The sequence below is a fragment of the Carex rostrata genome, chromosome 32 (genome assembly GCF_964058835.1).
Source record: "Carex rostrata chromosome 32, lpCarRost1.2, whole genome shotgun sequence".
NCBI lineage: Eukaryota > Viridiplantae > Streptophyta > Magnoliopsida > Poales > Cyperaceae > Carex > Carex rostrata.
Genome location: NC_135949.1, coordinates 169,027 through 229,974, shown reverse-complemented (window position 1 = coordinate 229,974; position 60,948 = coordinate 169,027). Strand labels below are relative to the sequence as shown.

The following is a 60,948-nucleotide window of genomic DNA, read 5'->3' as shown; positions in this document are numbered from 1 at the left end:
GTTAGGAGAGATTCACGGTAGCTTACTCGGTTCCAACTTTGATTTCTCGCAACAATCGGGGCTTGAGCGGGAAAGGAAGCTCTCACGCTCGTTTTCTTCTCTCTTGGGCGAAAATCACATAAAAATGGGGAAAGTGGGCTGTGGGGAGAGAGAGAAGGTTCGATTTGAGTTTTAGGGTTAAAAATACCCTGAGTGCGGACGCACTCAATTCAGTGTGGGTCGGCCACCCGCACTCAGCACTTGGAACATTTTTCAGCATTTGAAAACACACAGAAATATACACGAGTGCGGACGCACTCATTTTCAGTGCGGGTCGATCACCCGCACTCAATACTTGGCATAATTTCGGCAGCTTGAAAACACAGAAAAGAATACTCCAGTGCGGACGCACTCAGTACTTAGTCAAATTTTCATGAAAACGGCACTGAACAAGGGAAATGTCTGAGCGTAATGCGAACACACTAAATTTCAGTGCGGGTCGGTTACCCGCACTCAGTACTTAGACGGATTTTGGAAAGAAATTCAATCAACACAGAAGAATACTCCAGTGCGGACGCACTCAAATCCAGTGCGGACGCACTGAGAAGAAATTCAGAAAACAACTAAGGAAAACAGAATCCAGTGCGGGTCAGTCACCTGCACTCACCACCAGTGCGGACGCACTGGACTTATAAAGGTTCAGAAATTCGAAATTCCGACGCGGTTTCGATTCATACTTAATTTACTTATTTAGGGGAACCTTAATTAAGGTTTAAACTTCCATTTTGTTAGCACGATTTTCGATTCTTGCATTTAAATCATAAAAAAATTAATTTTAAAAGTTTCGTAACGTAACAAATGCTCTTTAATTTGAACGACTCTGATAGACCAACGGACGACATATCCTACGTGCACTTTTATCAACTGACAAAACTAAAGTTTATGACTCACACTTACATGCATAAACATGAAACATAAACTCTTGTTTTGTAATTTCACGAAGATGTACGGGAATATATCATCTATTGGTCAATCAGAACCATTGGATTTAAAAAATATTGCATTTATTTTCTTGTACCAAAAGTTGATGAAATTTTATTTTCATTTACCTATCAATCAAGAGGATGAAATATTGAAACATCGAAGCGCTATAAACACTTCACGTTGGATTGAAGCTTAGACATGATCGAACTTCAGAAATTTTATTTTGGTTATGTTTAATATTTTCCCTTGATCATTTAAAAATAACTTTGGAATTATTTCATTGAAAATCGACCGTCGATTGCTCGTGTGAAAATGAACAGTCCACAAATATTTACACATATTGAAAGAGCAAATAATAATTAAATTCTATAAAATCAACAATTATAAGTATGATTTATCCATGAAAGCTATAAAAAGTTTGAAAATATTTTATTTTTATTTTTTCCATATTATCTGTTGTACAAATTAGATTTACATATGTACAAATTCAACATAAATAAGCTAATATTGAATGTCCAAACTAATTTGTCAAAAATTTCCCTTAATTCCATAAACTTTTGCAAAAAATCTCTTAAATAAAATTCAATCTATATAATATAATTCTATATATAAATTATTTTGCAAACTTTTTTATTTTTCTTCCTTGCAAAATTTTTAACCCTTTGCCAAATAAATCATCAACGGTTTTAAAAAAAAGAAGTCAGTGTTGATCTTCAACACAGACTAACCGTGAGTGATTTTTTTTTTTTTTTTTGTATTTATGCTGCTGAAATTTTCGTTCCCAGATTTATATCTTTCAATTTTCAATTTCAGCCGTAAAGAACTTCATTTTCCCTTCTAAATTTCATTTCCCTCTTCTCTACGATAAACCCTCTCCGTCTCTCTCACCTAGAAAAACACCGCTATCGCTAGATCTCTCTTCTAGGTTCGATTTCTCCATCTCCTCACCTAGGAAATCCTTAGCCACATCTACCTTCTCTCGCCGAGCCCAGCCTACCCCTTTCTCTCTATAGCTCTTCTTTCTCTCCGTTAATTTTTTTTTTTTTTTTTTGGGTCCGATTCCACTTCCTCCTCCCTTCTCCGCTGCCTTCCCTCTCTTTGGCCAGAGATGACGATAGGGGAACCAACACTGATCAATTTTAGGTCCGATTCCACTTCCTCCTCCCTTTCTTTTTGCTGTACTTCTCGGCTTCAATTTTTGAGCTAGGGTTTTGACGGGAAGGTTCAGAAGCTTGAAATTATTCACGGCCGGCCTTGGTTCTGCACCGCCGCCTTGCTGTCTCTCAACCCGCTCAGCCGGATTCAGGGTACTCTCTCTCTGTCCTTTGCCGCCTCAGCCTTGGTACCGGCCCCTTCTTGCCCCTCTTTGCGATTTGCTCCTCTCTTGGGTAATTAAAAAGCACTCACTTTTATTGTTGCTTGTTGTCGATTTTATTTAGTACTGTGATGTCTCGCGCGGGTTGTTGATTTTCCCTGCTGGAGTTGTAGAATTGTGGAAGTAATGATTGTAATTATGGTTCATGAGAAATACTTCATCGAGTTGTGCAAAGACTAGATAACATAGTTATGCCTCAGTGAATGTTGTACCTGTTTGTGAGATGAGTTTGAAATCCTAGTCAAGTCAACGGCCAATAATTTATATGTTAATAGCTTCTCAATACTTGAGATGACTGTGAAATGAATTTTATTGATTTGTTCTGATCAATTACACGAGGATTAGATGGGTGTTTATAACAGTCATATGGCTACAAATGGATGCTGCTGTTTAATTCGTTGTTACTGTTACTTCGCTAAAATTGGGATCATATGGTTTTTGCAATATTGAAATTCTGTTTTATGGTGCTAGCTTAATTTTGTTGCATATAGTGCCTTATTTTTTAAACTAGGCTTTCTATATATGTTCATTTCTATTCTGTTTGTAATTTTTATTTTTGTTGCTTTTCAAGTCATCAGTATTTCTTTTGTAAAATAGGGAATGATGGCAGGGAGATGGGTACACTTCTTGTATAGGTAATAGGTGCATCTCTTTTTTCTCAAAAAATTATTTTTATAGAGGCAAGTAGTACAGACTGGTATAATACCAGCATACCCAAATGCCAGTGAGTGATTTGAAATTTTCTCTGTATTTAGATTTCTCTTCTACATTAGTGTATATTGTTCTTATGAAGATTTATACAATTTATCTCATGACCTTTACAGTGCTTGTTCCTTTCATTTTGCTGAAATACACAACTGAAGGGTATTTTTGATATTTTTGGTCTTTTAACCTGCCTGTCTTGTGATTTTTGCACAGGACAGCCCATATGTCCAAATTTCTTGTTCTTTATACCAAAATTCTCAGGAGGATGGAACTATACCCTTGATTTATTTCATGTTTTTCTGTATTTTTTAGCCATGGTTTCTAATAACTTTTATAAGAGGAGAGTTTCAGCCCAGTACCAGTTTTTATTTGCTGATGACCTTTTTTGTAAAATTTGTACAGGGCAGACTACAATTCTGATTTGGGTGTTCTCGGTACCAAAAGTTTCAGGAAATCACAATCTATATCCTCGAAAAGTTTCAAGAAATTAGAAGACCTAAATCTATTTTTAATTTGTAATTTTATAAATGGCATATTCTGGGACAGCAAGGTTATTTACCAGTATATTTTACCTTTTAGAGTTAGAACTTTGAAATGTTTTAATAAATTTCAGAAAAATTCAAATGACATGAGGTTTGTTCCTAAATATCCATTATAATGTCTAGTTTTTGTTTGTAAAAGGAATTGGTTTTTTTTTGGGTCTTGTTGTGTTTTTAGGCCTGATTTGCAGACAGTACCAGCAGCACAGTGTTTGGACTTCCTTTGACTTGATTTTCAAGACGACCCCGTTACATGGATGGGCCAAACGAAGCATCTCTGCTAAAAGAGATTCATCGAAGTGAACCAGAAAAGGTTATAAGGATTTAACATATGCTATTAGTATATACTCTATACTCTATACCATTAGTTACACTGTAGTACCATTAGTCTATACTCTATATCAATAATAGCCCTGTAGTAGACCTGTTGAGAGATATAATTTGTAAGGGTAAATATGTAACTTCTGAATTGTGTGAGCATATTTCTGAATTCTGTAATGGGATACAACAATGAAAAGATGCTTCAATTTTTTGTAGAAAATATATTGGTTAAGGATGGAATAGTTAAAATTGCGGATTTGGGGCTAGCAAGGGAACGTTACTCGGAGCCTCCTTATACTGAATATGTCTCTACGAGATAGTAAGTTCATTATTTTTGTTCACTAAATGCTTTAAAGTTTGACCCTTGAAATTCTACTGGTACCTCAAAAACCCCAAATGACCTTCTGTGACAGATCAGCCAGTGCAGGCTGATCAGAAGTCCAAACCAAAAATCCACATGAACAGTCAGATAGAGAACTCAAAAACACACTTTAGACCCAAATTTTGCATTCATAGTATTTTTCTATGATTTACTAGCTATTTTTAAAGTTTGCTTTCTGAATCTCCAAAAAAATGCTGTTCTCTGCATCTTTTACCAATCTGCCCCTGCATTCAAGCATCTGTTAAAAATAGTTAGGAAATTACTAAAATCCTGAAACTTGGCAAGCGTGTAGCTTAGACTTTCCTTTACATTTCTATAAAAAGAACAAAAAATTTGGCTTTGTAGATTGTCCAGAATGAATTTTTAAAGATTGGCTGACAGCAGCTAAACTCAGATCTGGGTTGGTTTTCTTTCCATTGATCTATCTCGATCTTCTTTTCCTACTTTAGATCTAAACTCAGATCTGGGTTGGTTTTCTTTCCATTGCTCTATCTCGATCTTCTTTTCCTACTTTAGATCTGTTTCTTTTCAATTGCTAAAACAACATTGCTTATGTTCTTAATTTTGCTTAATGGGTGAGCTTGCATTAATTTGAGAATAATTTGCAGAGTTTGCATGGAGTGAATACACTTCTACGGTATATTGTCATACTACCCTCTTGTCATACACTTTATCATTGTGATATTAAATTTAATGGCACAAATTCTAATTTACACTAATTGCTATCCCTAGGTTGTACTAGGTGAAGTGGCAATGTGAGGTTGATTACGTTGAATAGGTCTCGTCAATTGAATGTCATCTCTTCCCGGGTGGTACTATCCTTTATATTAGTTATAGGTTGCAAGAAAGAGAAGCATTTTTTATTTAAGTCAAGTAAATAGATTTTTGATGACAATTAACTTGGATAATTTGGTGTCTTTTGTGTGTTTTTTTGGATAATTTTTAATGGCAATTAACTTGTTTGGTGTCTTTTGTTTGTGATTGTAGCATATTAATTTTTTAATGTCAATAAATGTTGAATGGTAATATATGGCTAGTAAAAATATGGAGGCTAGCCCAGAATCAAACAGAACCATGCAAACACTGATTGTTTTTAAAAACAGTTAGTGTTGGTGCTCAACGCCGACTGTTTTGAAAAACCAGTCAGTGTTGAACACCAACATTGACGCTTTAAAAACAGTTAGTGTTGAGCACCAACACTGACTATTTTTAAAAATCGTCAGTATTGAGAATCTACACTGACTGGTTTTTACCTGTCAGTAAAATGTAACTTTCACTGGCGTTGACTTTACTGACGCTGCTATAACAATCAGTGTAAGGGTATTTTAACAGTCAGTGAAGGGGTTTTTTGTACTAGTGATTACATCCATAATTATTGCGTGTAACATACCAATTTTCGAATAGGTTCAAGTTTATTTAATATGAAGGAATTATTATACTTTTGTCATACATATTAAGAATATTAAGTATTTGGTAAAATAATATGAAATATCATCTAATGTACTAGTATACTTTTATATTTTAAAAATTAGGATTTAATAGATTTGCATATTGTAACATTATAAATTATTAAACATAAAATCATGTAGACACATAGTATTAATTCTAAAAGTTTTGATGGCCAAGCCCAAAAGTATATAAATATTTCTCTTGCTATGTCCGCATAAAATTCCACTAGGCTGAAATGTCATCTTCCCTTATTAATATATTCATGTTGTAAAATATATATATAATATTCTATTCCTAAGTTTTATGAGTTATGACCAATCCATTATTTCATTTCCTTAGAAGAATGATATAATAAAGGAGTATAAAAATATAATCACTTGGGGAATGTAAAATTCCACTACCTTATTCGGTGCATATACAAATATTCCAATAAGGTGCTTCAATTGATATTTCTTGGAGAGTCCGACCATTCCTTTTAATTCAAATAACAAGAGATCTAGACAGAAAAAAGGAGAAATTGAGAGAGTAAATTGGAAAAGAAGAGAGGAGATAGAAGAGGAAAGAGAGATGGTAATTGCTCGTTGATTGATTGTTCTTATACCTGACCCGATTAACTTTCTCCGATGGTCAAGCAATTATGAAGAAATGAAGGAGATGAAGATTTTCGCAGCACATGTCGTTCACTCGAGGTTGATCGACTCTCTTCCTCTCGTAACAAATTGGAGCAATTTTCGGTATTTAATTAACAATCTCCCTTGCACATTCTTTTTTTTCTTGTGGTGCATATGAGTTGCATGCAAGAGCTAAGACTTTTCTTCGTTTTGTTTTCTGATTTCAGTTATAACGGACCACAAGTATCGAATAGAAATTATTGTACTGGTTCGTTCATGCACTATGTCAATAAATTATAGTTTGACCCTCTTTTGTCATCCATATTAGTTATATAATTGTATTCACTATTTTATGGTTTAAGCCATGTTCTGAACCCTCTTTGTACCTCTTGTGCTCTAGTACCGATTGGTTGTGTTGCCTTTTAGAGTATAGTAATCCAATAGCAATATAATAACAAGGACCCATTTTTTAAGAATTTTGTAAGTTTCACTAGTACAAAAAACCCCTTCACCGACTATTTTAAGCAAAGCATCAGTGTTGCTCACACTACACTGACCATTTTATTAAATAACAGTCAGCGTTGTTATTCAACACTGACGCTTTATAAACAGTCAGTGTTGGTTATCAACAGTGACTGTTTTTCAAGAAAGAGTCAGTGTTGAATACCAACACTGACTGTTTTTCAAGCGTCAGTGTTGATTACCAACTCTGACGCTTTAAAAACAGTCAGTGTTGGTCCTCAACACTGACTCTTTTGCAAAACAGTCAGTGTTGAGTACCAACACTGACTCTTTTGAAAAAGAGTCAGTGTTGTGAACCAACACTGACTCTTTATAAAGCGTCAGTGTTGTGAACCAACACTGACTCTTTATAAAGCATCAGTGTAGAGTAGCCATACTGACTCTTTTGGAAAAGAGTCAGTGTTGGTACTCAATACTGACTGTTTTCCAAAAGAGTCAGTGTTGAGGACCAATACTGACTCTTTATAAAGCGTCAGTGTTGAGTAACAATACTGACTCTTTAAAAACAGTCAGTGTTGCTACTCAACACTGACTGTTTTTTTTTTTTTTCAAATATCATAATTAAAAATATATTATTTTGTTTTGAACATTTCATTGAACACATGTAATACATGAATTTATTTAATAATATCAAGTTAAAACTTAAAATCTTTCAAGTTTTTACAAATACGAATTTAATAATCACAAGATAATACAAGAAGACGGAGAATCCTAAAGAAAATCATGAGTTAATTATATGAAATGTGATTTCAATCGGGTTTTTGCTTTTATTGACAAATTTGATAAGTGAATCCAATTAAGTAATTCGTGGATATTTTACAATACAATTAAGTCTTCCAAAATTTATAATATATTTTTAAACTTTGATTAGTTGTTAAGAAAGTATGTACATAAATAAATAATATGATAATATAGTTTATGTTGAAGAACATAAAAATAAAAATATGTTAATTAGAAACTTAGAATTTTGTAAATTTAAAAATAAATTGTTAAATAATTTTGACACATAAAATTATATAGCATTACATGCATGTTGCATATATGAATTTTGCATAAAACAGAGAGCATGCTAAAAGAATTACCATTCAAATTGGATTCACCCCAAATGTCGTTTGTGGGTCGATTGGAACCGTTTAAATTACTAGTACAATTGTTTAATTGTTTAATTCTTTAATTGGTTAAATTGTTTAAATTGATTAAGTAGTATGATCTTTCGTATAACATACTAAAAGAATTATATAATGGGACAACGTGATTTGTTGCACGATATTTTGATAATTTGAGTGCAGCGAAGATCGCTCTTGGTGTTGTTTGCATATTGGATGATTTTTGATAGCCGATTATATTTGGCGCCAACTGAATAATTGTGGAGGGAGTAGTCAAAATTTGGAGGGAATCTAATAAATTCACACATAGATATGATATTTGGAATAAACTCATCAAAAATTTAGAGGGATGTTTGCAAGTTATGATATATTTACGAATCATGATATTTTTAAAAATAAAATATAATTTTTCTATTGAAATTATATTCAAAAATTATTTTATATTTCAGAATGAACAAAATTCTAATCCGATAAGATATATAAAAAAATCTCAAAAACTAAAAATTGGTTTTTTTTTCTTTATATAGAATTAATTTAGACATTCAAAATTAATTTATTTAAATTTAATTGTATCTAAGAAAATTATATGTTAATGTATAATAAATATTTTCTACTCTTTTTACATCTTATATGTCAAATAATACTTATAAATGTCAATTTTATATAATTTTATCATTATTTGTCTCTTGAAATTGAGTCAATAATTTCATACCATTCATTTTTACGTAATCAATTAACGGTCGATTTGCAATGAAATGAAATTTTATTTTCATTTATCTATCAATCAAGAGGATGAAATATTGAAACATCGAAGCACTATAAACACTTCACGTTGGATTGAAGCTTAGACATGATCAAACTTCGGAAATTTTATTTTGGTTATGTTTAATATTTTTTATCTCATAAACTTTTGCAAAAAATATATCTCTTAAATAAAATTCAATCTATATATTATAATTCTATATATACAAATTATTTTGTAATCTTTTTTATTTCTCTTCCTTGCAAATTTTTTAACTTTCTGCCAAAAAAAATCACCGACGGTTTTTAAAAAAACAGTCAGTGTTGAACACCAACACTGACTGTTTTTTGAAAAACCGTCAGTGTTAATAATCAATACTGACTGTTTTTCGGAAAACAGTCAGTGTTGGAGTTCAAACACTGACTGTTTTTTGGAAAAACCGTCGGTGATTTTTTTTGGCAGATGCCGCTGAAATTTTCGTTCCCGGTTATATGTTTCGATTTTAGCCGCGAAAAACTTCATTTCCCTATTCTCTGCGAGAAACCCTCTCCGTCTCTCTCACCTAGAAAAACACCGCTACCGCTAGATCTGTCTTCTAGGTTCGATTTCTCCGTCCTTAGCCGCATCTACCTTCTCTCGCCGAGCCCAGCCTACCCCTTTCTCTCTATCGCTCTTCTTTCTCTCCGTCAGTCCGCCCCGATTCTTCTGCGACTCCCTGACCCCTACCACTCTCCGCCACTGTGTCTTTCCGGCCTCCGCTACTCCGCACTGACCGTCGACCGCGCCTCCGCCGGCTGCCGATCACCGTCCTTGCGGCTCTCCAGTCTCCACAACTCCGCCCTGTCGTTCTTCTCCACTGTTAGGTTAGTTTTCTATTTTGTTAATTGATTTGTTAGGAATGGGTAGTTTTAAAGCTTGTTAATGGTAATTATGGATTTATTATTATTGAGGTAAATACATTACGTTGCCTGCAAATGAGCAAAGATAGACAAAAATTCCAGTATAATATTTGTTTCTAAAAGTTTTTGGGTTCTTTTTTTTGCTGTTGTAAGTGTGAATCCTTAACTAGGGTTTGATAGAATTATCATCTGAAAAAATTAGGCCAGTAAACTATAATTGTGCAAATTACTTGAATTAAGTTTCTCTAACTGACCCTCCGACATGCACTGGAGCTGTAATTTATCTCAAATTAAGTATCCATGTACCTTCAAATCTCAATTGAGGTAGAATGAGTGGAAGGCAGTACAGATGGCAAATATTTTATAGGATGGATAAGAGGAAAAGGTGTATTTCTCTAACACTCTTTAGTTTTCTTGATTATCTTTGATTATGTACTGAAGGGAGAAAGACGAAGACACAATCGATAAATTAAAATCTGCAAACTGATAGTAAGACAAGTGGGTTCGTTTCTTGATTCAGACTACAAAGGTACTATGCTAACACGGTTTCATTATAACGGGCCTAGATATGCTAAGTGTAGATTAATTATTAGTCTTATGTAGGTGGATTATATAGTACCAGTAATTATTCATATGTATTACCAGTAATTGGGTGAATATTGATGCTAAGGTATACAGGTGTGAAACAGGATGCTAAGTGTACATGAAATTTCTTCCAAAAACTACATCCCATTTTCTCTTTTCTTTGATTAATTATTAGTCTTATTATATACGTGGATTAAGAATGCACGACAAAAGACAGAACTATTTATCTTCAGCAATCATATTATGTGATATTCATATGAGGGGTAATATAGCCATCCAGGTGCAATCGATGGTGATGTCGAAAAAGACTACTGGTCTGAAGGTAATTACTAAGGCAGTTATTGATGTTCTTGATTGCTCCAATTTTTATTTATTGTTCTTGATTGCTCTATTTTATTAAGAGGAATAATGTATTAAATTCTAAGTGGTCTTGCTTACATTCTAAGTGGTTCTTGATGTTTCACCGTTAGTATGGTACTGACCAGTATATACCAGTAACAGCCCTGTAGTAGACCTGTTGAGAGATATAATTTGTAAGGGTAAATATGTAACTTCTGAATTGTGTGAGCATATTTCTGAATTCTGTAATGGGATGCAACAATGAAAAGATGCTTCAATTTTTTGTAGAAAATATATTGGTTAAGAATGGAATAGTTAAAATTGCGGATTTGGGGCTAGCAAGGGAACTTTACTCGGAGCCTCCTTATACTGAATATGTCTCTACGAGATGGTAAGTTCATTATTTTTGTTCACTAAATGCTTTAAAGTTTGACCCTTGAAATTCTACTGGTACCTCAAAAACCCCAAATGACCTTCTGTGACAGATCAGCCAGTGCAGGCTGATCAGGAGTCCAAACCAAAAATCCACATGAACAGTCAGATAGAGGACTCAAAAAAACACACTTTAGACCCAAATTTTGCATTCATAGCATTTTTCTATGATTTACTAGCTATTTTTAAAGTTTGCTTTCTGAATCTCCAAAAAAATGCTGTTCTCTGCATCTTTTACCAATCTGCCCCTGCATTCAAGCATCTGTTAAAAATAGTTAGAAAATTACTAAAATCCTGAAACTTGGCAAGCATGTAGTTTAGACTTTCCTTTACATTTCTATAAAAAGAACAAAAAATTTGGCATTGTAGATTGTCCGGAATGAATTTTTAAAGATTGGCTGACAGTGCGCAGCTAAACTCAGATCTGGGTTGGTTTTCTTTCCATTGACCTATCTCGATCTTCTCTTCCTACTTTAGATCTGTTTCTTTTCAATTGATAAAACAACATTGCTTATGTTCTTAATTTTGCTTAATGGGTGAGCTTGCATTAATTTGATAATAATTTGCAGAGTGAGTTTGCATGGAGTGAATACACTTATACGGTATATTGTCATACTACCCTCTTGTCATACACTTTATCATTGTGATATTAAATTTAATGGTACAAAATCTAATTTTCACTAATTGCTATCCATAGGTTGTACTAGGTGAAGTGGCAATGTGAGGTTGATTACGTTGAATAGGCCTTGTCAATTGAATGTCATCTCTTCTCGGGTGGTACTATCCTTTATATTAGTTATAGGTTGCAAGAAAGAGAAGCATTTTTTATTTAAGTCAAGTAAATAGATTTTTGATGGCAATTAACTTGGATAATTTGGTGTCTTTTGTGTGTTTTGTGGATATATGGCATGTAATTTGGATAACATGTAATTTGATAATTTTTAATGGCAATTAACTTGTTTGGTGTCTTTTGTTTGTGATTGTGGCATATTAATTTTTTAATGTCAATAAATGTTGAATGGTAATATATGGCTAGCAAAACAGAATCATGCCAACACAGAAAAACAGTCGGTGTTGGTGCTCAACACTGACTCTTTTTCAAAAGAGTCGGTGTTGGTGTCAACACGGACTCTTTTTCAAAAGAGTCGGTGTTGGTGCTCAACACTGACTCTTTTTCAAAAGAGTCGGTGTTGGTGCTCAACACTGACTCTTTTTCAAAAGAGTCGGTGTTGGTGCTCAACACTGACGCTTTAAAACAGTCAGTGTTGAACCCAACACTGACTGTTTTTAGAGAGTCAGTAAAAGGTAATCTTCACTGGCGCTGGTTTTACTGACGCCGCTATAACAGTCGGTGTAGGGGTATTTTAACAGTCAGTGAAGGGGTTTTTTGTACTAGTGTTTGAGGGCTATAGTTAATTGAACTAATAAATGTCAGCACTAAACTATTGATTCAGTGTCGATAATTTGACATACGCGTGGACCCTTCATAGCTGGATTAAGAAGGATTGTCAAACATGTCCACACCATAGCCAAACGCTGGTTTCGTCATCTCGACAGTGCTAAGGTGCGGGTTTCGAGTTATTCTCAGATTCCTCGAACTAATTTTATTATTGTTGTTTTCTTGTCAATTTCATTGCTTGTTGTTGTGGATTGCTTATTTGCTTGATTATTAATTAGTCGTAATTAAGCTCTTGAATGGTGCTGAAATTTACAAAGTGGTAGCTAAATTATAATTATTATTTGGTTGCATGTTGATTGCTTGATGATTGTGATTTAATTTCGGGATTATTTGGTTAGTATTGTCAATTTGGTTGCTTGATTTGTTACGTATGGTAGTGGTACTTGGATAATGAATAATATTACATGAACCATGAAAGTGTCATAATAAATGGAGATTATAATTAGTGACCCATGCAATATTTGGTCCCTTAATTGTAAACCAAATCGGTGTGTATAGTGACACTTTAGACAAGTATGTGATAATTTGAACATGTATACATAAGCCTCAAGTATGGTATTTGACTATTTCTATATTGATTTAAGAGATTAGAGAATGGCATGATTGAATAATTTGGTTTAATATTATTTGAAATGTGATTTGGTTTGCTTGGTTGCTATTGTTTTGATAATTACTTGTTGATTTCTAATTGTTTGTCTTATTAATTATAGATCTATGTTGAAGTTTTGAATTGTATGATATAAATACATGAAATGTCATAGGAAGCATGATCTTAATTTTATGAAATTGATGCATGACTTGTTATAATAATTCATTTGGTTGAATCATAAGTTTGATTTAAGTGAATAGTAGCATGCATGATATGAACTGTTTACTTATTACAAAAGAAATGTGTTAAAGAACCATATGTCTGAAACCTAACGATCATGTAGGCGCCCTATTCGGGGTAAGCGTGTAATTTCTGTTATGTAGGCGCTGAACTTGTAGCGCATAACAGAAATTGCATAGGCGCCATATTCGGGGTAAGCGTGTAAATTTTGTTATGTAGATGCTGAACTTGTAGCGCATAACATAAATTGCATAGGCGCCATATTCGTGGTAGCGCATGACTCGGTTATGTAGGCGCTGAACTTGTAGCGCATAACTTTAGTCATGTAGGAGCCCTATTCGGGGTAAGCATGTAATTTCTGTTATGTAGGCGCTGAACTTGTAGCGCATAACATAAATTGCATAGGCGCCATATTCGGGGTAAGCGTGTAATTTTTGTTATGTAGGCGCTGAACTTGTAGCACATAACATAAATTGCATAGGCGCCATATTCGTGGTAGCGCATGACTCAGTTATGTAGGCGCTAAACTTGTAGCGCATAACATAAATTGCATAGGCGCCATATTCGTGGTAGCGCATGACTCGGTTATGTAGGCGCTGAACTTGTAGCGCATAACTTTAGTCATGTAGGCGCCCTATTCGGGGTAAGCGCATAATTTCAGGTTATGGCCATAATAGAAATTGGGTAGGCGCCATATTCGTGGTAGCGCATGATCAGAGTCTTGTATGAACCTTGACGGTCATGTAGGCGCTGAACTTGTAGCACATGACCGGGGTCATGTAGGTGCTGTACTTGTAGCGCATGACCGAGTATTGTTAATACCAAAATGGTTGAACCTCACACCTGAATCTTGACGGTCATGTAGGCGCTGAACTTGTAGCGCATGACCGGGGTCATGTAGGCGCTATACTTGTAGCGCATGACCCAGTATTGTTAATACCAAATTGGTTATCTAATATAGTGATACTTTATTCTATCAGGACTAGTCTTGAACAAAGCATGATTATATAATATGGTTGCACAACTAAATTGGATTGAACTTTTTAAATCTATTGTACATGAGCATGGCATGTCATAATATTTATTTTGCTTGATTGTTATAGTTATTAATTGTTTCTCTAGCTTGCTGATTTCTTTCGCGGTATTTGAGCATTTCATAAAGTGAACTTATATTTTTGTTTCTTGACTGATAATAGTTGGTAAGTTAGATTCTTTGATTCTTATATTATTCTTGTAGTCTATATTGTTTGTGCTCGGTGTTGTTTTAGTTTCAGTTGGTCAGATCTAAGGATAACTCGACTAGAACTGAATACCGCACTGGGAGATTTTCAATCTCTTACCATTCCACTTTGTGGGTTCCAGGTACAAAGCGCGATATTTGGAAACAAGTTGTAGAACTTGAAGATATGCAGGAGTTGCCACAAGTAAATTATTTGTTTCAAATAAATCTGCTATGGTATTTCGTTCGCATTTTTCATACCGTAGTAGGTTTGTTTTCAATTTGTTTATTAAATTTAATTTTATTCATGTAATGTGGCTCTTGTCTATGTCATTGGTAATTATGTATATACTTGATTGTGTATGATAATTGAATCGCCTTGCATTGACAGCGCTATTACAGATATACAATCCAAACGACACTTTTACTAACCCGAATATTCTAAAGTTAGTGCTATTCTCCAACCACTCGGGTTAGCACTATTCTCAATCACTAACCTATAAAACACTATTCTTGCACTATTCCTTACACGATCCAAACTTACCCAATATAAATAAGTTAGAAAAATGAAAAACATAAAAATATGCTACGTAGATCAATTTTGCCATCTAACTCTTGCCCAATTGGATGAATGAATCGGACAGAGAGACAAAATAAAACTTCAGACCATTGTGGGGATAATTTGCTAATAATGTATTTTTGGGCAACAATATCAGATCCTGTAGTCATTCATTAAATATCAAATTTCTAGTAACAAGTTGCAATTAGTTGAGACATGTCATATATCATTGATGCACTAGGCTTATTCTCAGATATACAACCTTATATCATGCTCATTTATACTAGAAATGGAGATTCATTTTAAATTATAAATGGAGATATTTACTAATCAATATCAGACCTAGTTGCACAAGACCTCAATTCTGAAGTCACAAATTTTTATAATCATAACCACATAATACCACGGAGAAGGTAAATCAACAAAGTAAGTTCATCTCAATCTGTTAACTATCTAGGATATATTTTACTGGATATTACGAATCACGCCTCTCAAAGCCTCCAAACCTTCTTGTACAATGATATTCAATATATGAGCGCCACAACGCACATGAAATAATTCACCACCAATAGGAAGTACGCTTTTGGGTTTCATAATGTACAACATCTCTCTAACTAGAGCATCATTGGTGGTAGAGTTATCTAGAACAATGCTAAAGACCTTTTTATCAATATTCCAATCAAGTAGCTTCTGCATTATCACTTCAGAGGTGTTCACTAGTGTGTGGAAATGGAACATGGACAAAGCTCAATATTATCTTTTGCATTTTCCAATTGTCATCAATATAATGACATGTTAAGCAAATAAAACCTTGAACATTGGCTGAGGTCCACATGTCCGTGGTAAGACTAACTCTACAATTAACCTTATCAATGACATCATACAAATTCGCCTTCTCTTCTCGATACAGTTGCACACAATCACTTCTAATTGTGTTTCTTTTGTTCAATCTGAATTGGGGTTGAAGGTTCTTGACAAAAACCCGAAAGAAGTGATGATTGGTCATATTAAAAGGGTACTCATGAGCCACAACCATCCTTGCATAATCTTTCCGACTTATTTCTTGTATAAACTCAAAGCATTCGAATTTGGCTTTACTATACGCGTCACAACTATGGTCTAAATGGTATTTCAAGTGACTTGTTCCCCTTTTACCACCGGTCGATAGTATTGCCTTGCAGTGCTTACACTTAGCATTGTAAGACCCATCAGGTTGTACCTTCTTTTCGAAATCATCCCATACCTTAGATCTCAGCTTCCTGGTTGATATGGTTTTGGTTGGTTTAGCATTAGCATTGTTTTGTACATGTTCTACTTGCTCTCGTGACTCCCCATCCATTTCAAGAGGTATTCTATATTAAAGTAACAAATTATTTAATATCTAACAAGTAATTGCAGAAAAACAAAAATTTGATCATATGAATAGAAATTTTCAATTTTTATTTTCAAAATAAAATGAAGATTTATTTTCTTACTCATCGTCATGATTGATGCTATTATATGACTCCGTATCAGTCTCGACAGTGTTAGGATCTTGTGTAGATGACACCGTAATATTCTGTAAATAGAACCATGAGTAAACATTTGAGGGTGTGGAACAATCAATAAATATTTGGTATAAAGGCAAAATAAAAATATTCTGACATACAATCCATAAAACCTTACAACCTGACTACCTGAGATGTTCCAACTTGGAATTCTAAATTTCGTTTTTTATTGGTTCACTTCTTATGAGCTACATAATTATTTTCCCTTTTTACATATCAACAGTATTACGACTACATTCTCAACTTTCTTATTTAAATTTCCAAATTAAATAAAAATAGAGTTATACATTAGATTTATATTGGCTTCAAATAATAAAAAGTTCTAACTGTTGGTTTGAGCATTTCATCAAACACCTCAATAGCATGGATATATTCCACAAACTCAACTCAAATAATAAAAAGTTCTAACTGTTGGTTGGAGCATTTCATCAAACACCTCAATGACATGAATATATTCCATAACTCAACTCAAATAATAAATAGTTCTAAATGTTGGTTTGAGCATTTCATCAAACACCTCAATGGCATGAATCTATACTATAAACTCAACTAAAAATTTGTAGATATTCAAGTACTGTTTTACAAATTATATTTAACTTACAGTATTTGATCTTCTTTTGTGATTCTATTTCAAATCAAGTCCTTTAAACGAGGTTGAGACACGGCCACCGTAAAGGATCGAAGTTCAAAGCCAAATTAACACCACTAGAGAAAATTGAAGTGAAAATGAGAGGAAGATTGACACAGATTTTACTTTCTATTTTTAACAGCAAGCAAATGAGGAGGGAAATAAAAATATACAGGGCACAATACAAATATTTCATATTTGGGATGTGCTGGAATAGAAGAGGCAGTGAGGCATAGTTTAAGGACATGAAATGGAAATAAATCTGTGCGTTAGGCCTAGCTGGAAGGTCAATTGAAAATATAAAACATCCCAAAATTATAAGGTTAAATATAATATTAATTTTAATAATTACCCTATGGGATAACGGTTACAAAATAGCCATTATCCGTACCCTTATCCATTAAGCTAATGAAAAAAAATTCCTACCCATACCCAATAAGCTAATGAAAAAAAAAACTTGCCCATACCCACTTTATCGAATATGATACGGGTCGGATAAACTGCTAAAAGGGTATCATTGACATCCCTATATTTGTATCTGCTTTTATTTCATGGGTACGGATAAGAATCGGATATTAGAAGGATACGAATACGGATCGGATATTAAACGGATACAAATATTTGTTTTTTATAGTAGTGAATTATATAATTTTTTCATAATATATGTTATACTATATCTGCTATTTCTTATTATAATAATAACTTACAGTTAAATTTCTATATTTGAAAATAACTTAATTTTATTTCTATATTTTAACAGTCAGTGATGTACGGATAGTTGATGCATGTAAAAGTATTAACTTCATAAATATTTTTAAAGTGCGCAAGTTGAGAATATAATTTATCAAAATATCGGTCTAGATAAAGATCTATAAAATAGTAGGATCCTGATAACAATCCCCGCAGGTCTATCCCCGCAAAAAACCCCGCACAAACTGCCAAAAATATCATGGGGGGGACTGCTCAATAATTAATACTACGCAGAAACTGTTAGTATTTAACTTGAAGCATCAAAGTATTTATCGTGAATTTGCAAAGTGTTAATCCCTATGCAATGATCTCTATTTAGGAAAGAATAAATCAATCAATTAGTTGTCCCCGCACAAAATTTTCTTTTTTTTTGAATCATCCCCGCACAACTGGGGACCATTAAATAAACAATTCCCTCATAAATACTTGCCATTTATCCCCGCACAAATTTTCCTTTTTTTTTTTTCTGGATTGTCCCCGCACAACTGGGGACCATTAAATAAACTATCCCCTCACCCAATGATAAATACTTCTCAGGCATAAGGATAAATACTTTATGATACATTGATAAATACTTTATGTTACATGGATAAAAACTTATCATATATAATTGCAACTTTCAGTAGAATATGAATGATAAATACTTCTCAGACGTAAGGATAAATACTTTATGATACATTGATAAATACTATATGTTACATAGATAAATACTTATCAGACATAATTGCAACTTTCAGTAAAATATCAATTATAAATATTTCTCAGACATAATGATAAATACTTTATGTTACATGAATAAATATTTTATGTTACATGGATAAATACTTCTCAGACATAATTGCAACTTACAGTAAACATCTGTGACAATGATAAATACTTCTCATATATAATCGTAAATACTTGTCAGAACAACGATAAATACTTTCTTGAACTTTATTCTTGAACTTGTCAATAAGTAATGTTTAATCAAATCAAAGTATTATCATGTCAGGGACAATGATAAATACTTCTCAGACATAAGGATAAATACTTGTCAGAACAATGATAAATACTTTCTTGAACATCAATAAACAGATAAATATTTATTAGCAGGAATTGTTATTAAAGGATAGTATAATTAATGCGGGGATTGTTATTAGAGGACAATATAATTAATGTGGGGATTGTTAATTAATGCGGGGATTGTTATTAAAGGGCAGTAATTAATGCGGGGATAAATGGAAATTCTTAGAGGAATTAATGCGGAGATAAAAGACAATTTAGGGAGTTAATTTGGAGAGAGAGAGTGCGGGGTTAAATGGGGGGACAGAGGTGAGGGGATCAATATAATTATTCAAAATAGTATGTTGCATGGATACGAGTACGGGTATCGCATCAGATATGATACGGATATGGCGATATAGTAATTTTTAAAAATTCCGGATACAATACGTCTATTATATATTATTTTAATTATATTATTAATTCAACATTTGTATTATATAAATTAAATATAAAAAATTTTAATTAGAGTATTTTGTATAAGTTAAATATAATTGCTACTACCATATGACAACAAGATTTATATGGTGTAGTGGTAGCTACAGTGGTTATGTTGCATAACCCATGTTCCCAAGTTCGATTTCCGCTGGAGCTTTTTATTTTGCTTAATTAATTGGTCTAGTTGGGGTTCACAGCTGGTGGTGCACCCAAATTAAGTAATTAACTTTACTTTTCAAACTTGTGTCTGTCGATAGTCAACACTGCATCAGCAGTGCGGTGACTGATGGTGTTGCGTGCCTCCTCTTTTATGTTTACGCTAACTAGGATACATGTCTCCTTTTCCTCAAAAAATAAAAATAAATAAAAATCTAAGTTACAAAGCGAGGTAATAGTCCTGCCAAAAGATTTAGAGCAGAACTACAGAACTAGTTCATAAAACGGAAATCTCTATTTTAGTGTCCAATCCGCCAACAGTTACCATTCAGAGATGAAACTTTGGATTTGATCTCAGCTTTCCAATTACATATTTTGTCTTCTTTTGATTAAATACATCTGTTTTATGTATAGAAGTCTAAATTTAGTTAAAAACATACCCACCACATATGCTGCCACACAATACGTTACAATTAAAATTGAATAAATTATGAAATTTAGCGATATATTTATCCCTTTCCTTATTTTTTTTTTGTTTCCATATTTCTCCTCTTCAATTGAGAAGACTCCACTTTCTATTTTCTTATTTATTATTTCCTTACTTCTTTGTTTCTATACGGATCACAATGTAAATCATTTTTTTTATTTCCTTATTTCCCTTTCTTTGTTTCTATACATATTGGTGTGAGCAATTTAGAATATATCAATGTGTGTGTGTGTGTGTGTGTTCTAAATTGGAAACAAAGAAGAATATAAATTGGAATGTGTGTGTGAATATATATTTTTCTTATAATATGTGTGTGTGTGTATATATCTCCATTCCATTATTAAGCACATTGGGTGTTCGATCCGCCAACGGCTACGATTGAAAGATAAAATTTTGAATTTAATCTCAACCCTCCGATCACATTATTCATCTTCTTTTGATTAAATACATATGAATAATATGTAGAAGTCTAAATTTAATTAAAAACATACCCGCCATACGTAATGACACACGATACGTTATAATTAAAATTGAACAAACACCAAAAATATAGCAATGTATTTATTTATTTTTCCTTATTTCTTACTTTCCTTACTTCTCTTTTGTTTCTATACATATCATCTATTAGAAAATTTATATATTAAGATCATCTAACGGCAGAATGAAAATTTCTATATTAAAAATTTTGTGCCATATAGATCACCCCATTTTTTTTTTCATATTTTTCAATTTTGTTTTTACACAGATGGTCCAGAGAAAATCAAGAATCAAGAGCTTATTTTTTTCAAATTAACTTGATAATTCTTAATTGTTTGTGTCCCTCTTATTATCTCTTATTATTTGGTTGAAAAACTATATTTTGCTTAACATTATTAAACAATGTATATATTAATGCTTTTTTGTGTTCGAGGAAATGTCTGAACCAAAATAATACATAATTTATTGTTGATTCATAGATTGACACTTAGATTATTAACTTATTTATCACTTAGATTATCGCTAAACATTCTGAAAAATTCATTTATAATTATCTATACTTACAATTTTTTTTATAATATAATAAAGATTATAACTATTTTGGTAACGCATTTTATTGAAAATTATATTGCTTTAAAAAAAATAGAGAAATAAAATCGTAAATGATTTTTATTTCCTAAATTATTGAAGTGGCCATCTTTATTTCTATTTTTATTTGATTCTCTGAATCATTAATTTTGTTGCATCTAATTTTATTTAGGAAGAAATGTCAACGTTAGAATTTTATTTCCTTGTATTAATTATTTCCTCTAATTTCTTCATACAACACACATAAGTTCATATAAAATATTATAAACGGATTATTGATACTTTAATTTGATAATTGTGACAAATAAATAATATTTCAATGTGATAAATGATAAACACCGGATTTATTTCTATTCATATCTATTTCAAATTTAATATAAAATAAGCAAATCTTTTGATGAGGCGCGTTTCTCATGCACCTGAAATTTCTGCCTCCTCACCTCCTTTACCCACGATACCCGAGAGCGGGTTCTTGGTTGGGTTTGATCGGGTTTGCGCTCGATTCTTGATGCATTAGATCAAGATCGGGTCAAGAGAAAGAGAAAGAAAAGGGAAGTTGATGTAGATCTCGTCTTGAAGAGAGTAGTGCGAGTGATTTGGATGTGGATTGATACGTGAGGCATAGATCTGAGTCGGATCAATGTCAGAGGAGGAAACTGGGAATGCGTTTGCAAAGACTTGGGCGAAACTGACCCCTGATGAGATGACTATCATGGTGCAATGAGTGTTAGCCGTGTGCCAAGCTTCTGTTAAGAGCAAGCCGAAGGTACAGAAGGTTGAGCTGCCACCTATCGACATGAGACTCAAAGGGCCAGCTATGTACTTGATTGAGAAGGAGAGCCGAATTAGGCTACAAGCTAGGGTAGCAGGACTTTTAGGGGTAAAGTCAGCACTAGCGGGCTCCAACTCAGATCACACAGGTAACACAGGGTTCAGAGGTGAGCCTCGACGGTGTTACATATGCGGTGAGGTAGGTCACCTGAAATAGACTTGTCCTAAGTCACCTAAGAAGCGAGATACAGGTGAGAGGGGGGCAGTCTGGAGGCCGTGGTTGTAGCCGGAGTGGTAGGAGAGGTAGAAGAGGAAGCAACCAGGCACATCTGATGGTTGCAGAGGAGGAAGAAGAAGCTGGTGGGGATCTTACAGAGGAGGATCAGGCACTCCTGGAGGCCTATTCTCAGGCACTCAGGGACAGGCAAAAGCTGACAGGCGATAGGAAGAGTGTGAGGGATGATGCATCTACCTCATTCTCAGCTAGGGGTAACTTTGCTTCTCGTGCCCTCTCAACCACGTGTAGTTGTGATACACTTGCTCTAGCCTCTATACTCACCAGATCACCAGATTGGATAGTCGACTCTAGTGCATCTCGCCATGTGACTGGTGCTGCTGGTGAGTTTTCTTCCTATACCCGCCTAGCAGTCCCAGAGAACATTCAGACAGCAGATGGTACAACCCAGCCCGTAGTTGGTAAGGGCATAGTGAAATGTACAAACACCATGACTCTATCTAATGTGTTGCATGCTCCTTCTTTCCCGGTGAATCTCTTATCCATAAGTGTCATTATAACACAACAAAAATGTGTAGTTGTGTTTGATATTCCCAAGGTGATCTTCCAAGAGAAGGGGACAGACAGGATACTTGGGACGGGTACATGTTGCAGCGGCTTGTGGTACATGGATATGGAGGGTATGGACTTGGCCCTTTCATCCATTGTAGAGGGAGCTAGAGGAGTTGGGAGAAGTGTGGAGAACTTGCTGCTGCTCCATCATAGGCGCTTGGGTCATCCTTCCTTTCCGGTGTTGAGTAGGCTATATCCGCAGCTGTTTGAAAAGGTGAACAAGGAACAACTGGTGTGTGATGCGTGTGAGTTAGGCAAGCATACCAGAAGCTTTTATGCTAGTTATGGTGGTAGGAGTTTTGGTAGCTTTGATTTGATTCATTCAGACGTATGGGGACCTTGTCCTACACCTACTGTTAGTGGTTTTCGATATTTTGTGACTTTCATTGATTGTTGTTCTCGTGTGACTTGACTTTATTTGATGAAAAACAAAAGCGAGGTTCTTTCGTGTTTTAGGGACTTTCATAAAGCGGTTCAGACTCAATATGGGGGCAGTTGTGAAGGTATTGAGGTCTGATAATGGGACAAAGTACACCAACAAGGCATTTGGGGAGTATCTGTCATTCCAGGAAATAAAGCATCAGACCACTTGTCCATACACACCTGAGCAGAATGGGGTAGCAGAACGAAATAATAGGCATCTCCTGGAGGTAGCTAGGAGTATGATGATTGCCATGAATGTACCGAAGTACTTGTGGGGGCAAGAGGTCAAGACCGCTGCCCAACTGATCAATAGGATGCCCTCACGAGTATTGGAGTGGAAGTCTCCATTTGAGGTGTGGCAAGGTAAGAATGGCGATATTCTTCCTTTGACCTTTGGGTGTATCTGTTTTGTGCAGGACAGAAGACCCAATGTGGGAAAATTGGACCCAAGGGCGGTCAAATGTGTCTTTGTGGGATACTCGATCACCCAAAATGGGTATATGTGTTGGAGCCCCATTAAGAAGAGGTTATTTGTGAGTTTGGATGTCACGTTTCGAGAGCTTGAGCCATACTACACTTCTGAGGTTACCTCACCCTTTTGGGACTTGCTCGATATAGGAGGTACGAGGCGAGAGGGGGAGAGTAAATAGTAGTGGTGAGTAGCAGATGGTGAGTGTGGGGGCTATCCCTTGTTCAGTTGTGGGGGAGTCGGTTGTTGTGCTGGTTATAGAGCCGGCTTTCCCTTGTCCAATTGTGGTGGAGTCGGCTGTTATGCCGGTTATTGAGCTGGCCGTTGTGCCGGTTGTGGTGCAGTCTGATCCCGATGGTGGTGGACCTCAGGCTCAAGGGGAGCTGAGAGTGTACATGAGGAGACAAAAGGAGAATGAGAAAACAGTGCCGCTTGTGCCAAGTCCCTTGTTGCCTACCTCGACTCCTGAGACACCTTTTCCATCCACCGCAGACTCAGAATACACAGGTGATATGATTCCACTCCCTACTCCTCCCACTCCCCTATCAATAAGGAGGACTCCTCGCGAGAATGTAGGCATTCCTCCTGACCGATATAGTTTTCCACATGATATTGCTAAATTTGTCTCTTACTCACACATATCACCTGTACATGGAGCATTCATTGCATCTTTGGACGCTGTCTCTATTCCTAAATGTTGGGAAGGTGCTAAGGAGGATCCAAAGTCGGAAGCAGCCATGCTAGAGGAGCTTGGGGCCCTCGCCAAGAATAAAACCTGGGAGCTCGCGTCACTACCACCTGGCAAGAAGGCCGTTGGATGCAAATGGGTCTTCACAGTGAAGCAAAACCCAGAAGGGAAGGTCGAGCAGTACAAGGCCCGATTGGTGGCAAAGGGATACAGTCAGACCTATGGTATAAACTATAATGAGACCTTTGCACCTGTGGCGAAGATGAGCACAGTACCAACACTGGTTTCCTTAGCCGCGAATGGGGGGTGGAAGTTACACCAACTCGACATGAAGAATGCTTTTCTTCATGGTGACTTGTTGGAGGAAGTGTACATGGAGATACCACCAGGTTTTGGCACGAAAAGGACAGTGGGTAAGGTGTGCAGGCTCAAGAAGTCTCTTTATGGGCTGAAACAATCCCCTCGAGCTTGGTTTGACAGGTTCAGGAAGGCTATGGTAGGCATGAGGTATCGGCAGACCAATGTAGACCATACATTATTTTTTAGGCGACGAGGAGCTCACACCACTATGCTTGCTGTATATGTGGATGACATGATTATCACTGGGGATGATGAGAGTGAGATCTCTCAGTTGAAGGTGAAATTGGGCAAGGAGTTTGAGGTAAAGGACTTGGGATGACTTAGATACTTTTTCGGCATTGAGGTGGCCCGTGTCCCTGAAGGGATTGTTCTGTCCTAAAGGAAATATGTGCTAAACCTGCTCACTCAGACATGCATGTTGGGGCGCAAGCTTGTAGTTTCTCCAATTGATGTGAAAACCAAGATAAGTGCAAAAGCAGGAGAACAGGTTGATCGTGAGAGGTAACAGAGGCTGGTAGGCAGATTGATCTATTTGATACATACTCGTCCCGATATCTCATTTGCAGTGAGCGTGGTGAGCCGCTACATGCATGACCCTAGGAAGGACCATATGGACACAGTGTATCACATTCTGAGGTACTTGAAGAGTGCACTGAGGAAAGGCTTGGTTTTCAGGCAGAATGGACACATGAACATTGAGGGCTATTGTGACTCTGACTGAGCCAGTTGCCATGATGACAGGAAGTTCACATCTGGCTACTGCATATTCGTAGGGGGTAACTTGGTCTCCTGGAAGAGCAAGAAGCAGCCAGTTGTTTCGAGATCGACAGCAGAAGCCGAGTATAGGGCTATGGCATTGGAAGTTGCTGAGATGGTGTGGTTGAAGAGGTTGTTGGAAGAGCTCAAGGTGAATCACGGAGCTCAAATGAAATTGTGGTGCGATAGCAAGTCAGATATCAGCATTGCCAACAATCCTGTGTAGCATGACAGAACTAAGCATGTGGAGATCGATAGGTTCTTCATAAAAGAAAAGCTAGAAAGTGGACTATTGGAGCTGAGTCATGTAGCTACTGAAGATCAAGTAGCTGACTGTTTCACCAAATGACTTAGCTCAATAGATCTAGATAGATTTTGTGACAAAATGGGCTTATGGATATTTTTTGCCTATCTTGAGAGGGAGTGTTGAGATTTATGTATGTTTATTGCATTAATAGTAAATATAGGGTTATATTGGTAAGAAAGAAATTATAGAGAACCGTAGGGTTACGAATGTAATTTGTGACGTCTATATAGGCCCAAGAGAACAAAAGAATCAATACAATTCATTTTAAACTTTTATTCTTTTCACATGCTGCTGAGCAGGGAGTTTCAGTGGAGGTATGAAGCGCCGTCTCAGTGTTGCTATTTCTCTCATCGGCGACCCTAAACTGGTTTTTCTAGATGAACCGGTAAATATGCATGCGCTGCAGTTACTCCATATATATACCAGTAAAAGTATCATTAATAGCAATATTTATTAACTGCTCTGCTTATTTGCAGACAACGGGTATGGATCCAATAACAAGGAGGCATGTATGGGACATAATAGAGGATGCAAAAAAAGGAAGAGCAACAGTTCTGACAACCCACTCGATGGAGGAGGCCGATATCCTGAGCGACCGTATTGCCATCATGGCATAAGGGAAGTTCCGTTGCATCAGCACCTCCATTTTCTATTTGATAAAAGAAGGTTCGATAGAGCGCTGGAAGGGAAAAGAAAACCCCAATAAAACTGGGCTGCAATCCACCTCATTGAAAAAAAGTCCTACTGCTTTGACTACAACTCAAGCAGGGAAGAAAGAAGGTTTCTGGAAAATGAGCTACACCGCTACGTGCCTCACAGTTGAGTTTTCTTTCCATCTGGTGGATCTATTTACCACTACTTTTTATAATTTCTTGAATCAATCGAAAATTGGGAAGTTTTCCTTAACATCGCCAAGCAGGCTGAGGCTCATGCCCAATTAGCAAATCAAAGTAGCTAGTAGCTAGTAGCTAGTGCCACTTCTTCTTCTCATTAGAATGATCAAAGCTAACTAGCTATATAGCTAGGTAGGGAATAGGGATGAAGCATGGCAGAATTAATTAAGCCTTCTATTCTGTGAAACAATATATATATATATATAATTACAAGGGAGATGAGGAATTGTAAAACATCAGAGATAGCTATTTCAATCATGTACATATATGATTTATCAAATTACACAAATCACAAATCAAGTGAACTTGCAAAATATATATTAAACTGAAAGCATGCATAAAGATAATATTAACAATGCAAAATATTAATTGCAGAGGAATATTTGTTCAAACAAAGAAAAGAAAATCATCCACACTAGACATATACATACATATATGCATGCATGATATATGCATGTAATGTAAAACAAATTAAAAACAACTTAATTAATTCATGAGCAGTTAGAAGACAACAGCCTTCATCTCCTGCTGGAAGGCCAGCAAGTGCTCCTTCTCCACGCACTGCGTCATGATTCGCACCCCCTTCTTCGGCCTTGGCTGGGCCCCTATGATGGCCACCGCCATGAACTGGTAGTATGCAAATGGTATTACATGCACCGGTGGGCCCCACCCGTAATCCACCTCCAGGAACCCCAACCGTGTCCAGTCCGACACAAACAATGAATTGAATGAGAACGTCAACTCGTATGGGTCCTCCTTGAAGTCCCCTGCTGCCCACTTCGCAAACTTAGCTGGCAAACTTGCCTTCTTATCCCGTATCATTTTCACCACATCTGGCAGCTCCGCACGTGACACCACCTCACTCGTGCTCGTCACTGTCACTGTGTAGAAGCAGTTGCCGTAGAAGCCGCCCTCCTGAGGCAGCACCTGCTGCAGCAAGTGTCGGGTGTTTGCAAAGAAGCAAACATGCACTGGCTCTTGTGGGACCAACCTGATGGCCCGTACCCGTGCCTGCCACACCTTGGCAACTGACACATCAAAAGTCGAGCAGTGTTGCCCCGTGGCTTCAAAGTAGCGAGCCTTTATGCTGTTGATGTCTGCTGTTGAGAGGTCGGTGGTGTGGTACTGGAGTGCAAAGCAGGGGAACTCGGGCGGGGGCCCAGGTGGCAGCTTGGGCGGGTTCGGTATGCGGTCGCGGGCCCATACAGGTTCTACCGGGAGCTTGTTGAGCCCACGTGCCATGGCTCCGATGGCATTCATGAGCTGGCCCGCTCCGAGCCCATCGGCGATGGTGTGCACCGAGATGAGGCCCACTACGAAGCTGCCACATGTGAATTCAGTGACCTGATCCATTACAAAATTCAGTCCTATTGATTAATGTTTGATTGTACATATATAATTTAATTTTCACTTTGGAATTAATTAGTGGCTGGCTGCTGCTTATATTTATTTATAGAATAAGAGGAACCAAATTGAGCTAGAATTGAATTAATGAATGAACTCTTTGAAACAATTTCAATTCAGCGCCTTACATGTCCAGTCAAGATTAGTAAAACAGAGTTTTTTGTTCACTTTGTAAATAGCTAATCTTGGGAGGGTCTAACTGTAATTTCATTTTATTCTCTGAGGCATTTTACAGGTTATTTTAATAGAAATTGTTGGTGAGAAATAAATAAACAGAGCTTATTCAGTTTTCAAGTGCACTACTTATTTGTTGCTTCTATTAAAGTGTTTTTCGAATAAATAAATAAAAGCCTTTGAAATAAATAAACAGATATTATTTTTAGAATGATTTGCAGACCTTTTTTGTATCTCAATTCCTCAAAAGATTGGATATAATTAACTGGGAGCTTCACTAAATAAAATTAATTATTGCGTACCTACTCGTTTAGCACGTGAACCAGACATATTTCTGGAGCGGGGCGCGTTAGATGGGCATCGAATACTCAAATCGGTCGGATCCGTTCGATTAGATTCGTTTCGTGATCCGTGTGGACACTTCAATATATGTGCACTCCAATGTAATATTCGTACAAATTAAATGCGCACGGATCACGAAGCAAATCAAACGGTTCTGAGCTAGCATCAACCCGATTTGAGTCTGATGTCTATCAAACACTCTCCGCTACCAATTGATAGCACAAGCAAAATTCTCTGTGTGTGTGTGTACCTGTATCATAAGGGGTAAAGTGAGGGGATCGATATCGGTATCGGGCTTGGGAAGGAGGTCGTCTTGCGATATGAGGAGAGGATGGTCGAGGTAGTTGGCTTCCTCGAGACTGCACCCGGACTCTGCCTCCACAAACCACACTCCCTCTCCCGTGCACGCCACCCGCACCTCCTCACCTTCCCGCACCGGGTCCACGAACCGCCCCGCAAATGGGTAGTACTTCACCAACGCCTTCGATAGGGCATCCTTTATCACTCTGCGGGCCTCATGGCCTCCTTTGAACACATGCAGCGATCGCACCAAGTGACGCAGACCCGCCACACCATCGATCACAGAGAGGCACAGGGTGTCTGACGGGGTGGCTCCGTTGGGTCGAACATAGTACTGGGCAGTTCTGGTAACAGAGAGAATCGTCATTAATTATATTTGTTTGAAGAAGCTTAATTAAGTAGTGGGTAGTCCGGTTTTGATGGTTGATGTTATATATGTGGATATATGTGGATATATATAGAGAGAGAGAAAAGAATGCAATCCAGTGCAACTCATAAATTAATTAATTAAATAAAATTTGGAAATTAGAAGTGATCAAGTGATGATGTGGTGGTGTTGTGGTAGTAGGTACAAAATCACTCTTTTTAGACCATTCAAAAACAATGATTTTGTATCTATCTAAAAAACAATGAATTTTTTTATCAATAATTATAAAATTTGGTCTCCAAGCATATATATTTTAGTATGGATAGCATGTTGAGTGATTCGAATCGATAGTTTAGACTTTGAAAACGAAGATATAAAATATGAAAACATGAGGTATTTGAACCCTTCTCTTGTTTGATTCTCCATCAACTATATATATAAATTTATCAACAAGTTGAATAGGTTTTTGTTTTGTAATTAAGGGTTTGACAAAAAGTAGATTTTTGTTTGTGAGAGTTTGATGAGCTTTAATTGGCAGTTTTATATGGACAACTAACAAAAATGACAAATATATATATATATATTCATTTTCTCTACTCTCCATGCTCAATGATTTTTAAAAAAGTGTCTTTTCTTTTAAAAGGTACCTTTTCACCCTTCTTTCTTGTAGCAGACATCTCTCTTGTCATTCTTAATTTTTTTATTTTTTCCTTTTTAACAATAACTAAAAATTTCACTCTTTATTTCTTACCATCTTATTCTTAGGAGATTCTTGCAATTTTGAATTGAGAATTGAGAAAAAAAAACACTCATTTAGACGCTCTTAACAAAAACAAGACAAGAAAAGAAAAATTAACGTGGTCATGTACGTAGATCATGACATACTATATAAGAAATAAAATATTTAAATGACGGTGATCTAGTAATGAGAATAATTCAACCGTTATATTCAAGAAAATTGGAGACAATTAATTAATCTGAAAAAATCGATTTACTATGTCAACTTTTCTAGCTCCTTCTCTTCTCTGCATAAATGATGAGGGAACGCTCTCAACAAAAACAATACAAGACAAATTATTCATCTGTATTTGTATTTGTATCCGTATCTGCATAAAAAATTAACCCAAAAATAAAAATTATGGATACGGATAATTATTTGTATATGTATTTTTATCCACTTTTAAAATTAAAACTGTCATATCCGTATCTTCAAATTATATATATATATATATATATATGTATCAGAATCTGCAAAAAGTTCAAATACATAACGGATAATATATGATGCATGGATCCGTTTGCACTCTTAGCACTACGTGTAGGCGTACTACGTACGTACAGAATTCTAGCTATTTTATCCGTGTGGGTAAAAATGATTAACAGTACTGTTCGTATTCTCACGAATATTCTCAGCAATAGTTATTTTTTAGACACGTGAATAAAAAAAATTTATGTATACAGTGAAAACATGAATGTTGGTAGATTTATGTATTCTAGATCTCAGCAATAGTTATTTTTATGTATGTTGGTGATGCTTTAATTGGGGTCGAGATTTGGACTGGGAAGTATGTATGGTACTGACTACTGAGCTCGGTTGGTTTAATTTGAATAGATCCATTAAATCGCTAACCCAACAATAGTTGGAATTAATTAATATATAGCGGAATAGACTAATTCAATTCAAGAGAGAGATAGCTTAAATTTGTGTGGTGTTTCCAAATACGAAATAGGAATTGAGATTAGTGTAATTAATTTTTTCAGTTAGTGCTAAAAATATCAAGCTCGATCATCCGGTCCAAACGCGAAAACAAAGATATATATATATTTCTATTAATTAAGTGATGCATGCATATGGTGTCACTTAGCACTCCTCTAAGACAGTCATCCAATGAGAATAATTCAAAAGTGAAATTTAAAAATCCATTTACCATGTCAATTTTAGTTCAATTATTTATATATATTAACTAGCTACGTACCTACCAAATATATCATGTTAGTTTTATATCATGTTTTAGTGATGCATGCATGGTTGTTACGTACTTAGCTCTACTCTACACTAGTGGAAAATATGGAATCAGGATCAGTTATATACGCATATCAGTATTGGAATACAACCGATCCTGATGAAGGCGATACTGATACTATCAGGATCGATTTTTTACTTTTTAAAGAACCGATCCAAATAGCAACTATTAGGATTGGTTGTTTATTATAACCGATCTTAATAGCAGTTATCTGGATCGGTTTTTCTTAACGAACCGATCCTAATAGTTATATTCTGGATCGGTTCTCTAAAATAACCGATCCAAATTAATACCTATTAGGATCGGTTCCTTACCGATACTATTTTTTTTACCAACTTTGAAAATAAATAGTATTAGGATCGGTTGTTTATAAAAAACCGATCCTGATACTATTTTTTTTTTGCAGAACCAACTTTGAAAATAAATAGTATTAGGATTGGTTGTTTATAAAAAACCGATCCTAATAGTATCAGGATCGGTTTTTTATATAAAAACCGATCCTGATACTTTTTTTTTTTTTTTGGAATGAGGATCTGAAAAAAAAAAACTTTTAGGATCGGTTATTAAAAAATAACCGATCCTAATAGTAGTAATCTGGATCGGTTGTTTAAAATAACCGATCCTGATGTTTTATTGAAGCTAAATTTTTTTTTTATTTATTTGACCAGCTTCCATATATATTTTGCTGGCCAGCATCCTAAATATATTTTTTTGCACAGTAAGAAACAATAATCAAATATCATATACACATCCTAAATTAAATATCATACACATCTTAAATTATTACAAAAAATTCATGTTCATACAAAGTTTTGTGAAGCATTACATATTATAACAAGAAATTTAAATCCAAAAGAAATTAATTAACAAACATACAAGTGACTAATTGAGCTATTTCTTCAATTAACACACATTTATGCAATTAATGTAAAGCACACCAATAAAAAAATCAATAATTACCTCTTTTGCAATCACATCACTTGAGATTAAAAAAGATCCTAAAAATAAAAACAAAGGTAACAATTAGATGGAAAAACATTTTACAATAAAAAATACAAAAAAAAATGTGTTTTTAAAGTATAATAATGAGAAAATTAGATAAAGCTAATACCGTGATAGTTGATCGGCCGGATGATTAAGTAACTTGAGCAAGATGTCCTCAAGACTGTAAAACAATATACAAACACCATTAATTAATTTTTGAAACAATAAAAAAAATTAAAAACTGACACAATTGAGCTGGAGGTGCGAGAGGCTCGGCTTTGAGAGGAAGAGACGGAGAGAAAGAGAGAGACACGGAGGAGAGGGAGAGACGGAGACAGAGAGAGACACAAAGAGTACTGAGGATTTGAGAGGGAGATACAGAGACACAGAGAGAGAGACGATAATTTGAAAATAAGATGCGCGAAATGAAAATAAGAACCCTAAGCAGGTTATATAGGGAGTAAATAGTATTAGGATCGGTTGTTTATAAAAAACCGATCCTAATAGTATCAGGATTGGTTTTTTTATAAAAAACCGATCCTGCTACTAATTTTTTTTGGCAGAACCAACTTTGAAAAAAATAGTATCAGGATCGGTTTTATTGCTAAAAACCGATCCTGATACTTTTTTTTTTTTGCAGAACCAACTTTGAAAAAAAAATAGTATCAAGATCGGTTTTTTATAAAAAACCGATCCTGATACTATATATAAGAAAGATCACTGAGGTAAACCCCACTCATATTGATGGTCTATCAACCATCAAACGGCTACCATTTATTTTCTTTTCTATTTGGTAATGCATGTACACAGATAAATATTAAGAAAAATGTGAAAAATATAAAAATTATTTATTTGTGTTTGTATGGCCAAATCAACTCTACTATGATCAATTTTGTACAATTTTATTATTATTAATGGCATCAAATTGTTAAATGGAATGCAGACCGTTCATTTCTGCATGATCATCCAACGGTGGGTCTGTAAATAAATGACATGTAATAATTTTTAAAATGATCAAGATATAACATGGAACATTAATAACGTAAAAGTGCCGAAGGCCCGACAACTGTAAGTTTTGATCCAACGTAAATTATTTACGGCCGTGCGATGTTGCTATATTGTTTTGCTTTGATGAACTAGTACACGAATCCCGAATTGTATCAAATTTTATAATGGTGAAATTAATATGACATTCTTTCATTTTAACGGTTCCGATCGACTAAATGCTAATATTCGTATTCGTTCCTTCACAACCCCACACAACAAGGGTTCAAGTCCTATGTATATTATTATATGGCACAAGTCATTGATGCATCATGCATGATTGTATAAAAAAATTCAATAGTCAAAATGACTTCAAAATGAAATATCAATGTCAAATAATTAATTATTTATCACATAAATTTTAATAATATAAATTACATTAATTTTCATCAAATTTTTTTTATAATTGAACCATATGCCATATACAACAGCCATATATATATTCTATTAATCACCACACTAATTACATATAACACAAATGCCTAATTACATATACTTCTCAATATTAAAATTACAAACATAAATATTTTAAAATATTGAAAAAAAACTAATTATAAAATGAAATTTGCTATCTCAATTTTGAAGCTGTCACTGTGCCAATTTGCTTTCAATCCGAACAGAGCATTTTAGACTACATACAGCGCACCACATAAAGTTGGTTCTGCAAAAAAAAAAAATAGTATTAGAATTGATTATTTGAAATAACTGATTCTAATACTATTTTTTTTTCAAAGTTGGTTCTGAAAAAAAGAAGAAGAAGTATCAGGATCGGTTTTTAGCAATAAAACCGATCCAGATACTATCAGGATCGGTTATTATGTACATAACCGATCGAGATGCTATTTTCTGATATATTTTAATTTGTTAGATGTATTTAAGTTATTTGGATCGATTATTATGTATAGACCCGATCCAGATGCTATTTTCTAATATATTTCAATTAATAAGATTTATTTGAGATATTTCAATTATCAGGATCGGTTTTTTGTTAGAACCGATGCTGATACTATCAGGATCGGGTTTTATAAACAACCGACCTTGATAGTTGAATTATTAAGATCGGTTATTTAGAATAACTGATCTTGATAGTATCAGGATCAGTTCTAACAAAAAACCGATCCTGATAGTTCATAAATCAGGATCGGTTGACAATAAAACCCAATCTGAATAGGTTTTAAGATCGGTTTTTTTAAGAAAACCGATTCAAATACCTTTTAGGATCGGTTGGCTCATATAACCGATCCAAATAGGCCGATCCTGATTCCAGTTTTTACACTAGTGCTAAGACGGTCATCGATCCAATGAGAATAATTCAAAAGTGATATCTAAAAACCCATGTCAATTTTAGTTCTATATGTATATATTAACTAGCTACCTACCAAATATATATTTTAAAAGTTGCCAATGTCAGCTCCCTTCGAATTGAATTGGAAGTTTCTCCAAGCCATAAGTATATATTAAGTTGATTGTTTCAACAAATTTCAAGTCAAATAGGGAGAGAAAGGGTGAAAATATATCAAGCCATGTGGGGGTTGGTGAGATGGTGATCCCTTCTAAAGACAACCTTAATTACCACTTTACAAACTAACTAATTACTGTATTTATTAAAACCATGCTAACGAACTATATGTATGGATCTTGACAGTCATGTAGGAGCCAATTTCGGGTAGCGCATGATCGAATCGAAGTTGTGTATATGCTTGATTGAATCTCGTGCTTGAAAAATGATGGTCATGTATGCGCTCATATATTTAGAGTAAGCGCTTAAAACTTCATTCGTGTGGGATAGCTTAAATTCATTTTAAGAGAGAGATAGCTTAAATTTGTGTGTTGTTTCCAAATACGAAATAGGAATTGAGATCAGTGTAATTTTTCAGTTAGTGCTAAAAATATCAAGCTCATCCGGTCCAAACGTGAAAACAAAGATATATATATTTCTATTAATTAAGTGATGCATGCATATGGTGTTACTTAGCTCTCCTCTAAGACGGTCATCCAATGAGAATAATTCAAAAGTGATATTTAAAAACCCATGTCAATTTTGGTTCTATCTATATATATATATATATATATATATATATATTAACTAGCTACCTACCAAATATATATTTTAAAAGTTGCCAATGTCAGCTCCCTTTGAATTGAATTGGAAGTTTCTCCAAGCCATAAGTATATATTAAGTTGATTGTTTCAACAAATTTCAAGTCAAATAGGGAGAGAAAGGGTGAAAAGCCATGTGGGGGTTGGTGAGATGGTGATCCCTTCTAAAGACAACCTTAATTACCACTTTACTAACTAACTAATTACTGTATTTATTAAAACCATGCTAACGAACTATATGTATGGATCTTGACGGTCATGTAGGAGCCAATTTCGGGTAGCGCATGATCGAAGTCTTGTTTATGCTTGATGGAATCTCATGCTTGAAAAATGATGGTCATGTATGCACTCATATATTCGGAGTACGTAAGCGCTTAAAACTTCATTCGTGTGGGATGAAGTTCTGTAGGTGCTATGTATTTGGGGTAAGCGCAGAATTTCAGTCGTGTGGGCTAAAATTATGTAGGCGCCATATATTTCGGGGAATGCGCGGAACTTCATTCGTGTGGGATGAAGTTCCGTAGGAGCCATATATTTGGGGTAAGCTTCAATCATGTGAGGTGAAATTATGTAGGTGCCATATATTCGGGGTAAGCGCAGAACTTCAGTGGTGTGCACTGAAGTTCTGTAGGCGCCATATTCGGAGTAGCACATGACCAGATTTGTGTTTGTGCATAATATTATAGAGCATGACTCATAAATAATGAAGATTTGAGAAATGCCATATTTTAATAATTGTGCATATACTAATTTATAAGAACAATGCATTTCGAGAACTTTTATCTTTCCATAAGTATGATTTCGTGCATGAAGTTTTTTTTTTTTTTGGGTAACTGGAATGAGTTTTTATAAATTTCTACACATGAACATTTAAAAATTTGATATGAGATCTACTTTCTTCTTCGGGTTTTATCATGATTTGTTCTGTTCTTACTTGTTTTACTTCTTTCTTGATTATGATTGAGTAGATCTCTTAGTTTCTAGGATTAAGATGTAGTCTAAAACTCTGTTTTGTAATGCATGATTCTTGAATCATATCTGAGCTTTTATTCGTGTTTATTTGTTTGAGTATTATTTTCATTGCTTGATTGAAATTGTTTGAATGATTCTTGTTGTCTACTGTTGAATGTCTATAGCATTTATTCTAGTAATTTGGCATTGATGTTTCTTCCAAGTAGATCAAGTATTTGAGGTAGATCTTTGATCCGAGAGGTGAGGTCAATAGTAACTGAGAGGTGAAATTTCCATTTATTGAGAGATAGTGGATACCTTTAGCAAACCAGACAAATAACTTAGGTTGAATGCCAGTAAACGAGAGTTTCAGGTTGGAGATCTAAGAATGTGAAGTTGCATTTCCTTACCAAGTTCATTAAGCCAATAAACGAGAGTTGAGGTTTAGGAACATTAGGTACGGTCAATAGATCTTTACACAAATGAATAACTCAGAAACAGACACATGCTGCATCCACTCGAGGACCACGCGAGTCGTGTGTGAGAGCAGTGGGTCGCGTCACACGGGTCGCATATGAAAGTATGCGAGTCGCGTGAAGGTTCAGAGAGGCAGAGTTGAAGATGAAATCTGAAATCCTGGAAACTTCTTTTTATAATCGAGTAAAACCAGATTTTTAATTGTTGTCATTTACTGTTATCAAATTTAGAAAACATAAACAAACCAAATCAACCCTTTCTCACTTCTAGTACCTAACTGAGCTAAGTAAGAGTTCAGAGTTGAACCGTCCCTGTGGATCGATACCTGATTATACCATTCGATAAGGGTTGTGCACTTGCAATCTAATTCGGAAGCTAAATTAAGGTTTAAAAGGTACAGCTTGCTGTACTGAAACTTTTTGTATACGCTGTGCGATGAACATTACCCAATATTTAATTTTTTATTTTTAGGTTCACATTTCTAATAAAACTTTCTGAAGTTATTTGCCTACAACAAAACCTTTTTCTTTCAAAGTCCTATTATATTATTTTTGCTAATTGTGATGTGACTTCATGAAATCCTTACTTTTCTATGAAATTTCATATATTTCATGCCAAGATTATTCTTCTTATTTTCATTACCTATTTTTTTCAGGAAGTAAAAAAAGTTTGTTTGATTTTCAGAGTAGGGAGAATTTCATATATACCACTAAAAATGATGAAATTATATATTTACCATCCAAATTTCTACAATTACGTATTTACCATTTAAAAATCTGATAACTCATATATTTACCCAATATAACTTTAGTATATATCAAATATACCTAAAACTCAGATTAATTATGTTTAGTATTCTTAAAATAATAATTAATCAAGGATTAACTTAGCTTCATCTATTTCTCTTCTTACACCCTTTGAGTTCCCATCAACTAAAAGACCCACACTATTTTTATCTAAGCTAGTAACAAAATGCATATTCTCAAACTACTTTGATAACGGGTCGCAATATCATTGGATGGTAAATATGTAATTTCACAATTTTTGAGTGGTATATATAAAATTCTCCCTTAAAGAGTTCTAGTTAGAGCTGTGGTATTATTTTGACTATTCATCCTAAATAATAAAAGAAAAAAAAAAAACGTGACATTGTTTAAGCTCCTTGCTTGATTTATAACATAAGAGAGACGAGAACAATTCAGTCTTGAAATAGTAGAGAAGGGAACAATTAATTAAGCTCTGTTATGAATATATATTAAATGTGTGGATGTCATTCATTTTGTAACTCCTATATTAGCCCTAAATTTATTTCCCTACTACTCCATGCATATTGATGCCCGCTACTATTGGAATTCATTTCTCAATTTATTATATTTGTATGACTTTCATTTACAATTTGTAGCCTATAAATAGAGGCTTTGTAATCTTGTATTGTACACATATGAGAAATGTATGAATAAAGAGATTGTCATCTTTTCATCTCTATTTTGCTTATTCTTCTTTATGCTTGTTCATATTTATTTTATAACACGTTATCAGCACGAGAGCTCAACTAATTGAAGGATCGAGGTAACTTTAATATTTATTTATTTATTTTTATATCATTTATTTAAATGATACATCTTATTAGTAAATATTGGTAAATGAAATAGGATAATCTATACATATTTACTTGAGAAATCAAAAATTTTGTTTTGACTTCTTTATCAAATGGCCCGAAGACCAATTTGTTGTTTTATATTAGTTTATGATTCTATTGTGTTACATATAAATTTCAAATGGCCCGAAGACCAATATGTTAAATTTGATGTAAAAGTTGAGAATTTATCTCATATTAAAAATCAATATGTTAATCATAAGTTTCCAATTTATCAAAAGGCCGGAAGCCATCCGTTGATCATAAATATTGTGAAATTTAGATCTGATTCATATTTTTTTTTTGTGCGATATTTTATTTTCAATAATTTAATCTTCTCGAAGAAGATTTTAAAATATATTAAGAAAGTCTTCTTGAAGAAGATTTCAAAAGATATTAAGAATTTCTTCTTGAAGAAGATTTCAAGAAATTTTATATGATATCAAAATTTTGCTCGTGTTAATTTTATTTTTGAATAATAATCTTCCTGAAGAAGATTTCAAGAAATATAATTTGTTCAATAAGATTTTAAGAAATTTTCCTGAAGAAAATTCCAAGGAAATTTATATGAAGCACAAATTTGAATGATGTTCATATTTTTATTTAATCTTCTTGAAGAAGATTTTAAAATATATTAAGGTCTTCTTGAAGAATATTTATGTGAGTCACAAAACTTAATATGAGAAGATTTCAATATATCTTCTTGAAGGAGATTTCAATAAAGTTTATATGACGTGGAATTTTTTTTTAATGATGTAATCTTCCTGAAGAAGATTCAAGAAATATTCCAAATTTATATATTATCTTTTACATTACATTATGTTAATGAAATGGCTTGAAGTCATATAAATAATGTGCATCAAAATTAATGTTATATTTATTGTATACTGATATCAAATAGCCTGAAGCTATCTGTTTAGCATAAATTTTTTTTCATATTGTGCAATTATAGATCTGATTAGATTTCTTAGATATACAATGGGATTATAAAGATTTTTATAATATATAATTTCAATGGGGTTATAAAGATTTGTATTATTATATTGTTTTAATTCATATAACATGTATAAATAGAAGAATATCTCATCTCATGAGATGTGAATGGAAGATGCGTTTTGTTGTAATTAGACATTGCTTTATTAACCTGAACAATAATGGTAATAAATGGAATTCAATTCAGGAATCATATTATTGAATACCACGTATGTTTATCATCTGTTTCTTTGACTTCTTAACTAAATATTTTACTAATTGACGCTGGCTAATCGAAATCTCTATTTATAGTGGTGAATGGAAATTGCACATTTATATTACTTTATAATGTTGGAGCTATTTTTCACATTACTAAATTTTTAGATCGGTGAATGAAAAAAAAAAAAAACTAGGTCATGGTTAATTTGCTAAATTACATCTTTACAAAGTTACTCGCGAAATTTATTTTATTTTATCAACAAACTTATTTTTTCTTCTCAGTAATTTAATTATTCTGAAAAAGAATATTTGAAAAGTAAATATATTTTGAGTTGATATTTTATCTCTTTATAGTTGAGCAAAATAATTAGTTGTTAAACAAAAAATCATGAATTTCGGTTAATTTATGCTTCATTCCTTGAAGTGAATGTAGTAACACATAATAATCATAATAATTTCTAGACATACTCGTGTGAACATGGTAATGATGAAAATACACACATTTTTTCACCAGAAGTGGAAAAATAATGAAGTAAATGAATGAGAAAAACAGAAAAAAAAAATCATACTTGTCACACCCCAAATCCACGGGGGTCTGACAGCCTGCCGCGTGTATCTATCAGGTGTCACATATACACGCAAGGCAGTGGATCTTTTATATGCATTACCAATATCCTCATTTGCTGCGTCCGTGTAATAAACCTGAAAATAATCGGGAGAGGGGGTGAGAATAAATTCTCAGTGCAAAATTTGCCACAGTTTAGATTATTGGACTTGCAATCAAACTCTATATTCAAAAATGAAATCCAAACAATAAACAATGCAAACAGATACATATAATCATAAATAACAGAATGCCAATGCTCGACAACAATTTAATCAACCTGAAACACAGTTTACGGAATTTCCAAGATGGATTTCAAAATGAACACAACGTATATTTTGGCTTAACTCAATTCAATAGGGCTTGTAGCAATTACAGATGTTCTTTCGAGCTGAACCATTATCAAACCCACATCTGTAGGGTTACAGACGCCTACAGATGGCCAACCAAGCTGGACCCTTTATCAGACACCCATCTGCAATTGCTGTTTGGCTTAACCATTTCCTAAGGTCCGGTTACAAGTCACCAATACAGGTCAACTTGACAAATGCAATCACATGGAATCAAAGTTACCTATACAGGTCAACTTTGCTAAATCTCAAGCAAATATATATATCAAAGCCACACATACAGGTCAGTCTCGCAAAATCATAACAGGTCAAACGCATAAGTCAGCAGCGTCACCCTATCCAGCCACCTAAACAGGTCGGTCTGGCAAATTCTAACAGGTCAAACGCATAAGTCAGCAGCGTCACCCTATCCAACCACCTAAACAGGTCGGCCTGGTAAATTCTAAAACACAGGTCAACGGATAGGTCACCGTTACCTTATCCAGCCACCTAAACAGGTCGGCCTGGCGGATTCATTCACATCAAGAACAATTAATAGAACTAATCAAATAATAACCATACCAACATGCCAAGTAATCTTAACCAAACAATTCAAATCATTCTCAGTTATGCAAGAATCAATCTACAGCATGAATTCCAAAATATGCAACAATTAATCATTCAACATGACAAACGAATAAACAGTTTAATTCCTGAAAATAAAGTATCAAACAAGTCCAAGAATCCCGCACCTTATTATGACGAGCGTACCGCTTAATTACGGATCAGGCGTCTCGAATTGCTTCGCTAATTCTTGCTCGACCGAGCCTATACCTATATTATACGTATACTTGGTTTAATTCAGTTGCATCATTAAAACTTAAATTTCAAAAGCCGTCTTTCAATTCGTCAATTGTTTTATACCTTTCGGCTCATTTATAATCATTTTAGTTCAAGTCCAATTTACTAAGGCCCAAAACAATCAATCATTTCAATTCGATTCAAGTATATCCCAACCGCAAAGTCACGGCTATCATTCATATAAATTCACATCTTTTTCATATTGGTCCTCAATTAATATAATTCACACATTGGTGTCTACTTTGCAATTCAACCCTTTTATTCCTCTTTATTACTTAACATTTATCCAATCTCACATAGGCCTTATATTTTATAATTCATACCCCTTATTTTTATAAAAAAAATTCCCAAGGCTTGTATTTTGCACAAAACAACCCTCAATTTAATTTATTTACATTTTTGGTCCCTGTCAAGTCAAGGACTGGTACACACACAAAATCAGCACCATACCAGTAGTATACTGGGCTGGTACCACTGGTACCAGCACTTCGCCATTCATACACCCAACATAGCCATGCACAATAAAACCAGCAAAACAGAGACAAGCCATAGGTCAGATCAGAATAGGCACACCAGAACTCAATCAACACGGCTCAAGCCTCAAGTCAGCACCATTTACCGGGAAAATCAACAACCCGAGCAAAGGTGTAATTAACTATAATTCCCTTTACAAAATCCTAACTACAATTCCCTTTAATTCATACAAATCACTATGGTCATATATTTTACAATTCCGACCATTAATAAAATCATTTTGCAATATAACCCTTTATACTTAATTTATTCGAGCAATTCGATCGAGTCGGGAAAATCAACAACCCGTACTTCGATAATTAGTCAATTCAAGTGCTACGACATTAATCGATTCATCAAAACACAAGTCAAGAATTTTAGAAATTAACCGAAAAAGAAAATGTCGAAACAAGGGATCGGTTCCGAGGGTTTCGCCTCGTCTTGCCGTCGTCTAAAATCAGTGAGCACCACATGCAATGGGCACGTCCAATTACCGGGACAGCACCAATCGAGCACCAGTGCAGCATCAAACCTCAACCCTAGAAACTAGGGTTTCATGGGAGGGAAGGGGTGGGGCGGGAAAAGAGGAGGAGGGGCGGGGGTTTTCCGAACCGAGAAGGAGAGAGAGAGGAGAGCATGTTGCGGCGGCCGGGGGTGGCCGTGGCAGCGGCGGAAGGGGAGGGGGCGGGGCCCCCTGTTTTCGGTGTAGAAGAGAGGAGAGGGAGCGGGGGCTCTCACGGCCAGAGAGGAAGAGAGGAGAGCAGGGTGGCGGGTTTTGGTGGGTCCGCCGGCGACGGGAGAGGGGAGGGCGGGGCTCTCCTGGCTTTGGCGTAGAGAGAAGGGGGGGGGGCGGGCTGTGGGGGGGGTGTCACGGTTTGGGAAGGAGAGGAGAGAAAGAGAGAAGGGAAGGGGGTGGGATTTAAATGGGCTGCTTCAAGATTCGTGCTGGATCAAGATGAAAGGTTGATATAATTCCAGCATTTAAATTACAATATTTAAGATCCGTGTTAGATTAAATCCAAAGGTCCAAACAAATCCAGAATTTCAATAAGGTCATTTAATTGGTTTAAGAAATCTGTTTCTACTCTAATTCGAATCGAAAGTTCATAATATTTTTGTAACTATATTTGTACATAGAATTTGTATATTTATCTCTCAATTTAAGATTCAAATAATTTGATTTCCTTTTATATAATTATGTATATTCAATTAATTATCTAAAAGTTCTAAATGAACGAGCTTTATAAATTCTATATTTTATTTGCACGAATATTTTCGTATAATTATAATTTTATTCCTAGTGCTATATTTTATTTTATTTCTAAATCTCTAAATTTTATTATACATAATTTCATACATTATTTATATTACGAAATTTTAGTTTAGTTTTAGTCGGTCAGAAATTTCTGAACGATCGTTAATTTAATTAAACTTTTTATTTAAGCCAATTGATCGATTTATCAATTTTAATCAAGTTTTAAAAATTTCAGAATGTAACAATACTATTGTTTTGGTGGTTTGTCACGTACCTGTCGTATCCCAAAAACATATTGTTGACCTATGTCAAGCATCATAAAATAATAATAATAACAATAATAATAATAAAAATAATAATAATAATAATAATAATAATAATAATAATAATAATAATAATAATAAAGGAGAAATAGATTAAGACAATTTTTATTTGTGATTGTGATCTCGATCTTAGCCAAATTGATATTACTCATTTAAATGTTGTTAATTTCTTTTGAAGAAAATGAAAACAAATCACTTTGATTAATGATGAGAAGAATATATAAAACAAAAAAAAAGAGATATAGATTTTTATTGTTGAAGTCATGTTTATGATACTTCTTTCTTATTTGTAACTTGTTTTATTATTTTAGTGTTATTTCTTATTTTTATCAAGTGCAGTTGTTAATTTAAAAGAAAAAAAATGATTGAAGGCTCTGGAAGAGCAATATTGTTATTATATGGAGGAACATAAGTTTATATTGATGATGCATTATATTTTTCTAAGTCTCAAAGAAATTTGTTAAGCTTTAAGAATATCCGCCGAAATGGATATTATATTGAGACAACTAATGAAAAAATGGTGAATATATGTGTGTGTGTGTGTATATATACATATATAAAGAACAATGCATATTAAAAACAAATTGTATATGTTTTCCTCCGACTTGTACTGCGTATATATTAGTACAATTGAAGCACATGTTATTGTAAACCAGCAGTTTAGAGATAAGAATATGATTATAGTTTGGCATGACCGGTTAGACCATTCCGGATCAATAATGATGCGAAAAATAATAGAGTAATATGAACATTCATCAAAGAACCAGAAGATTCTTTAATCTGATGATATTTTTTTATGTGTTGATTTTATTTCTAGAACGTATACAATGTGATATTAGTGGCACACTATATCCATCATGTGAACCATTTAAATATTTTATGATTTTAATTGATGCATCAACAAGATGGTCACATGTATGTTTATTATCAAATCACAACCTGGTGTTTGCGAGATTACTTGCTCAATAGATTTGATTAAAGAGCATAATTTCATGATTATCCAATTATGAAAATATGTCTAGACAATATCGAAGTTAATGTTGAACATCCTGTAGATGTTCGTATATAAAAAGAAGATATGATATTTTACATACAATAAAACTAATTTGCATCATGCCAACTAGCTATTATAAAGCTTCCCCTTATAATTAGTTTTTGGTCACATACCTAATATTTTTCATAAAAGAATTTTTGAATGTGCGGTATATGTTATAATTGCTCCACCACAACGCACTAAAATGGGATATCAAAGAAAGTTGGATATAATAGAGTATCTAGAACCATTGATGAGAGATTTATTCATTGCTAATTTTTCCGATTGTGATTTTGATGAATAATAATTTCCAACCTTAGGGGGAGAAAACTATCAGCTGGAAAAAAAATACATTAGTATGAATTATCATTGTCTTATTTTGATCCTCGTACTAAAGAATATGAACTAAATATTCAAAAGATAATTCATTTACAAATGTTAGTGAATCAATTGTCAGACACATTCACAGGCTCAAAGAAAGTGACCAAATCACATGTACCAGCTGCTAATGCTCCAATTAAAGTTGGTATCCCTGTTGGACAGACTAATTATAACACGCATGAAGCGTGGAAAAGCAATCGGTTCCAAAGATTAAAAATATAAAAATCCTCCAAAAAGAAAAGGAGCAAAGAATGAAAATGGTCAAGTCGAGGATATGATAATTTCAGATAAAGCTCCAGAAGAGAATCAAATTTATAAATAATATTGGAGTTCCAGCAGAAACTCAGGTATCTGAAATTCATTAAAATAAAGAGATCTCGATAAATTATATCATGAATGAAATAAGATGGAACCGAGATGAAATTAATATCAATAATATTTTTGTATATAATATAGCGCTAAATATAATAAATATTGAGGATCATAACTACAAGTCTATTAAAGAATGTAGACAAAGAAATGATTGACAAAAATAGAAAGGTGCAATTGAGGTAGAGTTAAACTCTCTTGAAAAATGAAAAGTTTTTGGACCTGTAGTCCTTGTAACTCAAGGTACAAAACCAGTAGGATATAAATGAATATTGATGAGAAAATAAAATGAGAAAGGTGAAATTTTGAGATATACTCACCTGTGGTGGATGCAACAACTTTTTGATATATAATTAGTCTGGCAGTCCATGAAGGACTTAATTTGCACCTAATGGATATTGGTACAGCCTATTTAAATGACTTGCTTGATAATAATATTTATATGAAAAACTCTGAAAGATTTAAGATGCCTGAAGCATGTAATTTAGGTTCTCGAGAACATTATTCAGTTAAATTGAATAAATTTTTATATCAATTAAAGCAATATGGACGCATATGCTATAATCGTTTAAGTGAATATTTATTGAAACATGGATATAAGAATGATACGACATGTCCATGTATTTTCATGAAAAGATATAGAAATGATTTTATTATAATTATAGTTTATGTTGACGATCTAAGTATCATTGGAACTCTTGAAGAGCTTCCAAAAGAATAAATTATTTAAAGGAAGAATTTGAGATAAAAGATCTTGGAAAAACAAAATTTTGCATTGGATTGCAAATTGAACATTGAAAAATGATATTTTTATGCATCAAGAAAATTATATTGCAAGAGTGCTGAAATAATTTTATATGGATAAATAACATTCATTAAGCACTCTCTGATGGTTGTAAGATCATTAGATGTGAATAAATATCATTTAGACCTCGAGAAAATGATGAATAACTATTTGGTCCTGGAGTACCATGCCTTAGTGCAATATGAACACTTAAGTGAATATTTATTAGCAAGATATAGTTCTTCTCCCACGCGAAGATATTGGCATATAATTAAACATATACTTCGCTACCTATGAGAAAATTTAGCAATACACAAAAGCAAGCCGAGTATGTGTTTGGTTAAGATATGTGATTCAATACATTTGTCAGACATGTAGCTTGTCTTTTAGAGAAATAATCCTGACGATCATATATGAATATAATATTATATGTATTGCTCAATGAAAGGAATGATACATTAAAGGAGATAGAACTAAACATATTTCACCAAAATTCTTTTTCACACATGATCTCCAAAAGAATAATGTTATTAATGTTCAACAAATCCATTCAAGTGAAAAAATCCAGCAGATTTATTCACTAAGGCGTTCTCTACTGCAATATTCGAAAAGCTAGTTTGTAATATTGGAGTTCGCGGACTTAAAGATCTTGATTGATGCTGTCATGAGGGGGAGTTAATATGCACTATATTTTCCTTAACCATGGTTTTTCCCATTAGGTTTTCCTGGTAAGGCTGTAGTTGCGTATTTAGAAGAATATTGTACTCTTTTTCCTTCACTAGATTTTTATCCCATAGGGTTTTTCCTAGTAAGGTTTTAATGAGGCATATTCTTATATAATTGACATCAAAGGGGCAGTGTTATGAATATATATTAAATGTGTGGATGTCATTCATTTTGTAACTCCTATATTAGCCCTCAATTTATTTCCCCACTACTCCATGCATATTGATGCCCGCTACTATTGGAATTCATTTCTCAATTTATTATTTGTATGACTTTCATTTACAATTTGTAGCCTATAAATAGAGGCTTTGTAATCTTGTATTGTACACACATGAGAAATGTATGAATAAAGAGATTGTCATCTTTTCATCTCTATTTTGCTTATTCTTCTTTATGCTTGTTCATATTTATTTTATAACAAGCTCCTTGATTTATAAATTTTAACATAAGAGAGACGAGAACAATTCACAAAGAAATGAGAACTGAATTTGATGCCAACAAAAATAGTAGAGAAGGGAACAATTCACTCTTCACTCTTCACTCTTCAATCTACAATGAAAGGGGAGAGGGGGGCGTCCGACGCCCATCGGACCACTTTTGTGTTAGATGGGTTCGCTCACTGTCAGATCTGCTTTAGGATTCCGCATCCGCAATTTCGCGTCTGCTTTAAAATCCGTTCACACGAATCCTAAAAATTAAATTTGTATTAAGAACTTTGCACTGAGGCTTAGTTAGGCAAATTGACGATTTATTATGTGATATTTAGAGGATTGAGATTAATATGTTTCTTTTTTCTATTTTTTTAATGAAAATATGTCATTCTTTATGATTTATTTTTTCTTATAATATATTTCCGTTGCAACGCACGGGCACGATACTAGTATAAAAATTATGTATATATATAAATTTTATGGTGAATATATATATCATATATAAATTTGGTACTGTTATATATATCATAATAGACGAATATAAAATCATATATAAATTTGCCACACAATACGTTACAATTAAAACTGAATAAATTCTGAAATTTAGCGATATATTTATCCGTTTTTTTTTTTTTTTTTGTTTCCATATTTCTCCTCTTCAATTGAGAAGACTCCACCTTCCATTTTCTTATTTATTGTTTCCTTACTTCTTCGTTTCTATACGGATCACAATGGAAATCATTTTTTTTTATTTCCTTATTTCTCTTTCTTTGTTTCTATACATATTGGCGTGGGCAATTTAGAATATATTTCCGATATAAAATATATCAATGTGTGTGTGTGTGTTCTACATTGAAAACAAAGAAGAATATAAATTGAAATGTGTGTGTGAATATATATTTTTCTTATAATATGTGTGTGTGTGTGTACATATCCTATACATACACACGATAACATTTTTTATTTATGTTTTTTGATATCATATTATATGTTGATATTGAATTGTTGTATGATATTTGATATTAGATTCGAATAGAGCTATTATTTGATATCATTGGCACTTGAAAATAAAAAATCATCATATCATCAAATTGTTATCAGAGATCACGATTAAAGTTAATTAAAAATACATAATCATATAAATTTTCTATTAACATGTATTTTAATTTTGAGATAATTATTATTTTCATTGATATATTTGTTTCTTATAATATGTCTCCGTTGCAACGCACGGGTACGATACTAGTTATTAGTAATAAAGGTTATTTCCATCTCTCTTCTTGGCAAGCATGTGTTCATCATTACGCAATGGTTACAACTGGTTGAGTTAATCTCAGTTGACTAACAAGTTGTATTATTTTTTGAAGATTGACTAATAATTAAGTTGCATTATTAGTAATATATATAAAAGTTCTTTCCTTCTCTTTTCTTGGGAAGCTGTGTCTATCAGTAGGTTTGGTAATGGTTGGTAGCTGATTTAATTAATCTCAGTTTACTTGTAAGTCGTACTATAAATAAAATATTAGGACTCAAATCTTTTATATATATAAAAGCGCTTATACTTTTCTATAAATATGTATGATATATTGGCATATCAATAAGTCGTTTTGGCATTTTAAGAGTCCAAATAATTGATCCAAACCGTTCAACATGATGTTCATATTAAAATCTTCTGAATCAATGAAATTTCTACCAATCTTAAAAAATAGTAAAATTTTTTTGAAAAATGTAAAATTTGGTCTCCAACACGTTTTAAGGAGGATATAATGTTGAATGGTTCGGATCGACTGTTTGGAATTTAAAAATGCAAAAATGACTTATATGCATATGACGTTGAAGTACTTATGGAAGTGTATTAGCCTGTCTCATAAAATAATATATATGTAAATGGCCCAAACTTTTTCCCCTCCCCGGACCCCAAATTCTTCAGGACCGGCCCAGTTGAGGTGGTTAGGTCTTTACCAACTAGCTATCATTTTCGATATGTACTGTGACCGGAGCCTGCACGGGTCTGTTTAAGAAATGGTGCCCAGAGACTGTTGCTTCACTTGCCGTTGGATGAGATGACGGTTATCCTACAAGATGTCAGTTTTTTGTGGAGTTTGCTAATTACTATAATGCTCATGATGGGTGTGGAGTACGGGGACTTTTGGAGCTGATCGATACATGAGTTGTTAGGATACACAACTTTGTATATCTATCTATTTGCAAACTTTCTAAATTAAGGTTGACCGCTGAAATTAAACATTCGAATGATAAGTTACGTCTGATGGAAGTTTTTTCGTCGACGGTCACGTTCTTGGTGAATATATTGTCGTTCTTGTCTTACTCATTCTAAATTTGCTGGACATGCTGACAACGTTGAAGATCGGTGAACTAAATGATCAACCCCAAGGCAATAGTTGAATATTAATCCTGCAAGACGAACTTGTAAAAAATGTGCATAGCAAATCATAATTCATACTTTATAAGAATATAACATAATATACCGTACCATACAATATAAATACATAATTACATATATTATCATTCTGATAGAGATAACAGCCCTTGTTATGGTGTTGTACAACCAAATTTTCTTACGGTATTGATTTTACATATATTATCATAACTATTGATTTTACATCACTACCAATTATATGATCCCAATCTCAGGGAGACCACCGAAGACAGCAAGAATGGGGGACCCGAAGCATAAATAGTGGTATATTAATTGCTGCTGTAAACATATATACTATATATATTATATGTGTATATATCATTATCGTATCTGTTAAATGCTGATAAGTAGGAACTAGATTAGGTATTTTTTCTGTTAAAGGCTCTTATTAATGCGGTGGAAAATTTTGTATTTTTTCTGTCACAGACGGAATATAAAATAAAATTGTGTATGATTAAAAGCAGAATATATATTTTCGGAAAAACTTGCTGGACATGGATAAACGGTGGGTAGTAAGAAAACAGTTTATGCTTACAAGAAGATTTTTTTATGAAAAATCCTGTAGATCGATCATTATACAAGTTGGATTTGCAAAAACTGTGTACAATTATTGGAGCAACATAACACGAATTATTTGTTGATTTTTATGTCTCGAATGATCGACGTTAATTAATTAATATATATGTGTCATGCATCATACAAGTCATTCAATAAAAATAAAGTATTTCTAATGAGTATTTATTTAAACTCACATGTATATATGAGTATCACATGTATTTATTTAAACTCACACCATTTTCGTTTTTGTCAAGAAATTAAGAAAAATGATTCATTTGACTTAGTTAGAGAACGGACTTTCTGAATGATTCATTTGATTCTTTCTTTATGAAAAATGATTCATTTGACTTAGTTAGAGAACAGACTTTCTGAATGATTCATTTGATTCTTTCTTTATAAAAATTGATTCATTTGACTTAGTTAGAGTACAAATGAACGGCCAAACTTGCTCAATGAGACAATTCTTGAAATATTATATATGCTACAATATTTGTTGTTAATATTTAAATAATTAATTATACGTAGATTAAAAAAATTTGAGAATAATTATAACAGTAAATTATATATTGAGTGCAATTTTACATCTCAATAGAATTATTTATCAAATTATTTTTTTAGTACAAAAATTTATGTCCAAAAAATCCGAATTTCTGATCCGATTCAACCGATTCTGACCGATACTTCCGATTCAGATTTTCAGAACCATGATTTAAGCACTATTAAAAACTTCTCAAATCCTGCATAGGTACCACCGTCCGTTGCTCAGCCAACGCGTACGACAGTCCTATTTTATTTATTTTTAAACAATGAATTCGAGAATTATCATAAAGATACGCACTGGTATTCTTTCAATCAATCACTGCTTAATTTAACCTCAGTTAACTAACTAGTAGTATTATTAGTAATAGAAGCTATTTCCATCTCTCTTCTTGGCAAGCATGTGTTCATCATCATTAGGCAATGGTTGCATGCAGCTGGTTGATTTAATCTCAGTTGACTAACAACTTGTATTATTTTTTGAAGATTGACTAATAATTAAGTTGCATTATTAGTAATATATATAAAAGTTCTTTCCTTCTCTTTTCTTGGGAAGCTGTGTCTATCAATAGGTTAGGTAATGGTTGGTAGCTGATTTAATTAATCTTAGTTTACTTATAAGTGGTATTATAAATAAGATATTAGGACTCAAATCTTTTATATCTATAAAGGTCTTATACTTTTCAATAAATAGGTATGAGCTATTGGAATATCAATAAAAAAATGAGACTGCTAAGTACTTCAACACCATATGCTTATAAGTCGTTTTTGAGTTTTAAAAGTGAAAATAGTCGATCCAAACCGTTCAACATGATGTTCATTTTAAAATCTTCTGAATCAATGGATTTTCTAGCTATCTTAAAAAATAGTAAAAAAATTCTGAAAAATGTTCTAGTTGGCTAAGAACTGCATTGAAATGAAAGGGGGAAAATCGATTTGGATATATGGACTGATCCCTTCAGTGCAATGGGGAACAGATGTCCCGGAATTTCTCTCGGCTTTCCTTTTGGTTCACCCTTGTGACGGACCTCCGATTCATAATCGGCCCGTCGGGGTTTTATTGATTGTGGGGACGTTTAACTCCCGAGGGCGCAAGCTCCCGCCGTTAATTACATCAGACGACCTTTCGAGTCAGTGCTGAATACCCCGTTCATTCCAGGATTTACGCCTATTTTGGTGTAAACTGGGTAATTGGGGCTAAAATAGGCTCATGTAAGGTTCATTTGATCATTTTGAAGGTTCTCGATTGGGCTGGGCATGATTTGGACATTTTATCTTAGTCCTATGGGCATGTGCACGTGCGTTTGACATTTTAAAGGCATATGAATGTACATGAAAATGTCATTCGCATGATTTAAATTTGAGAAAATAAGCTTAAACATCATTCTTATATTTTATTTATAAAAAAATCTCAAGAGAGGCATTTTGGTCATTTCAGGTTATGGCTGAAGCTTGGACATGTTCAATTACTACTTAGAATTGTAGAGAATTCAATTGGGGTTCATTTGGAACTGGTTTGAGTCGATTTGGACTTGGAACGAAGAAGTTATGGCCAAAAAGGACTAAAAAGTGCTTATCTGTGAATTTTTTGTACTTCTAGAGACCTATATATAAATTTCGAGGGATCTGAGGCTATAATTTCGAGCTTTTGACAGGGTATGGAATGTAAATTGGGTTTACATGGATTTTATGCTGCCAGGAACAGATTCATAAAGTTCTAAGGGCTTCTCTGTTATGTTTATATAAACAGAGGGGTATATGTGCAAAAAGGATCTCATTTAGTCATATTTGGACCTTGAGATTGGTACTGGGCCTTCAAGATTTGGTTATGGGCCTTTGAGAGATGCACAAACCATTAGATCTTTGACAGATGGGCTTTAAGATATGCACAGAAGAGAATTTAATCAGATGGGTTTTAAGAACTGGGCTTTGGCTTTTAATGAGCGCACCGGGCCTTTAATCAGCGCACAGAGCCTCAGATCTTATTAAATAGACTTTAGGATTCGTGCCATCTCGTTTTAATGGTTTTATCCAACTGACAGAAAGGGCCCATTACATAGTAACGGATTATCTGATTTGAATTTGGATCGTTTGATTGAGCGGGTGCTTTAGAAACCGTGCAACCCGATGAGTCACGGGGGTTTGCCTCTGACAGACTAGGGTTCATCCCGATGAACTGCGTCCGGCTGATTCCGGCCATGGCGGAGCAAGACGAGGATTCCGTTATGATCGTCCCATCGTCAGAAGGCTATTGATGGCATTGTCGGCGGTTGGAGATCACCGGAGACAGCGGCTTGAGGTTGGAAAGGGATTATCGGTACCGACGAGGTTTCAAGCCGATTTCCCTTGATTCACATGCTATTTTCTTCAAAAAATTGATCATTTGAGTTTGTTTAAAGTCGCAGAAGACATTGGAAATATTAATTCCATATTTGGAAGAGATTTGGTCATAATTTGGGTTTCATGCACTCGGTTTTGGTACCGATTGGGTACTAATGAATAATTCAGAGACATATGAACTGATTCAAAGGTGCAGAGAGGTCATTTGAACCATTTAGAACTCAGTAGAAGCATTAACTTGGTCTACCTTGAGTTCTGGTTATCCGAAGGGTATATGAACCCATTTTTTCAGAATATCAGATCCATTTTCTCATGAGGTTGTTACATGAGGTGTGATTTTATTTTCACTGGATCAAATATATATGAATTAAGGATTTATGTTCCAAATATTTATGAATTTCTGAGCATTATTTCTCAGTCAAAGGGGATCTGCACAGTGAAGGGCATAGATGGTCATTTTGTCAGAAAATTCAGTATTTTCACATTTTTAAAAGAGGAACTTTAAAATCCCATAACTTTGTACAGGAAAGTCCAAATAATGCAAAATTTAAGTCTATTTCATATGTTTTTTCTGTGTTCTATCTGACTGTGAAGTTGCTTTTTGCAATTTAGTCCTTCTATTTATCAGTATTGACTGATCTATCAATATAGGTCAAGACAGTGCTTTCATTGCACTTCTTCATGGCAGTAGCACTCCTTAGAGTACACATCATTGGATGTGAAGCATGAACACTACCTGAGACTGGTTGAGAGTATCTTACACATGTACCAGGGTCTGGTTAGGTCCATAACACCATTTTAAAGGTTCAAATCCACTGTTTCATGACAGTGAGTAAAAGAGAGAAGATCAAAGCTTCATAGTTCATCAAATAATTACTTTAGAACATCTTAAAGGCATCAGAACATGGCCATGTGCAAAAAGGTTTCTAGAACCCATGAAATCAGATTTTTCATGCATTCTTTCAACTTGATTTGGACACCATCATTGAGACTTCATAGGAACAAGAGTACAAATGGCTTAATGTGACTAGAAGCACTGCCTATTTGCATCTGAGTCCTTAGTCTCTCACTATTTTTTATATAGGTCCATCAATTCCTTTATATTGCACAATCTAGTGTGCATGAGTTATTTTATAAAGGAATTAACTTCCCCATATACACCATAGGTCCATATAGAAGGAATTAAAGGGGGATACCAGCTGGCTCAACCCCAATAATCCTTAGACATCTTTATTCCATGATTTCTTTAATTCTTTTAGCATAAATAATTGAAATAAATCCAATGTAAAAGGATACCAGCTGGCTCAACCAGTAGATTTTCATTACTCAACCATTTTTGAAAGAATTAAAGAAATAAATTTTAAAGAAAAAGAAGAAAGAGACAGAAAGGCATTTTTTTTTGTATATTTTATATATATATATTTTATATTTTGTTTTAAAACTGCAGGAGAACACAAGATATCATAAAAGGAGCTCAAATATACTAAAATAATGTTTTATTATATTTGTTTATCGTTCAAAATATAAATATGCAAGGAAAAGGTATTTTTGTAATCATTAGGCCTATATACCCTTAGTTCTTCATAAAAGAACTTAGGTCATGGATAGGCCATCACATTTTAGATATCTAAGAGGTAATAGAATAGAAAAAAGGAAATATACTAAAAGAAATAAAGAAAAGATGCATATCAGCAAAAGGAAAAAAAACATGAAATTCAAAAAGGAGGATCTTTATTCATGAAGAAATATATAGAAAACACTTAGCCATCCATGGCTTACATCTTTTCAAGCTATGATTACCTATTAAAAGGGTTGCTACAGTAGCAGAAGAAGAAGGAGACCTCCAAAGAGCTAATTTGCTATGTTTTAAGGGCTTTCCTAATTGTATCTAACCTAGGAGAGGTTTTGCATATGGGGAAGCCGATTTAACATGGGCTATGGGTGCCATTATATAGGCAAGCCTCAGATTTAGGGTTTAGCACCAGCTGATGTGTCTTTCATCTTGACCATCAGGTGTTTGATCACTGGTGCAGCTTGATTAGCATCACCCCATGCATATCCTTCTCAGAGAATCATCCAATTATGTTTAAACACATCACTCATCATGAGCTGGATTGATTTGAGCCCTTGGATTGCTTGCTAGGGCATTGAAGCATTGAACGGCATGAGAGCCCTTGATGTACTGGCACATAGAAGAGGGAGGGTGTAATGCGTGCTCCCATCTTCCAGGAAGAGATTCCCCTATTTTGGAGTCACTCTATAGCCCTTAAACACGTGTCCTGGGGACCATCCAGGGTATTAACGACTGTAGCAGCCTAATTTGGCATTCTGTGCATTAGCCGTGTAGCATTTCATGTAATCAATCATTTCTTTCCATGTCTTATCAAATTAACACTGCATTACGTGTCGTGTCCATGTTATGAGCATGTCCTGAGCTTCTTGCATCCCAATTTTACTTATCTCAACTGTACCAATTTTCAATCTTGCTTGCTTGCTTCCCGGGTTAATTTGAGAGGGAAGAGTATTATTCAAATTGGAGAGAGTGCAGAGCCCAATAGAGGGGATCGAGGGAGTTTTATCAGCTTCACATGAGCATTGATCCAATTTGCGTCCAACTTAGATGAATTTGGAGCTTGGATTCGGGCTCAATGGCGTGAGAGAGAGGAAGAAGAAGGCTGTCGGAACTGGGGCCCCACATGTCAGCGTCTCTGATTCGATCCTTCTCTCCCTTCTATTTCTTCTTTCTTTTATCTGCGCTTAGCGCATCATGAGCCCGCATAGGAGGCAGTGACAAGGTGCATAATGCTCCGGGTGTATGCGGACCGAGGGGACCATCAGCGCTTCAGCGCGGTTCCATTTAAAAGGCCATATAATTAGATGCGCTTGGCGCATGATGAGCCTAAACACTGACTCATTGGTGGATGAAGCTCAATCTTTCATATGCTGGCTTCATCTATCTCCTGACTCCAGCGAATATAAACCCTGAGCCATTGACACGTGGGCCCAGGTTCAGGAGACCTGCTTTGAGGCTTCACATGTTTGAATAAAAAATGCTAAGGGTACCCTGTGCCTTGTGGCACCAACCAGGGAATGCCATGTTAGCAGATATTATCATATATTCTAGGTTTATCATGCAGAATATTATCATATATTCTAACATGCCATTATCCATTCATCTTGGAGAGCCTTCATATAATTTGGCATGTTTCCAAGTGACAATATTGCCGATTTATTTGTTTAGCACCATTTTAGGATACGACAAATGTAAAATTTGATCTCCAACACGTTTTAATAAGGATATAGTGTTCAACGGTTCGGATCGACTGTTTGGAATTTAAAAATGCAAAAATGACTTATAAGCATATGACGTTGAAGTACTTATGGAAGTGTATTAGCCGGTCTCATAAAATAATATATATGTAAATGGCCCAAACTTTCCCCCCTCCCCGGATCCCAAATTCTTCAGGACCGGCCAAGTTGAGGTGGTTAGGTCTTTACCAGCTAGCTATCATTTTCGATATGTACTGTGACCGGGGCTTGCATGGGTCTGTTTAAGCAATGGTGCCCTGAGACTGTTGCTTCACTTGCCGTTGGATGAGATGACGGTTATCCTAGAAGATGTCAGTTTTTTGTGGAGTTTGCTAATTACTATAATGCTCATGATGGGTGTGGAGTACGGAGACTTTGGGAGCTGATACATGAGTTGTTAGAATACACACCAGAACAACTGTGTATGTCTATCAATTTCCAAACTTTCTAAATTAAGGTTGACCGCTGAAATTAAACATTCGAATGATAGTTACGTCTGATCGAAGTTTTTTCGTCCACGGTCGCCTTCTTGGTGAAGATATTGCCGTCCTTGTCTTACTCCTCATTCTAAACTTGCTGGACATGCTGACAACGTTGAAGATCGGTGAACTAAATGATCAACCCCAAGGCAATAGTTGAATATTAATCCTGCAAGACGAACTTGTAAAAAATGTGCATAGCAAATCATAATTCATACTTTATAAGAATATAACATAATATACCGTACCATACAATATCAAAGCTGAAATAACATGCATACTGCACCGTCTTATATATATAATATAGCTAAAAATAACATTACACAACATATATAGTATGAATTTCATAAAAACCGAAATACAACATAACACAACATAACACAACATAACATCATATAAATTACATTTCAGAACTTGCATGAAACTTATTTATACTTGAAATGCAACCAGACAGAGCACGGTAGGTATCAATTAATTCGGGATTGCTAAAGCACGGAGAACAACTGTCTCGATTGTAAGACCTGGACCAAACCCTAAGAGCACCCCAAATTCTGCTCCTTCGCCCGTGGTGGCCTTTCCTTCTTTCCTTGATCTCGTCCTCATCTCATCCATGACAAAAATCACACTACCACTCTCCATGTTACCGAACTCCGCTAACACATGCCTGGATGGAAGCAGCTTCTCCTTCTCAAGGTTGAGCTGAGTCTCTATTCCATCTAGAATCTTCCGTCCACCCGGGTGCACAATCCAAAACAGAGAATTCCAGTCTGAGATCCCCAGAGGTTCAAATGCCTTAGAGAGACACTTTCTAATGTTATTGGTGATATGAATCGGTACACTTGGTGACAAATGCATGACAAGGCCCGCATCAGTCATGTGGCCACCAACAGCATTCTCTGTCCCAGGGATGATGGATTGGCCTGTTGAGTGAATCTCATATAAAGGGCATTCAACAGACATGTCCGGGTTGGAACCAACAATAACAGCTCCAGCGCCATCACCAAACAAAGCCCGGACAACGAGGGTATCTGTGGAGGCATTTGGAAGGTCAAAGAAGCTGCGATTGGTCTCGGAGCAGATAAGAAGAATGCGAGCACCGGGGTTGTTCTCAGCTAGGTCTTTCGCTAGGCGAAACACAGTACCACCTGCATAGCAGCCATGGATGTAAAGCATATAGCGGTTCACCGTGGGTTTAAGACCCAAAAGGTTGACTAATTGGTAGTCCGGACCAGGCAATTGAAGACCGCCAGTCGCAGTATGGAAAATGAGGTGGGTAATCCTTGATCTTGGTTGGCCCCACTCTTGCAAGGCCTTCTCGGCAGCATCCATACCTAGTGACGTCACCCAGGGAGCAAGCAAAGCCGTCTGCCTGTCTAAGGATTGCTCCTTGATCTTCTCATCTGCTAAACAAAAGTAACGCTTTTGAATCTTCGACAAGGTACCTGCGATCCAAAAAAGTTTCTTAAGCATTTTGTTGAATTTATTGTACTTAAAAAATATTGATGCATGGGTTGGAAGATTTAAGCAAAGGAATAAGGCTAGTGATTACATATTCTAGTAAACTTTTCCTTGAGATCAGTAAGGTGCTCGCTCTTGGTAAGCTGAAAGTAGTAGTCAGGATAATCTGATTGATAGATGAAGTTCGGTGGAACAGCTGTGCCAATAGCAAGAACCACAGCCTTGCCTTCAACAGTCTTCTTATTGTCTTGTGCCATTTTTATTCCTTTCCAAGTGGTTGCCAAAGTAACTCTATTTATAGGGTAAGTTCGAGGAGGATTTGAAGACGTCTTAGAATTGGTTCCAATTCTAAGTATACGATATCATGTAAGAATATTGAGTCCAACTTTCAGAGGATCCCCATAAAATTTATTCATTCAAGTATACGATGCATACCTAGCTAATATCTCCATTTTATTATTAAGCACGTTGAGTGTCCGATCCGCCAACAGCTACGATTGAAAGATGTAATTTCGGATTTAATCTTAGCCCTCCAATCACACAATCTGTCTTCTTTTGATTAAATGCATCTGAATAATGTGTAGAAGTCTAAATTTAACTAAAAAAAATACTCGCCACATGTACCGCCACACGATACATCACAATTAAAATTAAACAAAGTCTGAAATTTACCGATATAATTATCTGTTTCCTTATTTCTTCATTTTTCAATTGAACCGGCTCTACTTTACATTTTTATACAGCGAATCACAATGGAAATCATTTTTTTTCTTCATTTCCTTATTTCTCTTGTTTTGTTTCTATAGATATTATCGTGAGTAATCTAGAATATGTTTTATCAATTTTGTTTCTATATATCAATTAAAATCATTAAAGCACAAATTAGACGGGCCAACTTTTTCTCTGGCTTAGGTGCTGGTGCAAACATAAACCAAAAATTAAGGTTTTGTTTGTCACTTTGTGTTAATTCAAGAATATAATTTCAGATAAATTATTATTTTTAGTATTATCTTTCTTATAATTTTCTTTTTTGTTGGTTTAATTTTTTAATCAGTGTCTGTGCCTCGGCTGAGCTCCCCTCTTGTTAGGAGACTGACAGCTGCAAACCTTGACGTTTTCTTTATCAAATTATCTCAGGTATATAGTGCAAGGTGATTACAATTGTACTTGAAAATAAAAGATTATTTTTGTTTATTACAAAACTGTATCATTTCTTCTTAATATATGTATTTTGACTGTGCATGTGGATATAGATGAAAGGGATTTTGTAATAGAAGCACTAAGGTCAATTGCGGAATTGTTGACGTATGGTGATCAGCATGACCCATCCTTCTTTTAGTGAGTTGTAGCCATCCTAGATACTTAATTAACTTTGTTTTTTTACTCCTAAAGTAAAAGCTTTATCCTCTCTTGATAATATTTTTCTTATTTTTTCATCTGATTTCAATTAGAACATTTCTTTAGCATGGAACATTTTTTTTTTATAGTTTTTGTAATATTGTATTAAAATAATTTTTCAAGATGCAAAAGAATGATGCTATTAGGGTGCTATACATTTATAGAAGAGCCTACCAATAGATATTTAATAGTTTTATTTAAAGTTTCGTTATTGGTTTGAAAATGTTGCATGTGTGAAAATTAAATTTGTATTAAGAACTTTGCACTGAGGCTTAGTTAGGCAAATTGACGATTTATTATGTGATATTTAGAGGATTGAGATTAATATGTTTTTTTTTCTATTTTTTTTAATGAAAATATGTCATTCTTTATGATTTATTTTTTCTTATAATATATTTACGTTGCAACGCACGGGCACGATACTAGTATATATATATATATATATATATATATATAAATTTTATGGTGAATATATATATCATATATAAATTTGGTACTGTTATATATATCATAATAGACGAATATAAAATCATATATAAATTTGCCACACGATACGTTACAATTAAAATTGAATAAATTCTGAAATTTAGCGATATATTTATCCGTTTCCTTATTTTTTTTGTTTCCATATTTCTCCTCTTCAAGTGAGAAGACTCCACCTTCCATTTTCTTATTTATTGTTTCCTTACTTCTTCGTTTCTATACGGATCACAATGGAAATCATTTTTTTTTATTTCCTTATTTCTCTTTCTTTGTTTCTATACATATTGGTGTGGGCAATTTAGAATATATATATATTTCCGATATAGAATATATCAATGTGTGTGTGTGTGTGTGTTCTAAATTGAAAACAAAGAAGAATATAAATTGAAATGTGTGTGTGAATATATATTTTTCTTATAATATGTGTGTGTGTGTGTACATATCCTATACATACACACGATAACATTTTTTATTTATGTTTTTGGATATCATATTATATGTTGATATTGAATTGTTGTATGATATTTGATATTAGATTCGAATAGAGCTATTATTTGATATCATTGGCACTTGAAAATAAAAAATCATCATATCATCAAATTGTTATCAGAGATCACGATTAAAGTTAATTAAAAATACGTAATTATATAAATTTTCTATTAACATGTATTTGAATTTTGA

At 34.3% G+C, this 60,948-nt stretch overlaps 3 protein-coding genes and 2 long non-coding RNA genes across 7 annotated transcripts; 3 read left to right on the top strand and 2 right to left on the bottom strand.

The window, feature by feature from the left end:
* The first annotated feature begins 1,808 nt into the window (after window positions 1-1,808).
* Window positions 1,809-5,254, top strand: LOC144548029 (uncharacterized). Its single transcript, XR_013509210.1, has 6 exons — window positions 1,809-2,351; window positions 2,936-2,973; window positions 3,446-3,895; window positions 4,120-4,222; window positions 4,894-4,922; window positions 5,018-5,254. It is a non-coding gene; the product is annotated as an uncharacterized LOC144548029 (long non-coding RNA).
* A 4,643-nt stretch (window positions 5,255-9,897) lies between these two features.
* On the top strand, window positions 9,898-11,941 carry LOC144547974 (uncharacterized). Of its 3 annotated transcripts, XR_013509192.1 has the most exons (5): window positions 9,898-10,521; window positions 10,827-10,929; window positions 11,340-11,398; window positions 11,540-11,572; window positions 11,668-11,941. It is a non-coding gene; the product is annotated as an uncharacterized LOC144547974 (long non-coding RNA). The 3 variants fall into 3 exon arrangements; XR_013509191.1 differs by lacking the exon at window positions 11,340-11,398 and having other exon boundaries at window positions 9,899-10,521; XR_013509190.1 differs by lacking the exons at window positions 11,340-11,398; window positions 11,540-11,572 and having other exon boundaries at window positions 9,900-10,521.
* Window positions 11,942-21,762: 9,821 nt separating this feature from the next.
* On the top strand, window positions 21,763-23,040 carry LOC144548118 (uncharacterized). The gene is made up of 2 exons (XM_078296812.1): window positions 21,763-22,615; window positions 22,753-23,040. Exons 1-2 carry the CDS (start codon window positions 22,252-22,254, stop codon window positions 22,872-22,874), a joined length of 486 nt encoding a protein of 161 aa, XP_078152938.1. The 5' UTR covers window positions 21,763-22,251; the 3' UTR covers window positions 22,875-23,040.
* Window positions 23,041-26,988: 3,948 nt separating this feature from the next.
* LOC144547968 (acyl transferase 4-like) lies at window positions 26,989-29,352 on the bottom strand. The gene is made up of 2 exons (XM_078296654.1): window positions 28,833-29,352; window positions 26,989-28,006 (listed from the first exon to the last, which is right to left on the bottom strand). Exons 1-2 carry the CDS (start codon window positions 29,247-29,249, stop codon window positions 27,164-27,166), a joined length of 1,260 nt encoding a protein of 419 aa, XP_078152780.1. The 5' UTR covers window positions 29,250-29,352; the 3' UTR covers window positions 26,989-27,163.
* Window positions 29,353-57,322: 27,970 nt separating this feature from the next.
* LOC144548024 (chalcone synthase 8-like) lies at window positions 57,323-58,659 on the bottom strand. The gene is made up of 2 exons (XM_078296716.1): window positions 58,478-58,659; window positions 57,323-58,370 (listed from the first exon to the last, which is right to left on the bottom strand). The coding sequence occupies exons 1-2, from the start codon at window positions 58,641-58,643 to the stop codon at window positions 57,400-57,402; spliced, it is 1,137 nt and encodes a 378-aa protein (XP_078152842.1). The 5' UTR covers window positions 58,644-58,659; the 3' UTR covers window positions 57,323-57,399.
* Window positions 58,660-60,948: the final 2,289 nt, after the last annotated feature.

Excerpts from the sequence above, each read along its gene's own strand:
- LOC144548118 (XM_078296812.1), top strand. The coding sequence starts at position 22,252 with ATGGTTGCAGAGGAGGAAGAAGAAGCTGGTGGGGATCTTACAGAGGAG. Across the intron at positions 22,616-22,752 it reads TACAACCCAGCCCGTAGTTG|GTGATCTTCCAAGAGAAGGG; the intron begins GTAAGGGCATAG and ends GATATTCCCAAG.
- LOC144547968 (XM_078296654.1), bottom strand. The coding sequence starts at position 29,249 with ATGACGATTCTCTCTGTTACCAGAACTGCCCAGTACTATGTTCGACCC. Across the intron at positions 28,007-28,832 it reads CTTTACCCCTTATGATACAG|GTCACTGAATTCACATGTGG; the intron begins GTACACACACAC and ends GTAATGGATCAG.
- LOC144548024 (XM_078296716.1), bottom strand. The coding sequence starts at position 58,643 with ATGGCACAAGACAATAAGAAGACTGTTGAAGGCAAGGCTGTGGTTCTT. Across the intron at positions 58,371-58,477 it reads GGAAAAGTTTACTAGAATAT|GTACCTTGTCGAAGATTCAA; the intron begins GTAATCACTAGC and ends TTTGGATCGCAG.